This window comes from Scyliorhinus canicula, unplaced genomic scaffold (assembly GCF_902713615.1).
Source record: "Scyliorhinus canicula unplaced genomic scaffold, sScyCan1.1, whole genome shotgun sequence".
NCBI lineage: Eukaryota > Metazoa > Chordata > Chondrichthyes > Carcharhiniformes > Scyliorhinidae > Scyliorhinus > Scyliorhinus canicula.
Genome location: NW_024055449.1, coordinates 106,097 through 178,185, shown reverse-complemented (window position 1 = coordinate 178,185; position 72,089 = coordinate 106,097). Strand labels below are relative to the sequence as shown.

Sequence of the window (72,089 nt, the reverse complement as noted above, 5' to 3'; positions counted from 1 at the left end):
CACTGCAGACTTGATGGGCTGAATGGCCTCCTTCTGCACTGTAGGAATTCTGTGGCTCCAATTCTATTCTATGAATCTTTCTAAAGCTCTGGTCACCACTCTTCAGTAAGAATGTGAAGACTCTTGGAGAAGGTGCAGAGGAGATTTACCAGAATGGATCCAGCAAAGGAGGTTGAGGGAAGATTTGATTCAGGGACACAAGATTATGCCAGATTTCCATCGGGTGGACAAAGAAACTCTGTTTCCATTCACTGATCGTACAAGCAGTCGGGACACAGATTTAAAGTTTTGGGTAAAACCTGGATTGAACGATTTCAGATCCGGAGGGGTCTTGACAGGGTGGATGTGGAGAGGATGTTTCCTCTTGTGGGAGAATCTGGAACAAGGCGTCACTGTTGCAAAATAAGGGGTCATTCATTTCAGATGGTGATGAAGATATTTTTCTCTCTTGAGGGTTGTAAGACAGGAGGTGGCACAGTGGTTAGCACTGCTGCCTCACAGCACCAAGGATCCAGGTTCAATTCCGGCCCTGGGTGACTGTGTGGAGTTTGCACGTTTTCCCTGTGTCTATGTTTCCTCTGGGTGCTCCGGATTCATCACAGAGGTCAAAGATGTGCAGGTTAGGTGGATTGGCCAGATTAGGTGGATTGGCCTTTCTAAATTGCCCCTTCGTCTCCAAGGACGTGGGTGTTGGGTGGAATTATGAGGATGGAGTGGGAATGGATGGGGTGGGCCTGGGTGGGGTGCTCTTTCACAGAGTTGGTGCAGACCTGATGGGCCGAATGGGCTCCTTCTGCACTATCGGGATTCTATCACTTTGGAACTTCCGTCCTTAAAATGCAGTGGAAGCAGAGTCTTTGAATATTAAAAAAAAATAAAATTTAAAGTGCCCAATTCATTTTGAACAATTAATGGGCAATTTAGTGTCACCAACCCGCCTACTCTGTACATCTTTGGGTTGTGGGGGATGAAACCTACACAACCACAGGGAGAATGTGCAAACTCCACACAGACAGAGACCCAGAGCCTAGATCGAACCTTGAACCTCGGCGCCGTGAGGCAGCAGTGCTAACCACTGCACCGCCGTGCTGCCCCGTCTTTGAATATTTTTAAGGCAGTGATGGATAGATTCTTGATAAGCAAGAGGGTGAAAGATTATCGGGGTCGGCAGGAATGTGGAGTTGAGGTTAAAATTTTTGAATGATGGAGCAGGCTCGAGGGACCGACTCCTAGTTTGTGTGTAAGGAGCAGGCTCGAGGGGCGACTCCTAGTCTGTATGTAAGGAGCAGGCTCGAGGGGCCGACTCCTAGTTTGTATGTAAGGAGCAGGCTCGAGGGGCCGACTCCTAGTTTGTGTGTAAGGAGCAGGCTCGAGGGGCGACTCCTAGTCTGTATGTAAGGAGCAGGCTCGAGGGGCCGACTCCTAGTTTGTATGTAAGGAGCAGGCTCGAGGGGCCGACTCCTAGTTTGTTTGTAAGGAGGAGGCTCGAGGGACCGACTCCTAGTTTGTGTGTAAGGAGCAGGCTCGAGGGGCCGACTCCTAGTTTGTGTGTAAGGAGCAGGCTCGAGGGGCCGACTCCTAGTTTGTATGTAAGGAGCAGGCTCGAGGGGCCGACTCCTAGTTTGTATGTAAGGAGGAGGCTCGAGGGGCCGACTCCTAGTTTGTCTGTAAGGAGCAGGTTCGAGGGGCCGACTCCTAGTTTGTGTGTAAGGATCAGGCTCGAGGGACCGACTCCTAGTTTGTATGTAAGCATGCAGGTTCAGCAGGCGGTAAAGAAGGCAAATGGTGTGTTGACCTTCATAGCTAGAGGATTTGAGTCAATGAGCAGGGATGTCTTGCTGCCATTATACAGGGCCTTGGTGAGGCCACAGCTGGAATATTGTGTGCCGTATTAGTCTCCTTATCTGAGGAAAGATGATCTCGCTAAAGAGGAAATGCAGCAAAGTTTTGCCAGACTGATTCCTGAGATGGGAGGGACTGACGTGAGAGATTGAATCGGTCAGGATTGTATTCACTGGCGTTCAGAATCTCTTAGAAACCTATAAAATGTGGTTGACATGGTGGAACAGTGGTTAGCACTTCTGCCTCACATCACCAAGGACCCGGGCTCGATCCTAGCCCCGGGTCACTGTCCGTGTAGAGTTTGTGCATTCTCCGTGTTTGCGTGGGTCTCACCCGCACAAACCCAAAGATGTACAGGGTAGGTAGACTCCGCACAGACAGTGACCCAAGCCAGAATCGAACATGGGACCCTGGAGCTGTGAAGCAATTGTGCTATCCGCAATGCTACCGTGCTGCCCACAAACCTATGCATGTAAATGTTACAGGAGGTATGAGGAAGAATGTTTTTACACAGCGAGTGGCAATGACCTGAAACTTGCTGCCAATTATGGAGTTTGGAAATAGACACCAAAGAATGATTTTTTAAAAGATTGGACAGAAACCTGAGATAAATAAATCTGAGGATACAGACAGAGGAGAATGAGACTTACTGGATTGCTCCAGGTAATAATAATACTCTTTACCAGTGTCACAAGTAGGCTTACATTAACACTGCAATAAAGTTCCTGTGAAACTCCCCTGGTTGCCACACTCCGTCGCCTTGTTCGGGTACACGGAGGGAGAATTCAGAATGTCATAACAAGCACGTATTTCAGGACTTGTGGGAGGAAATCGGAGCACCCGGAGGAAACCCACACAGACATGGGGAGAACACGCAGACTCCACACAGACAGTGACCAAAGCCAGGAATCGAATCTTCATCTCTGGCATTGAGAAGCAAAAGTGCTAACGATTGTGCTACTGTACTAATTAGAGAGCTGGCATGGACTCAATTGTGTGACCTCACCTTGTATTTTAACCCTTGGGGGGGGGGGGGTTCAGATATCCTCAGGTAAATTTGTGCTACACTCCCTGCCGAGGTCATTCTATCCTTCCTCAGGTTTGTTGCCCAGAACTGAACACAGTTCTCCAGGTTTGGTCTAACCAGGGTTTGTGAATCTCAGGGCTTTTCCAGTCACACTGAGACCTGAAATCTTCCCTCACAGACAGAACAGACAAACCTTTTACCTTCCACACTCAGATGCTGCTGAAATTCAGGTTCTGATGAATCGAGTGATTCTGTCAGATTGCGATGTGACGTTTGGTTTGCGTTTCCCGCCTGTTAAACCTCCTCTTCCAGTATCCTGTAAATTTACAGAAACCTCACTGTCAGTTTTCAATAGAAATTCACATTTTCTCCTCGCCAACTTTGATTAAATGTATTCCTGGAGGTTTGATCACATGACCTGCCCCCATCCTCCAGCCATTAATCAGTCAACACATCCATCCTTGTGACACACTGCCTTCCTCGGCCAATTGGGAAGCTGTTTAAGACGGGACCATTAACATTGTGCTCGGGAGTTGAAGCCTCCATGGGGTATTTATGAAGCCTCCCGGCTCACTCCGCAGCTTCTATTGCTCCCCGGCCACCCACCGGCTCCAATCCTGAAAGTCGCTCGATTGTTTCTTTCCCGCTCCTCGCACCGTCAGCAGCAACCTGAACTGCGCATGCTCCAGCTACAGACGGACTGTACGAGGAGCTTCTGTAATGTGGAGCACATTCTCAACTGCAGTGCATGTTGGGTAATACATATGATATAAATTATGCTTTGCGAACTGATTATGACTGGTAACATCGGGCCAAGGTAACAAATGTATTAAATCAATTAATACAGCACCTAAATAGTATGAGCCTTCCATCACAGTTCTGTCCTGGGAGTGATTGGCAACAGTGACTACAGTGAGATGTGAACTCATTGGGGTCCCAACAGGTTTGGGTGAAAGAGCGATTTTGTCCTCATAGACCCAACAGTTAAATTGCCCCTCGCCAATAACAATGTGCTGAAATTGGATCAAATAGTCTGAGCTTTTAAAGTTGGAGTGTTAACCAGTGGGGAAACTGAGGAAATCCCTTTGCACATGTGAAGTGTGTGAGTGATCTCCCTCTGAACTGCACATTAGATTAACTAATGACTGACTCATATTTATTCTCATCCAGTGGAAACATCTTCCACTTGTCTATCATATCAAACCTTTTCATAATCTTACAGGATCAGGTCATCCTTCATTCCCTTTTCCAGAGAAAAGGTGATGCCCTGTCCAGTCTTTCTTGCTGGGTATAACCTGCCAGTTCAGGCATAATTTAAATATATTTGCCTGCATCTTCTCCAGTCCTTCTAGATCCAATTTTAGGATGTGGAGACTTTACCTAATCTGAGCAGCAAACTCAAAGTTGCCCACAAATGCTTGGAAATTGCAGCACTTTTATCGTTTACCCATTAGCTGAATATAAGATGGGACAGACGAAGCAGATCCAATGAGTCTGTACCACTGTAGAGCATCTACAAACTTGCCTCTTCCCCTTACTGCTAAACCAGGTTAAAGTCCAACAGGTTTGTTTCAAATCACTAGCTTTCGGAGCACTGCTCCTTCCTCAGGTGAAGGAGCAGTGCTCTGAAAGCTAGTGATTTGAAACAAATCTGTTGGACTTTAACCTGGTGTTGTAAGACTTCTTACTGTGCTCACCCCAGTCCAACGCCGGCATCTGCACATATTACTGCAAAACAGTTGACTTTTTCACTCTTAACCTCTCAGTGTAGACATTAAGAATGTGTCAGAGAAAGACTAGATTTCAGCTCGGTGACACGAGGCCAGACTAAAGTTTACTTCATTGGATTGTTGAGCTAATGATTCCATATTATATGATGGATCAAAAAGACTGGAAAAGAAGCAGGAAAGTGTACCAGAATGATGCCTGAATGGCCAGGTTATACCCAGCAAGAAATGCTGAGGTTCGATGAGCCATATCGTCTCCACCCACTTCCATTACTTGTGTTACTATGAACATCACTGTAAATCTTTCCATGCAGACACAACAGATGCAACAACCAACTTTTCATCTCCTTCATTCCCATATTCTTGGATTCCAAACACACTTTCCAGGTGCTACTCAGTATTGTGCTCACAATTTGGTCTCCCCTACACTGAGGAGATTAAATCTGGATTGGGTCACTGTGGAACATCACCATTCAGTTATCAAGTGTGATCCGGAGCTTCTGATTATTTAGGTTTAAATTCCTTGCCCAACTTCCACTCTGTCCTCGGCCTCCTGCACCATTCCAATAAAGCTCAAAGGAAACTCAAGGAACTGATCAGGCAATTTGGGACCTTCCAGACACAAAATTCAGTTCAATAATTTCAGATTACAATCTTCACTCCTATATTTTTAGACAGTAGGTAATGGTTCTGCCATTTATACCTCCCCTGGACCTGTCTTTTATTTATTCTCTTGTCCTATTAGTTTACCTACTTGTCTCATTGTCACCCCGTTTTGCTTTGAACTATTATCCTCTTTGTCATTTAAAAAAAACATTAAAGTGCCCAATTCTTTATTTTCCAATTAAGGGACAATTTAGCGTGGCCAATCCACCTACTCTGTACACCTTTGGATTATGGGTGAAGACCCACGCAACAGTGACGTGGCTGCAAGGAGATCAGGGCTAGGATCAAAATATACAAGGATATGTGTCCAATCGAAAGAAAAGGCAGATGGGCAAAGGGGGCGGGTTGCATTGATAGTAAGGAATTAAGTAAATTGACCGCAAGGAGAGATATAGGATCTGAAGGCAGAGAATCTCTGTGGGTAGAGTTGAGGAATCGCAAAGGTAAAAAGACCCTGGTGGGAGTTATGTACAGGCCTCCGAGCAGCAGTCAGGATGTGGGACAGAAAACAAATCAGGAGATAGAGAAAGCATGTAAAAAAGACAAGATCACAAAATTCATGGGGGACCTCAATCTGCAGGTGGGCTGGGAAAATCAGGTTGGTAGTGGATCCCAGGAAAAGTAATTTGTGGAATGTCTAAGAGATGTTTACTTGGAGCAGCTTTTAACAGAGCCTAATAGGGAACGGTGTAATGTGTGATGTGTAATGAGGCAGACTTGATTGAGGCACGATGGAAATTCATCCCAAGGAGGAACAAAGAATAAAGAAAAGTACAGCACAGGAACAGGCCCTTCGGCCCTCCAAGCCTGCGCCGACCATGCTGCCCGTCTAAACTAAAATCTTCCACACTTCCTGGGTCCGTATCCCTCTATTCCCATCCTTTTCATGTATTTGTCAAGATGCCCCTTAAACATCACTATCGTCCCTGTTTCCACCACCTCCTCCGGCAGCGACTTCCAGGCACCCACTACCCCCTGTGTGAAAAACTTACCTCGTACATCTCCTCGAAACCTTGTCCCTTGCACCTTAAACCTGTGCCCCCTAGTAATTGAAAACATGCTAAAGGGAGGACAAGGCATCCATGGTTGACGAGGAAAGTCAAGGACAGCATAAAAGCAAAAGCATGCAAAGTGGCGAGGATTAGTGGGAAGCCAGAGGATTGGGAATCCTTTAAAGTGAGTAGAGGACAAATAAAAAAGCAATAAGGGGAGAGAAGATGAAATATGAATGCAAGCTACCTAGTAATATAAAAGAAGATAGGAAGAGATGTTTCAATATATAAATATATATATATATATATATCTTTCAATATTTAAATATATATATATATATATATCTTTCAATATTTAAAAGGTAAGACAGGCAAAAATAGACATTGGACCACTGGGAAATGTGGCAGGAAAAGTAATAATAGGACACAAAGAAATGGCAGAGGAACTGAATACTGTACTTACTTTGCATCAGCCTTCACGGTGGAATACCCCAGTGGAATGCCAGAACTCCGGGAGAATCAGGGGGCAGAGGTGAGTGCAGTGGCCATCACTAAGGAGAAGGTTCTGGGTAAACTGAAATCTGAAGGTGGATAAATCACCTGGACCGGATGGACTACACCCCAGGGGCCTAAAAGAGATAGCTGAGGAGATTGTGGAGGCATTGGTGGTGATCTTTCAGGAATCACTGGAGGCAGGAAGGGTCCCAGAGGACTGGAAAGTGGCTAACGTAACACCGCTGTTTAAGAAGGGAAATTATAGGCCGGTTAGCCTGATTCGGTAATTGGTAATATTTTAGAGTCCATTATTAAAGATGAGATCGCAGCATACTTGAAAGTGCATAAAAAAGTAGGACTCAGTCAACACGGCTTTGTCAAAGGAAGGTCATGTCTGACAAATCTGTTAAGAGTTCTTTGAGGGGGTAACAAGGAAGTTAGATTTCCAAAATGCCGTTGACAAGATGTCGCACAGGAGACTGTTAAATAAGTTAAGAGCCCATGGTGTTAAGGGTAAGGTCCTGACATGGACAGAGGATTGGCTGACTGGCAGAAGACAATGAGTGGGCATAGAGGTATTTTTCAGGATGGCAGCCAGTGACTGGTGTTGTGCCTCAGGGGTCTGTGCTGGGACCACAATTTTTTACAATATACATTAATGAAATGGAAGAAGGAACTGAAGGCACTGTTGCTAAGTTTACAGATGATACAAAGATCTGTAGTGGGACAGATAGTATTGAGGAAGCAGGGGGGGGGGGGGCACAGAAAGACTTGGACAGGCTAGGAGAGTGGGCAATGAAGTGGCAGATGAAATACAATGTGGAAAAGCGTGAGGTTATGCACTTTGGAAGGAGGAATGGAGGCATAGACTATTTTCTAAATGTGGAAATGCTTAGGAAATCAGAAGCGCAAATGGACTTGGGAGTCCTTGTTCACGATTCTCTTAAGGTTAACGTGCAGGTTCAGTCAGCAGTTAGGAAGGCACATGCAATGGTAGCATTCATGTCGAGAGGGCTAGAATACAAGACCAGGGATGTACTTCTGAAGCTGTATAATGCTCTGGTCAGACCCTATATGGCGTGTTGTGAGCAGTTTTGGGCTCCGTATCTAAGGAAGGATGTGCTGGCCTTGGAAAGGGTCCAGAGGAGTTTCCCAAGAATGATCCCTGGAATGAAGAGCTTGTCGTATGAGGAACGGTTGATGATTCTGGGTCTATACTCATTGGAGTTTAGAAGGATGAGAGGGGGAGTCTTATTTTTTAAAAATATATTCAGAGTGCCCAATTCATTTTTTCAAAATCAGGGGCAATTCAGCATGGCCAATGCATCTGCCCTGCACATCTCTGCGAAACCCACACAAACACAGGCTTGTGTCTGCTCTGCCATTCAATCATGGCTGATATTTTTTCCATCCCCATTCTCCTGCCTTCTCCCCATAACCTCTGATTCCCTATTGATCAATAACCTATCTATCTCTCTTAAAGACATGTCTAACAGTAAGAGAAAAGCAATTTACTGCGGATGCTTCAATCTGAAACAAAAACAGAAAACACAGGACAGTCTCAGCAGGTCTGACAGCCTCTGTGGAGCGAGATGGCAGCTGCCGTTTCCAGTCAAGTGGGTCTTTGTCAAAGCTGGAGAACTGGAAATACGGTCAGATTTATACTGAAGAGAAAGGGAAAATGCTGGGAAATCTCAGCAGGTCTGGCAGCATCTGTAGGAAGTCCAATCTATCTTTGTCAATGTCAAAGAGTCATTGGACACTAAACGTTCGCTCTTTTCTAGCCCTACAGTGCAGAAGGAGGCCATTTGGCCCATTGAGTCTGCACCGATCCACTTTAGCCCTCACATCCACCCTATCCCCGTAACCCAATAACCCCTAACCTTTTTGGTCACTTAGGGCAATTTATCATGGCCAATCCACCTAACCTGCACATCTTTGGACTGTGGGAGGAAACCGGAACACCTGGAGGAAACCCACGCAGACACGGGGAGAACGTGCAGATTCTGCAGTGACCCAGTGGAACCTGGGACCCTGTCGCTGTGAAGCCACAGTGCTAATCACTTGTGCCACTGTGCTGCCCATGTCTGCCTACAGATGCTGTCAGAGCTCTTGAGATTTTCCAGCATTTTCTCTTTCATTTCAGATTCCAGCATCCGCAGTAATTCGCTTTTATTCAGATTTATACTGTTGGAGTGGAGAGAGGAAGGTGGAGGGGGGGGGGGGGCTGCTGGGGAGTGGAACATTTGGGCTGGATAGAGGGCCGGCGATAGGTGAAGATTGACAAAGATGTTTTAGATGGAAAGACAAAGGGAATGCAAATGACGGTGATCAAGGCTAAAAAGGCTGCTAATAGTGGCACATTCAGATATTAGAATGTGTTAATGGCAAAACAAATGTAAGCAGCATGTCAAAGGACAGTAGGAATAGGGAGCAGATTGCTCAGGAGCTGTGGGTGGGGGGATGGGGGGCTGGGCAATGTTGAGGGAAAACAGATCAGTGGAAGGTGGTGATGGGGGAGGAGGGATTTCACAGTCTGAAGCTGTTGAGCAGACTGTAAAATCCGCAAGGCTGTACCGTGTCTAATCGGAGGATGAGGGGCTGTTCCTTGGCGTTGTGCTGAGCTACATGGGAACATTGCAGCAGGCCAAGATCGGACATGTGGACATGAGAGCAGGACAGTGAGTTGAAATAGCAAGCGACAGGAGAGTCTGCCGCCAGCTTGTCGATGGAGCGAAGGTGTTTTGCAAAGCGGTCATCCAGTCGGCATTTAGTCTCTCCAATGCAGAGTAGATGGCATTGGGATCAGCAAATTCAACAGGCCAGATTGAAGGATGTCTGAAAGTAATGTGTACTCAAAAGGACAGACTGTAACTGACTTAAAGGAAATGCCAGAGACTTAACTGAACCAACTTTTGGAAACACAAAGAGGTCAAATATAATGAACATATCATTCTTAAATCTCTGACCTGTGAAGATATTTGATTGTGTTTAAAAGCTGACTGTGGTTAATCTCACAATGAACACAAGGGAATTCATATTACCCAGTGACTCGATTTATTCTCTTTGTCAGTCATGTTTGTAATTCACTGTTGTATATTTCAGAATCTAGATTTCAAATCAGGACATAAATATCGAATGATATTAAGTTTGGAGTAATGAAACGTTTTGAAATGAATTTAGAGTACCCAATTAAGGGGCAATTTACGTGGCCAATCTACCTGCCCTGAACATTTTTTGGGTTGTGGGGGTGAAACCCACACAAACACGGGGAGAATGTGCAAACTCCACACGGACAGTGACCCAGAGCCGGGATCGAACCTGGCACCTCGACGCAGTGAGGCAGCAGTGCTAAGGGCAGCATGGTAGCATAGTGGTTAACACAGCTTCACAGCTCCAGGGTCCCAGGTTCGAATCCCGGCTTGGGTCACTGTCTGTGTGGAGTCTGCACGTTCTCCCCGTGTGTGCATGGGTTTCCTCCGGGTGCTCCGGTTTCCTCCCACAGTCCAAAGATGTGCAGGTTAGGTGAATTGGCCATGCTAAATTGCCCTCAGGGTCCAAATTGCCCTTAGTGTTAGGTGGGGTTACTGGGTTATGGGGATAGGGTGGAGGTATGGGCTTGGGTAGGGTGCTCTTTCCAAGAGCTGGTGCAGACTCGATGGGCCGAATGGCCTCCTTCTGCACTGTAAATTCTATGAAATTAACCACTACGCCACATGCTGCCCTGATTAATGGAGCAGTACATGATTGAACAGAAAGTATTGCTGAACAAATGCTTTTACATTTTGAATTGCAGACTAAGTTCTGAATCTTAAATTGAGACATTTGCTGGGGTTTGATTCTGGGTCACTGTCCGTGTGGAGTTTGCACATTCTCCCTGTGTCTGTGTGGGTGTCGCCCCCACTACCCAAAGATGTGCAGATTAGATGGATTGGCCACGCTAATTTGGTCCCTTAATTGGAAAAAAAGTAATTCGGCATTCCTAAATTTATTTTTATAAAGTGAGACATCTGTCTTATTTAGTGTGAGGAAAGTTTGCACAAACTAATTTTGAAACTGAATATTACCGGAATGTTCAGGACGCAATGAGAAGAAAAAAGATGTTCCCATTTTAACACAGTTCACATATTAGCAGTTTGTTCATGCACAACAGAATTTAATGGTTTACAGATGCAGATGAACAAATTTAATCACCATTTCAAACATGTCTAAATGTACAATAAAAGCAACTTACTGTGGATGCTGGAATCTGAATCAGAAACACAAATACTGGACCCTCTCAGCAGGGCTGGCAGCCTCTGTGGAGAGAGATGGCAGCTGCCGTTCCGAGTCTGGGTGACTCTGTCAAAGCTGGAGAACTGGAAATCGGGTCAGATTGATACTGTGGAGTGGGGAGGGGAACATTGGGGCTGGATAGGGGGCCGGCGATAGGGGGAGGAGGACTGAGATGCCTTGGAAGGAAAGACAAAGGGAATGCAAAAGGCGGCGATCAAGGCGAAGAAAGGTGCTGATGGCGCATTAAGAGATGAGAATGTGTTAATGGCAGAACAAAGGTAAGCAGGGAGCCAAAGGACAGGAGGAACAGGGAGCAGATTGCTCAGGTGGGGGGAGGGGAAGGCATTGGTGAGGGGAATTTCCCTTATTCGAAACATTATTGACCTTTCTCGTCTAATTTGCAGATGAGTTGTATCCTTGCTATTTGTTGTTCAATAGTTAAGCGAATGCATTACCTTACACCCACAAACTTTCAACTGATACCCTGCAAAATACTCTGTGATGGAGACTGGCAGGAATCGCAGTCAGAGTTCACAAGTGTTAATTCCGAATGGTTTTCTAATGTGCTGTGATATTTGATGATTCTAATGTCGGATCGATTTCTCCGCCACTTGTCTAAGTTTCCAGCTGAATAGCACTCTGACAATAGAAGGGTCTTCAGGGCAATAAGGACGCACAGTTTACTATTCTCGGTCAGTGCGCTAAGCGCTGTTCCCTGTTTCTGTAGTGTAGCGATTATCATGTTTGCTTTACACACATAAAGGCCCTCGGTTTAAACCCGCACAGAAACATTATCAAACCCCCATTCATTTCCGTGTGTGGAAAAGTTACATGATTGACATTTTCATTATTCATTTACACCCATCCTGAATTGCCCTTGAATTGGGTTGCTGAGTGAATCTGCCGTGTGGAACCCCGATCCCCAGAGCTTCAGCCTGGTTCTCTGCTTTACTGGTCCAGAGACAGTTACACTATTCACCCAGCAGCCACTCCCCCAGTGAATCCACTGTCCAATATTACCTGGTCCAGAGCCAGTTACACTATTCACCCACCAGCCACTCCCCAGTGAATCAACTGTCCAATATTACCTGGTCCGGAGCCAGTTACACTATTCACCCACCAGCCACTCCCCCAGTGAATCCACTGTCCAATATTACCTGGTCCAGAGCCAGTTACACTATTCACCCACCAGCCACTCCCCAGTGAATCCACTGTCCAATATTACCTGGTCCAGAGCCAGTTACACTATTCCCCCACCAGCCACTCCCCCAGTGAATCCACTGTCCAATATTACCTGGTCCAGAGCCAGTTACACTATTCACCCACCAGCCACTCCCCCAGTGAATCCACTGTCCAATATTACCTGATCCAGAGCCAGTTACACTATTCACCCACCAGCCACTCCCCCAGTGAATCCACTGTCCAATATTACCTGGTCCAGAGACAGTTACACTATTCACCCACCAGCCACTCCCCCAGTAAATCCACTGTCCAATATTACCTGATCCAGAGCCAGTTACACTATTCACCCACCAGCCACTCCCCCAGTGAATCCACTGTCCAATATTACCTGAATATAATATCTTACAAGCATGTGTCATTCGCTCTGACGTGTACCTCAAAATACATTCAGGATTAGCTGAAAATTGCCGGCACACTGAGCAGGAACATAGATGCTCCAATTTTGTCTCGGCACAAATATCAACAGTTCATTCAATGGTGCCAAATGCAGGTCAGAGGCTGGGAATCCTGCAGCGAGTAACTCACCTCCTAACCCCACAAAACCTGACCACCGTCTACAAGGCACATGTCGGGAGTGTGAGGGAATACTCTCCACTTGCCTGGATGGGTGCAGGAACTCACCAAAGGCATCTCAGACAGCACCTTTCAAACCCAAGACCCTGACACCCTGAAAGTTTCCTTCCCAGCCACTCCCCATCCTGACTGGGAAATATATCGGCTGTGCCTTCACTGTCACTGGGACATAATCCTGGAACTCCCTCCCTAACAGCACTGTCGGTGTACCTACACCAATGGACTGCAGCGGTTCAGGAAGCAGCTCACCACCACCTTCTCAAGGGCAAAGAGTTCTGGGCAATAAATCCTGGCCTCCCCAGTGATGTTCACATCCTCGAATGAATAAAATGAAACAGACACACAGCTGCCTGAATCCACCATCATGGAGTCACCTGGATTAGTGAATAGAGATAAGGGAATGTCCACTCAACCAGTCAAGCTTTTTGAAAATGTCTCGATTTTCTCGGTAACGTGTTGATTCCCTGCAGTGTGAGCTCAGCTTCTCAAAGCAAACCCAACGTGAACCGATCCCGCTGTCTGCACCGGAAAGAAATGAACAAAACGTGCTGCTGGCCAATAAGAAACAGCATCAAAGGGCTCGTCCGGGATTTGAACCCGGGACCTCTCACATTTCCAAGCAGCATAAACCCCGAAGCGAGAATCTTACCCCTAGACCAACGAGCCGGTTGGACGGTGCTGATTGAAGCAAAATATGCTTTTATCGCCATCCACAGCCACTCACATATCTGCAGAAAATGCCGCGTAAACTCAGGCAGTCAGGCAGCATTTGTGGACATGGAAAAAAAATTCATCTTTCACCTCCTTGACCTTCCATTGAAACCGGGAAAGGCTAGAAATGTAGAAAATTAGAAGCAAGTGAAATCCCGGAGGGAGGAAACAGAGCAACGGGAAAGCGCTCTGATAGGGGGCAAGTCAGGGGAGATTAAATGGCCTTGGCTTCCCTGGGCCACAGGGTGAGGTTAGCATCGAATCAGAGAATAATGACACCACAGTATGAGGCCATTCCGGCCGCCGGGTCTGTGCCAGCTCTCTGTTAGCGCAATGGAAGAAACAAAGAAACAAAAGATATGTCTGGAGGAGCTATCGATGGCATATTGATCAACAACTACCGCCCGGACACAAAGAACAAGTGGAAACAAGATTGAAATCCAAATCTGCGATGTAAGGACACACAAAATGGGGGCAGCATTTACAGTGTGAAACTGCTGAACACACACTGAGTGTGAAAGCTGTATTGAGCCCAGTGGAAAGATGCGCTGCTGTTCCTCGAGTGGCTGTTGAGCTTCTTTCGAACTCTGCACATGTGCTGTATCATTCTAGAAAACAGAATATTCAGTTTCACAGAAGCTTATTTCGTCTGTTTGCATGATGGGAATGTGGAATTCGAAACACAAACAGACCAGCCATGGTCTCAGTGAATAGCAGGACAGGCTGAAGGGACCGAATGGCCTACTTCTGCTTCTATCTCATCTGTTTGTATGTGCTACCGTGTGTGTATCATGCTATAAAACAAACCAGTTAGTATCACAGAATCAAATGTCGTCTGTTTGCATGATGGGAATGTGGAATTCGAAACACAAACAGAGCAGCAAGTTAATTGAACAGTACGAAGTCTTTCAACACTAGGTTAAAGTCCAACAGGTTTGTTTCAAATCACTAGCTTTCGGAGAACTGCTCCTTCATCGGGTGAATGAAGAGGTGGGTTCCATAACCACATATATCGACAGTCAGTGATGCAAGGTGATACGTTGAAATGCGAGTCTTTGTATCATTGACTGTGTCTATATATCTGGTGGTACAACCCACCTCTTTACACACCTGAGGAAGGAGCAGTGCTCCGAAAGCTAGTGTTTGAAACAAACCTGTTGGACTTTAACCTGGTGTTGGAAGACTTCTTACTGTGCCCACCCCAGTCCAACGCCGTCATCTCCCTATCTTATTGAATAGTAGAACAGCCTGAAGGGGCCGAATGGCCAACTTCTGCTTCTATTTCACCTGCTCCTATGTTTGAAAACAGAGAGGAACCATTGACTGAGACAGCAACTTAAGGTGAATATTATGGCGGGTATTTGATGAGGAAACATGTGGCCATGTCGCCCTCTGGTGGACATGATCGGAACTTTACAGCGTTCGGACATTTGATGGAAACAGAAAATGAGAGTAACAGTTCCAGGGGAATAAATGCAGCAGGGGAAACAGAGCCTGCAGTTTGTCCATAAACATCACCGACACCAGCTGATCGGACAGGAAATAAACGCTAGTTTTATCGGTGTAGTTCGTTGTTCATTGTGTAGCTCAGAGCGGGAAATACCTGCAGACAGGAAGGAGCTGGGAATTTCCAAACTTACATTCATTCACTTGTTGTTTTATGTCCTAGTCAGTGTTACTCCAGCCTGGCCATTCACCAACTGCATTTCTCCACAGACAGACACTGGACACGATCCCACAACTGGCAGCCCATTCTTTCTGTTTTTCGGGGATGACCTCCCAGGCTGGGAACAGCATTGGTGTATTTTACACTGTCACCAAATTCAACCCCGACTCCAATCCAATCCGCCGGGGGGGGGGGGGGGGGGAATCCTGAGAGAATTTCCCCCAGAGTTGTGAAGCACTTTGGGATAAATAGTCTGTGTGACGTAGTGAACCAATTTCGCTCTGGGCCAGTGGCGCAATGGATAACGCGCCTGACTACGGATCAGGAGATTCCAGGTTCGATTCCAGGCTGGCTCGTGGTAAACCTTTCGACATCAGTTTGCAAAGTCCATGAAAAATGCATATTGAATAACTTTTACCCAATTCAGTTGATCGTTTAGATTATTAGATTTACTTTTAGTAGCCTTTTTGACAAATTCCAGTATATTCTAAAGAGACAGAAACTGACACAAATCAGATGGCAGAAATGTTGGGAATGGAGGGTTTAGTGAGAGGGAGGAACTGAAGGAGATCAATATTGGTAGAATCATACAATCCCAACAGTGCAGGAGGAAACCATTCGGCCCATCGAGTCACCACTGACCCTTGGAAAGGGCACCCTAATTCGGCCCACACCCCCGTAACCCAGTCATTTCGCATGGCCAATCCACCCAGCCAGTTTTGCCCTTTGTGCCTGCTGAGGGGGGCGGGGGGGAGGAGGTGAGTTACTTACTGCAGGATTCCCAGCCGGTCTTTTAGTGTTAATCAATTTAATATATTAACAGAGACAATCCCAGCCTCTAAACTGCATTAATCGCCATTGAACGAACTGTTAATATTTGTGCCGAGTCAATATAGGAGCATCTATATTCCTGCTCAGTGTGCCGGCAATTTTCAGCACTTCTGCTTCTCCTGAATGCATTTTCCAGCATATATGAGAGCAAATGACATTTGCTTTGTCAGATATTATATTCAGGTAATAATCGAGAGCGGATTCACTGGGGCTGATAGTTGGTGTTGAGTTGTGTTATTGTCACTAAACTGGCAATGCAGAGAATCAGGCTGAAGCTCTGGGAACCGGGGTTCCACACGGCAGATTCACTCAGTTTAAGGGTTATTCGGGATGTGTGACAATGAAAATGTCAATTATGCAACTTTTCCCAAACACTTAATCGAATGGGATTCGATAATGTATTTACGCCGTTACCAATCCAGGGTTTTTTTTAAAGTGTAAAGTAAACATGACAACCACCACACCACATAAAGAGGCACCGAGTTTGACCCTCTGACCGAGATCAGGAAACCTGCATTCTTGTTGCACTGAAGAAACTCCTTTTGAGGGAGTTCAATTCGGCTGAAAACTTAGACAAGCGGCAGAGAAATTGATTTAACATTATTATTCGAATCAGAAGATGTCGCAGCTCATCGGAAACCCATTCACACTTAACACGTGTGAACTCTCTGACCGATTCCTCCCAGTCCCCATAATGGTGGATTTTGTAGGATATCATTTGAAACGGGTGTAAGGTCATGGATTCTCTTAATGAGTAAACAGAAAACAGCAAGAATACAATTTATCGCCATAATGTTTCTGCCCGGTTTATAGAATAGAACAGTACAGCACAGAACAGGCCCTTCGGCCCTCGATGTTGTGCCGAGCAATGATCACCCTACTTAAACCCACGTAACCTGTATACCCGTAACCCAACAATCCCCCCATTAACCTTACACTACGGGCAATTTAGCATGGCCAATCCACCTAACCCGCACATCTTTGGACTGTGGGAGGAAACCGGAGCACCCGGAGGAAACCCACACACACACGGGGAGGACGTGCAGACTCCACACAGACAGTGACCCAGCCGGGAATTGAACCTGGGACCCTGAAGCTGTGAAGCATTGATGCTAACCACCATGCTACCGTGAGGCCCTGTGACCTTTCGAACCGGGGACCTTTCGCGTGTGAGGCGAACTGATAACCACTACACTACAGAAACCGCTGGCTGATGTTCACTCTAATGAGCCTGTGTAGAAAGCGGACACTGTTCTGTCACTCAGTCACACTTTGGGACCTTTGTTTTTTTAGAATTCGGCTGTTCTCATTAGGAATGCTGCAGAGATACTAATAAATTCATGTAACCATAAATTGGCAAAACGCAATAAGCGGCACTTCGATCACCTCGACCAGCTTTTTAAAAGAACAATCCTTTGATTAGTCTCAATGTTTTTCTCTGTTTCAACGGCCTTGAGTTTTCTCCATTTCAGCTGATCGTCCAATTCGCTTTTGAAAAAGGAATTTCTGTCGAATCCACGCCCAGTTTGATCAACGTTTGATCATTCGATCAATGATCAATGTTTCACTGGGCCAGAAGATGTGAACACGGAAATTATGTAGTTTACGATATAAACAATATGTAATCATGCAATTGATTTCATACCGAATTTATGAAGGTGTTTATTCCTGATTAAGCATCTTTTCATTATTTCTGAGTTGATATACAGAATTTAATTATATTTGATCTACAGCCTGTTCACAGAGTCTGTCTATTAGAGAGGGAATGATTTTTAGAATTTCACAAAGCCCTGTTGAGATCACTTTGCTGCAGTCCTCCACTTTATTTGGTTTCAAATGAATTTTCAAATGGAGAAGCATCTCAGGGTGGAATGATTTCTGCTCACTCAGTAATAACATCATTCTCATGTTGCTTCAAAAATATCAATCAATTTACTCAGTATCTGTTCAGTTACTCAAAACGTCATCTTATCCGACATTTATATCCTCATTTGAAAGTGAGACTCTGAAATATACAACATTGATTTGCAAACATGACTGACAAAAGAAAATAATTCGAGTCACTGGGAAATACAAACCCCATTGTGCTCATATGAGATTGAGCACAGCCAGCACTGAAATGAAATGGGATAGTTTTACAGGTAGAGATTTGAGAATGATATTTTCATTATATTTGATTCCTTTTTGTTCTGTGTCTGAGACATTCTGACGCCTTCATCCCGTTCAGTCACAGAATCGCTTGCGCCTGTCTTTATGCGCATGTTTCAGACGGTGATTAAACCGGCTTCTGTAAACCCATTCAATTCTGTTGTGGACTGAACGAACCGCTAATATGTGAACTTTCTCAAAATGCGAACATATTTTCCATCTCATTGCATCAGGGCAATTCAGCATTTCTGATTTTGCTGAATGCATTTTGAGGCCGGGGTAAAAGTAAATAGAATTGGCTGCAGCACCCGAGATCCCGATAACTTCCAGCAACAAACTTAAATCATTCTAACTTGTCTCACGGTTAATGTGAAAGATTTGATAATGTTTCTGTCCGGTTTTCAATCGGCGAATGTGATGACCAGGACACCACAGAAAGAGCAGCACAAAGCCCATCGTGCTCGGCTGCAGCTTCACAACAGCTTTCAAATCAAATGAGAGAATGTTACTCCACAACGGATTTGAAATGGAGATGCCAATTGGATTTGATCCTTCCTTGTACAAGATGTGAACAATTCCGTTGGTCAAATCCCGTTAGTGAATATGAAAGGCGGAAGTGAGCAGATCCGCACAGAACCTCCTTTCCGCGTCTCTCTTTCTGCTTTACCTCCACAGGAAGACCGAGAACAAGTGAATTGTAACCATCTCTGCCATTTCCTCTGCTTCAATTACCATATTGTTGGCGTCTGTCTTTATGGGCAACATTACTGTCAGCATGAAATCAGACATTGCTGGATAGATTAGCTGGTCTGCCGAAATCTGTGGAGAGAAACCAGTATGGGAGGGTAGGGTAGGAATGGATAGAATTATATAGTTGAAAAGGGACACAGGAGGTGGGGCAGAATAGAAGGTCAGGTAGAACAGAAAAGAATAGAATAGCATACCTACAATGCATAATGAGGCCATTCAGCCCCTCGAGTCTGCACCGATCCTCTGAAAGAGCACCCTAACCAGGCTCCCGCCCTATCCCGAAACCCCGAAACTCAACCTAACCTGCACATGTTTGGATACGAAGGGGCAATTTAGCACAGCCAATCCACCAAACCTGTACATCTTCAAAGATGTGCAGGTTAGGTGGATTGGTCATGCTAAATTGCCCTTAGTGTCCAAAATTGCCCTTAGTGTTGGGTGGGGTGACTGGGTTATGGAGGTAGGGTGGAGGTGTGGGTTTGGGTGGGGTGCTCTTTCCAAGAGCCGGTGCAGACTCGATGGGCCAAATGGCCTCCTTCTGCACTGTAAATTCTATGATATCTATGATATCTTTGGACTGTGTGAGGAAACCAGAGCACCCGGAGGAAAACCATGCAGACAAGGGGAGAATGTGCAAACTCCCAAGGCCGAATTGAACCTGGGTCCCAGGTGCTGTGAGGCAATAGTGCTAACCACTGTGCCGCGGTGCCGCATGGACAAATTTGTCAAGGACATAAAACAGAGGGGTCTTTAAGGAATGAAAAGTATTAATGGTGGTAAAATGGTGAGAAAGCCGAATATGAAATGGAAGCAACGGAACAGCGAAGGGCAGATGGGGGAGGCTGTAAAGGCAGATGGGGGAGGCTGTAATGGCAGATGGGGGAGGCTGTAAAGGCAGATGGGGGAGGCTGTAAAGTGCCTAATAGGAAGATGAGGTGTTGTTCTTCCAGTTTACATTGGGCATCACTGGACCATTGCAGCTGCCTCGGATGGACATAGAACATAGAACAGTACAGCACAGAACAGGCCCTTCGGCCCTCAATGTTGTGCCGAGCCATGATCACCCTACTCAAACCCACGTATCCACCCTATAACCGTAACCCAACAACCCCCCCTTAACCTTACTTTTATTAGGACACTACGGGCAATTTAGCATGGCCAATCCACCCAACCCGCACATCTTTGGACTGTGGGAGGAAACCGGAGCACCCGGAGGAAACCCACGCACACAGGGGGAGGACGTGCAGACTCCACACAGACAGTGACCCAGCCGGGAATCGAACCTGGGACCCTGGAGCTGTGAAGCATTTATGCTAACCACCATGCTACCCTGTTGCCCCACACATAAAGACATGTGTGTTTATTTCAGATTTCAGCAACCGCAGTATTTTGCTTTTATTACAATTCGACATTTTTGATAGAGTGTCATCTGTAAACCCATTATAATAAGTTGTTGACTGAACAAACTGTTACTATGTGTGCCGAGTCAAAATACAAACATCTTTTGATGCTCTGAGTGTTCTGATTTCTGGAACCACCCAAAGGGAGTCACTAGACTTGGTATTGTGCAGTGAGATGGGATTAATCAGTAATTTCATGGTGAAGGCAGCCCTCGGTGGCCGCGATCACATACAACTGGATTTTACATTCAGTTTGGGGAGAGGAGAGTGCGTCTTTTGAACTTGGGAAATTATGAACTTGAAGGACAATTATGAGAGCATGAGAGCTGAGCAAGCAGGACTGAACTGTAAATAGAAGTACACATAAATTACAAGTGCAGCCTATCATTGCTCAGAAATTATGTTTAAAGCATAATCTGACTTGGAGCCACTTCACTGAAAGCTGTTGTTCTCAGACACGCCATTCTGCATGTCATAACTGACAGATTAAGAGTAAAACAGCCCACTGTTTCACTGTAGGGAAAGGACACACCATTGTAGATGCCCCATAATGTTAGAGATCGGCTTGTTGAATCTGCTCATTCCATTCCATCTTATATTCAGCTAATGGGGGAGAAAAAACTTAAGTACTACAACTTGCAGGCGTTTGGGGACAATGGCGAGTTTGCTGCTCTGATTACCTCAAATCTCCTTATTACAAAGTGTATTGAGAAGCACTGGAAAGGATGCAAGAAACTTATATTGGAGCGATTCTATGCTGACAAGTTATACACATCAAGATAGATTGAGCAGGCTAGGGACGTTTCCTTTGGAAAAGTGAATGATTGAGTAATATAAACGTAGAGAAGTGTTTTTACTGGGTAGACAACTGGAAGATATTTTCACTTGTATAAGGATGAAAATAAATATAACAGTAATACATCTAATGAGCAATTCTCTTTAACTAGACATTAAAATAGAAAATACTGGAAATACCCAGCATATCTGGCAACATCTGGGGATTGAGAAACAGTTCACCTTTCAGATCTGTGCTGATGCAGTGTAGTTCTGATCTTAGACATGAAATGTAAACCCTGTCTCCCTCTCCACAGACACTACCAGATCTGCTGAGTATTTCGATCCTGGCTTGGGTCACTGTCTGTGTGGAGTCTGTACATTCTTCCCATGTCTCAGTGGGTTTCCTCCGAGTGCTCCAGTTTCCTCCCAGAAGTCCCGAAAGATGTGCTTGTTCAGTGAATTGGAAATTCTAAATTCTCCCCCAGTGTATCCAAACAGGCGCCGTAGTGTGGCGACTAGGAGGTTTTCACTGTAACTTTATTGCAGTGTTAATGTAAGCCTACTTGTGACACTAATAGAGATTATTATTAGATTATTATTTTTGTTGTTAATTCAGATTTCGTCATCTGTAGTTTTATTTGCTATTCTTTAACTGAACAGTGCTAAGAATGTGGAAGTCATTAGTAGAAGGGTTTAAAATCACTGACTGAGCTGCAATCTCAGGTGTAAAATTCCACCACTAAATTCTTTGGATTTAAATTTGTTTATTGTCACGTGTACCAAGATACAGTGAAAAGTATTTTTCTACGAGCAGCTCAAACAGATCATTTAGTACATTAAAGAAAATAAGATAAAAAGAATATACATAAAAGGACAAAACAAGGTCTCCAATGTAAATACATAGACACCGGCATCTGGTGAAGCATACAGGAGTAAAGGTTGATGATAATGTTAGTGTTCAATTAGTTTTAAAAGATTAGTACGATTATAAGAGATGCAAAAAGAGGATCTGTTTGGTAGAGCTCGCAGAGTCGCCATGCTCTGGCGCCATCTTGGTTCCAAGGTGAATGTGCCTCCAGGCGAATGTGGAAATGAATTCACTTGGTCATCTTATTTGCTGACATAACAGCTCAGTCACACTGGAGGAAGACTCGTAGAATCTACAGTGCAGCAGGAGGCCATTCGAGTCTGCACCAGCCCATGGAAAGAGCACCCCAGTTAATCCCACACCTTCACCTTATCCCGGTGACCAACCTAACCTTTTGGACACCATGGCCATTTATCACGGCCAATCCACCTAATCTAAGGGGCAGCACGGTAGCATGGTGGTTAGCATAAATGCTTCACAGCTCCAGGGTTCCAGGTTCGATTCCCGGCTGGGTTACTGTCTGTGCGGAGTCTGCACGTCCTCCGTGTGTGCGTGGGTTTCCTCCGGGTGCTCCGGTTTCCTCCCACAGTCCAAAGATGTGCGGGTTAGGTGGATTGGCCATGCTAAATTGCCCGTAGTGTCCAAAAAAGTAAGGTTAAGGGGGGGTTGTTTGGGTTACGGGTATAGGGTGGATACGTGGGTTTGAGTAGGGTGATCATGGCTCGGCACAACATCGAGGGCCGAAGGGCCTGTTCTGTGCTGTACTGTTCTATGTTCTATGTTCTAATCTGCACATCTTTGGACTGTGGGAGGAAACCGGAGCACCCAGAGGAAACCCACACAGACACGGAGAAACTGCAACCTTCCCACAGTTATCCGAGGCCGGAATTGAACCCGGGTCTCTGAAGCAGCAGTGCTAGCCACTATGCCACCGTGCCTCCCATTTAGTATCATTCAGATACTTCGCATGCACTTTGGTTGCTGTATCAATTAATTTAATAATGTGACATCTTGGCATGTGGCTCCAATCGAAATCGGATCACAAAGCAACAATTTCGATTGAGCAATATTGCCTCTCAATGGTTGGATATATACCCAGCATTCTCCGCGTGGAAGACTGTGTCCTATTCAACCCGCAGGAGCTTCTTTGGCAGGAGCACCGCCAAGCTGTAAGTGGAGAATGCGCAGTGCGGTCTCTGACGGGGGCATGCGCAGTGCGGTCTCTGACGGGGGCATGCGCAGTGCGGTCTCTGACGGGGCATGCGCATTGCGGTCTCTGACGGGGGCATGCGCAATGCGGTCTCTGACGGGGGCATGCGCAGTGCGGTACGTGCTTGGACTTGGGCGGCGAGGGGAAAAATGATCGGGTGAACTGAGCAACGGGGCCGCGAGGTGTGGGGGAAGAGACAGCGGAGTGGCTGGGAGGGGGGCTTCATGAACACAGCATGAATGGCTCAAACCCCGAATAAGAAGCTACTGATCCTGTGTTTGCAAAGGACGTTGTTGGGCTGCTCTGCGTCACAGGCCCAGAATAACGGCAGCCATATTGCAGCAGGGCGCATGCGCAGTGCTTCCTGTCCTGTCAGCAGGAGGAGAGAATGTTGTGACAGACCGGGATGTATTCTGGAAACTCCTTTTACAGGGGGTCAGAAGGGGAGGATTTGCACACAGTAAACTCAAACCAAGACAATTTTTATGTATCCTCAATTTATATCTTAGAATAGTAGTTGAAGGTCTTTGTAATTTTCTTTTACAGGAAGTTAAAAGTGGAGGATTGATCGATGGGAAACTTAAATTAAGCATCACATTGTGATCTGACAGAGTCAGCGATACATCAGAACCTGAATATAGGCAGCATCTGAGTGTGCAAGGTAAAATGTTTGTTTATTCTGTCTGTGTGAGAAGATTCCAGGTCCCAGACTGACTGGAATTACCCCGAGTTTCACAAACCCTGGTTCAACCACATCTTGAAAGCTCAACACTGGGCAACAAACCTTAGAATAGAATGGCCTCGGAGGGAGTGTAGAGCACAGATTTCCCAGAGTGATCATAAGATAATCGAATCCCTACAGTTCAGAGGGGGACCATTCAGCCCATCAACTCTGCACCAACCCTTCAAATGAGCACTCCACCTATTTATGCTTCCTCCATCCACCCACCTTGTACCCATAACTCACAACTTAACCTGCACATCCTTGGACATTAAGGGGCAATTTAGCATAGCCAATCCACTAACCAGCACATCTTTGGACGGTGGGAGGAAACCGGAGCACCCAGAGGAAACCCACGCAGACACGGGAGAATGTACAAACACCACACAGAAACCGGAATTGAACCCGGGTCCCTGACGCTGTGAGGCAGCAGTGCTAACTACTGTACCGCTGCTGAATCCCAAAGTTAAATTATACGGTGTGATTATAGTCAGAGAGTCAGTGTGGCACAGCGGAGGCGATTCGGCCCAGTGAGTTGATGCTAGCTCTCTCGAGCAATCCAGTCAATCCAATTCCCCTCTTTCATCCCTCTATCCTCGCAGGTTTATTTCCATTAAATATTTATCCAATTTCCTTTTGAAAATATTCACTGTGTCCATTTCTGCCCTTCCCTCAGCTGTAACTTTAGGGTCATTACCACTGACTGTAAAATCGGTCCCCTTCACATCTCCCAGATCGTTTACCCAAAACCTGAATGTGTCCCAAGTCCTCGTACAATCAGTGAATGGAAACAGATTTTCTTTGTCTATTTTACCGAAACCCATCAGAATCTTCTACACCTGAATCAAATCTCCTCAACCTCCTTTGCTGGAACCATTCTGTAAAATCTCTTATGCATCTTCTCAAGAACCTTCACATTCTTCCTGAAGAGTGGTGCCCAGAAATGGACGCAATACTCGAATTGTGGCCTAATCAGAGCTTTATTACATAGAATTTACAGTGCAGAAGGAGGCCATTCGGCCCATCGAGTCTGCACCGGCTCCTGGAAAGAGCACCCTACCCAAGGTTAACACCTCCACCCTATCCCCATAACCCCACACAACACTAAGGGCAATTTTGGACACTAAGGGCAATTTATCACGGCCAATCCACCTAACCTGCACATCTTTGGACTGTGGGAGGAAACCGAGCACCCGGAGGAAACCCACGCACACACGGGGAGGATGTGCAGACTCCACACAGACAGTGACCCAAGCCGGAATCGAACCTGGGACCCTGGAGCTGTGAAGCGATTGTGCTATCCACAATGCTACCGTGCTGCCCTTTATAAGACCATAAGACTATAAGACATAGGAGTGGAAGTAAGGCCATTCGGCCCATCGAGTCCACTCCGCCATTCAATCATGGCTGATGGGCATTTCAACTCCACCTACCAGCATTCTCCCCGTAGCCCTTAATTCCTCGCGACATCAAGAATTTATCTATCTCTGCCTTGAAGCCATTTAGCGTCCCGGCCTCCACTGCACTCCGCGGCAATGAATTCCACAGGCCCACCACTCTCTGGCTGAAGAAATGTCTCCGCATTTCTGTTCTGAATTTACCCCCTCTAATTCTAAGGCTGTGCCCACGGGTCCTCGTCTCCTCGCCTAACAGAAACAGTTTCTTTGCGTCCACCCTTTCTAAGCCATGTATTATCTTGTAAGTTTCTATTAGATCTCCCCTTAACCTTCTAAACTCCAATGAATACAATCCCAGGATCCTCAGCCGTTCATCATATGTTAGACCCGCCATTCCAGGGATCATCCGTGTGAATCTCCGCTGGACATGCTCCAGTGCCAGTATGTCCTTCCTGAGATGTGGGGCCCAAAACTGGACACAGTACTCCAAATGGGGCCTAACCAGAGCCTTATAAAGGCTCAGTAGAACATCGCTGCTTTTATATTCCAACCCTCTTGAGATAAATGACAACATTGCATTCGCTTTCTTAATCACAGATTCAACCTGCATGTTTACCTTTAGGGAATCCTCGACTAGCACTCCCAGATCCCTTTGTACTTTGGCATTATGAATTTTCTCACCGTTTAGAAAGTAGTCTATGCTTGGATTCTTTTTTCCAAAGTGCAAGACCTCACATTTTCTCACGTTGAATTGCATCAGCCATTTCCTGCACCACTCTCCCAAACTGTCTAGATCCTTCTGCAGCCTCCCCACTTCCTCAGCACTACCTGCCTGACCACCTAACTTCGTATCATCGGCAAACTTTGCTAGAATGCCCCCAGTCCCTTAATCCAGATCATTAATATATATGGTGAACAGCTGCGGCCCCAACACTGAACCCTGTGGGACACCGCTGGTCACCGGCTGCCATTCCGAAAAAGAACCTTTTATCCCAACTCTCTGCCTTCTGTCAGACAGCCAATCCTCAACCCATGCCAGTAGCTCACCTCGAACACCATGGGCCCTCACCTTACTCAGCAGCCTCCTATGTGGCACCTTATCAAAGGCCTTTTGGAAATCCAGATAGACCACATCCACTGGGTTTCCCTGGTCTAACCTACTTGTCACCTCCTCAAAGAATTCTAACAGGTTCGTCAGGCACGACCTCCCCTTACTAAATCCATGTTGACTTGTTCTAATCCGACCCTGCTCTTCCAAGAATTTAGAAATCTCATCCTTAACGATCGATTCTAGAATTTTACCAACAACCGAGGTTAGGCTAATTGGCCTATAATTTTCCATCTTTTGTCTTGATCCTTTCTTGAACAAGGGGGTTACAACAGCGATCATCCAATCATCCGGGACTTTCCCTGACTCCAGTGATTTTTGAAAGATCTCAACCAACGCTTCCGCTATTTCTTCAGCCACCTCTCAGAACTCTAGGGTGTAGCCCATCGGGGCCAGGAGATTTGTCAATTTTAAGACCTTTTAGCTTTTTTAGCACCATCTCTTTTGTAATGGCAACCATACTCAACTCAGCCCCCTGACCCTCCATAATTTTTGGGATATTACTCATGTCTTCCACTGTGAAGACAGACGCAAAGTACAGAACATTACAGCGCAGTACGGGCGGTAAAGCAGTAAAACTTCTATTTTGTGCTCATTAATACCATTTATCAGCTCAAGAGACAATTTAATAAAAGCAAAATACTGCGGGTTCTTGAAATCTGAGATAAAAATAGAAAATTCTGGATTAGCTCAGCAGATCTGACAGCATCTGTGAAGAGAGAATCAGAGTTAATTTTCGGATCTAAATGTTCCTTCTGCAGAACTGCTTTGCTAACTGCTCTGAATATATCCTGTCACTTCAGAGAGAAAAGCACTTAGACACCCCAGTCCCCTGTGTCCCTGCACAATCTTTAGCACTATACCATTAATTATATCTCCCCCTCCCTAACCCCTTTGCCACATGATTATGAGGGTTGTAATCCTTGGAATTTAGGAGATTAAAAAGGAATTGATCAAAGTTTTCAGGATGTTAATTGGAACTGACGAGGTAGATATAGAGGAATTATTTCCACTGGTTGGGGAATCTGGGACGAGCAGACACATTCTAAACATAGAATCCGGTTCTGGCACCTTTTCAGGGAGAGAGTTCCAGATGCTGAAACCTCTGTTGCTGCAGAAACTGCTGAACTCACTGCTGAGTTCTGAAGGTTGCAAAGTGTTGAATGGAAAGATGAGCTGCTGTTCCCCGAGCTCCCTTTGAGCTTCATTGGAACAATTCAGGAGGCCAAGGGCAGAGAGGTCAGAATGGGAGTGGGACAGATAATTAAATATGAAGCAATCGTCCAGCGTGCAATTAATGCAGCCAAATCCTTGATAAAAGCCGCACAGTATATCATCCTTCTTCTTGTGAAGTGATGAATCATTTCCACTTCCACCACCCTCCAGGGCTGTGAGATCCAGGTTGTCACTCTGTGTAAAAAAAGGTCTTCTTCATATTCCGTGCTGCATCTCAGGCACCATCAGCTAATGTGAACAGCTTTTCTTTATCGACCTGATCTATGCCTGTATTAATTTTGTGCACCTCCATCAATCTCCCCTCAATCTCATTTGCTGTGTGTAGAACCAGCCCAGTTTCTCCAGCCTAACCTTGCCGCTAACGTCCCTCCTGAATCATCCTGAATCTCCTCAGCACTCTGTCAGGATCCTCATATCCTTCATAAGGACTGGTGACCAGAGCTGGATGGAATGTTGTGATCTAACCAGGACTTTATAATTTCTTGTTTTTGTGCTCAATGCCTCTATTTATGCGGCTCAACGCCCAGTCTGATAGTTTATTAACTAACCCCTATTCTAAGAAATAGGTCCCACGAATGCTTTAGTCATGACCCGTACCGATAAAGCGTAAATGATGACACAAGCTTTAAAATAGTTCCTGTAATATTTGCCCTGAATATCAGACATCTTCCCCCAAGTTCTAGAAAGGGATGGTTAATAAAGCCAGTTACTCACAGTCTGCACAAACTTTGAATGTGACTCCAGACCCACTTGTAAAACTGAACAAATAAATCCCTGAATTTATTCCGACTATTTTCTGTTTCCCGTCTCCAGTAGTCACTGACTGGGAAGGGACCAGAATCTCAGGAAGCTTCACACTGCTGTCTTCTCGTGTGGAAGTGATCTCCTATCAGATTAATATGCTTATGCTGTGAGTATTAAATACAATGTCTGAACCTCTGATTCTGCTCCCTGTCCACCATCCCCCTCATCCATGGATCTTCCCTTATACCAACTGGGGAAAAGGTTTGCCTGTTCACTGATTGAGCTCGATGGCGGTGGGATTACCCAGAATTCCCAATGAGTCAGAAAGTCCTCTATCGGTGACTAAAGGAACCCAGGGTGAGGACACAGGGCTGTGCTGTGTTCTGAGCATGCTCAGTGCAGCTGGTGGACACAGACTGAAGGGGATTAGGCAGCTCAGGGAGGAGGTTGTGAGCACAGGGGAGGAACTGGAGCCGGGGGAGCCCAGAGCATTGTGGGACTGGCGATTACCTCGATGTAGGTGAGGGAGCACAGGGGTGATGGCGAACAAGACCTGGTGTGAGTGAGGGCAGGAGCAGCTGAGCTTTGGATGACCTCCAGTTCCTGTGAAGTTGCATCTGGGAGATCGACAAGACCCACATTAGAATAGTCGAGTTTAGAGGAAACAAAGGAATGGATGAGTTTCAGCAGCACATGAACTAAGACAGGGACATAACTGGACAATGTACTGAGTGGAAATAGGCGGTCACAGTGATGTGTGGACAGAAACACAGCTTGGGGTGAAATATGCCGGAGATTGTGCAGAGTCTGATTCAGTCTCAGATAGTTCCCAGGGAGAGAGATGGAGTCGGCGGTGAGTGAGTGGAGTTTGTAACCGGCAATGAGAGATGGAGTCGGCGGTGAGGGAGCGGAGTTTGTAACCGGGAATGAAGACAATGGCTTTGTCCATCCAGTAGTGTCTGTCAGATAAGTCAGGATGGTGTGCGAGTTGTCGGGGAACTTGGAAATGTTGGTGTTCACATATTCCTGCTATCCTGCTCCTTTGAGATGGTGGAGGTCGATAGTTCGGGAGAGTCTGTCAAAGTTCTGCTCGTGTTGAAGATATATTAAATACTTATTTCATTCATTCAGCCTCTACTACTCCCTTTCTCTCTCCTTCTCGCAGAGTGTCAGAGTCTAGTGTAGACCCAGACCAGTTGGCAGGTTCCATTCCCTGAAGGACGTGACTGAACCAGTTGGGTTTTACAACATTCGAGCAGTTTTCATGGTCACTTTTTCCCAGAGCCGGCCCCACAAATGACCAGATTCATTCAGCTCAATTTCACCACCTGCCTTTGTGTTTTTGTGGGTTCTCGCTCACTCCCTATTTTCTGTTTTAAATCCGTTTCACAGGATGTTCGAAGGGGAGGATTTGCAGTCGGGAAATTTATTCAGATCAGGATCAGCTCCAGTTGCTCCATTGACCGTAACCTGAATAACAGCGGATTGTGAACATGGAAGGAAAAAGCATCGCTCACAGTGAGGAGAAACCGTACACGTGTTGTGTGTGTGGACGAGGATTCAGCCAAACATCAGGCCTGTCGAGACACAAGCGGAGTCACTCTGGGGAGAAGCCGTGGAAATGTGGGGACTGTGGGAAGGGATTCATTTCTCCATCAGAGCTGGAAACACATCGACGCAGTCACACTGGGGAGAAACCGTTCTCCTGCTCCAAGTGTGGGAGGGGATTCACTATTTCAGCCAACCTGCTGAGACACCAGAGAGTTCACACTGATGAGAGACCATTTCAATGCTCAGACTGCGGGAAATGCTATAAAAGTTCCCAGGAACTGATGCCCCATCAACGTATTCACACCGACGAGAGACCGTTTAGGTGCTCTCACTGTGGGACTGGCTTCAGGCGATCGTCCCAACTCACTGTACACCACAGGATTCACACCGGGGAGAGGCCGTTTATCTGCTCCAAGTGTGGAAGGGGATTTACTCAGTCATCTGACCTGCTGACGCACAAGAGAATTCACACTGGGGAGAAACCCTTCACCTGTTCCGAGTGTGGGAAAGGATTCACTCAGTTGTCACAGCTGTTGACACACCAGCGAATTCACACTGGGGAGAAGCCTTTCACCTGCTCCGGGTGTGGAATGGGATTCACTACCTCATCCACCCTGCTGAGACACCACCGAGTTCACACAGACAAGAGACCTTTTAAATGTTCAGAATGTGGGAAGGGCTTTAAAAGTTCCTGGGAACTGATGTACCATCAACGTGTTCACACTGACGAGAAGCCATTCAGATGCTCTCGCTGTGGGACTGGATTCAGACGATCATCACAACTCACTGACCACCGCCGAATTCACACTGGCGCAAGACCTTTCACCTGCTCCAAGTGTGGGAAGGGATTCACTCAGTCATCCAACCTGCTGACCCACCAGCGAGTTCACACTGGGGAGAGGCCGTTCACCTGCTCTCAGTGTGGGAACGCTTTCACAACCTCATCCAGCCTGCTGAGACATCAGCGAGTTCACACTGGGGAGAGGCCGTTCACCTGCTCTCAGTGTGGGAACGCTTTCACAACCTCATCCAGCCTGCGGAGACATCAGCGAGTTCATAAATAACCACAGTGATTGGAATTTTTCGTTAATCACACCCAGGACTGAACCGTGTTCATTGGGGTCTGGTTCTGCTGATGGTAATAAACTGCAGCCCATTTACAGGGGCTAATATTCTGGCTAAAAGTCAAATAAATTAGATTTGTGTTAAATACGCAGTGTGTTGAAACTTTTTAATATCTCTGACACAAGTTAGTTCCTTTTGAAGTTCTCTCGCTCTCCCCTGTCTCTTCCATCCTCACCTCCAACAAGAAGTGTGAGGAGCTTGTGGAGCTTCTTTGTGACTGAGATTGAGTCAATCCGATCAGCTGCCTCTGCTGCTTCCCTCCCTTCCACGAGCCCACCGGACCAAACTGTCTCTAAATTTCATCCTTTCCCGAGCCCGGAACCCACATCTTTCTCCAGTTTCTCTCCCATCTCCCCTCATGCTCTCTCAGACCTCATCTTGTCCATGAGACCCAGCTCCTGCTCCATCGACCCTATTCCCACAAAACTGATCACCAACTTCCCCATGTTCACTGACTTTGTTGAATCTTTTCTCTATCAGGTACTGACCCTCCCCTTCTGCTGTCATTCTACCCTTTGTCAAAAAGCAAACCCTTGACTCCACCATCCTTACAAATTACTGCCCCATCGCCAGCACCCCTCTCCTCTCCCAAATCCCTGTCCATTTTCCCCAGGACTCCATGTTTGAATCCCTCCAATCAGGTTTCAGCTCTGTCACCGAGCTGAAACAACTCTTATCAAAGTTATAAATGACATCCTCTGTGACTGTGACAAAGATAAACCTCCCCTCTGTCCTCAGCCTGTCTGCAGCCTTTGACAAGGTCGACCACACCATTCTGCTCCGTCACCTCTCCACTGTCACCCAGCTGGGTGGGGCTGCTCTCTCCTGGTTCCATTCTTCTCTGTCTAATCAGAGTCAGAGAATCACTTGTAATATCTTCCCTTCCCAATCCCAGTTACCTCTGGTGTTCCCAAAGGATCCAGATTTGTCTCCTCTTCTTTCTCGTCCACATGTTCCCCACAATAACACCATCTGGACAGTGTCAGTTGTCATATTTACAGATAGCTCCCAGCTCCATCTCACCACCACCTCTCTCCATCTTTGTTAAATTCTGAGCCTGTTTGTCTGATATGCAGTGGTGGATGTGCAGAAATTTCCATGAATTAAATATTGGGAAAACCAAAGTCATTGTTTTAATTCCCGAGCTACCAGCTCCATTCCTCTCCATGGTAACGGTCTGACACTAACTCGACTTGATGTCAGGTTTGACCCTGAGATGTTTGACCCTGAGATGTTTGACCCTGTCTCTTTTCTGTTTGTGTGTTTGTATCCTGGTGATTTTTTCAGTCACAATTCTGATTTAAATCATTTGCCACAGACAACAAACATTCCTGCTTTCATAATGAAATTAAGTCATTCTGAAAGATCTCAAGATTTTGACTTGAATTTTCTGTCTGCAAATCCTCTCCCTCTAACTCCCAGTAAAAGGAGTTTACAGAGGTTTTCAGTGGAAATACAGGATAGAAATTCAGAACAGACCATTCTAGTTTCTATGGCGCATTCTCCTGAATCTCAGTCCCACACACTCCCTCCCTCTCTGCTCGTTCCAGATTCAGTCTCTAGTCTCCTCCTGATTCTTTTCCCCTCTCCAGATTCTCTTTCCCCCTGTCCTTAAACTGGTGACTCCGACTGTGGCTCAATCGCACTCCTTCACACGCATTCGAACAAATAACTCACTCACTCAATGATCAGATCTCACTAAACTATGACACAAACTGTGTGTGTGTGAGTTACATTTATACAGACTCACTCACTCATTCAATGATCAGATCTCACTGAACTATAACAACTTGTGTATACATCGATATTTTTAACACAATAAAATGTGGCAAGCAGTTTCACAAGAACATGAGGACACATTGAGTCAGATGACCAAAGTTTGGTTATAAGGGGAGTGTTAAAGGTGGAAAATGAAGTGGAAATGTGGAGGAGTTTATGGACTAAGGTCCCAGGTTCCATCCCGGCTCTGGGTCACTGTCTGTGTGGAGTCAGCACATCCTCCCCGTGTGTGCGTGGGTTTCCTCCGGGTGCTCCGGTTTCCTCCCACAGTCCAAAGATGTGCAGGTTAGGTAGATTGGCCATGATAAATTGCCCTTAGTGTCCAAAATTGCCCTTAGTGTCCAAAATTGCCCTTAGTGTTGGGTGCGGTTATTGGGATAGGGTGGAGGTGTTGACCTCGGGTAGGGTGCTCTTTCCAAGAGCCGGTGCAGACTCGATGGGCCGAATGGCCTCCTTCTGCACTGTAAATTCTATGAATTCTAATTCTATGTGCAGGGTAGGTGGATTGGCCACGCTAAATTTCCCCTTAATTGGAAAAAATGAATTGGGGACGCTAAATTTAGTTTTTTTTTAAATTATGACATAAAGAGTTCGGACCAGTTGAGTCGTCTTGTGTACTCGATGGGGATTGACTTTAACAGATTTATAATCCTCTGGATCTCAGGGTCACAACAAGAATATGTTTCAGTTGAGATTTCAATAAATAAATATTGAAAAACTGAACAAGAATGGGGAAAGACAGCAGCTCAATCATTTCAAAGTGAGAAATGAATGGTCTCTGTTTCAGGTGGGACTCCTTCAGAATGAACACTTCCCACCAGCAGCACCAACCCCCCTCGCCCTCCCTGTTCACTGAACATTCCTTCACCCACTCATCCTCCCATTGCACAGCCACCCAATGGCCCCCAGCCTGGATTCACATTCAGCATGAACTCAGTGAAAGGCTGAGCTGGCCCCGGGATGTAAGAACGGACAAGAGCTGGAAGTGGTTCCAGTCAATACAGTTTGTGCATCATTGTTAAATAAATAAACTTCATATCTTGTCAAACCCCCCATTTCAGACACTTGGTGAATTACAATTTGGAGCCCAGACCCTTCCTGTTGCTTCTACTTGATGCATCCCGTGTGGTTTCAGCAGAGGTAGAGACAAGCTGCTGACATCCCTGCCCTCACTGCCCAGAGGCTTGTGGTCTTCACCCTCTGGGTTTCAGAGCCCCGGAGGGTCCTGGGACAGACTGACCTATCTGTACCTGTACGGGGCAGATTCAGCTGGAGACGGGCGGCGTGTTGGCAGATTCAGCTGGAGACGGGGTGGCATGTCGGATACTGCCTGTGGGTTTGGGGTGGGATGGGTCTAAGGTGGGAGCTCTTTGAGTGGAGTTCCCAGATCCATTTCTCCTTCCCCCACCATCCCTCTCCTGGACCAGAGTCACATCATTCCTCCCACTCTGCTGCTGACCAGCTTGGGGGAGATCAGTGACGTGTTGACAGCATCCGTCATCCTGTTCATGGCAGCAGACATCTCCGGCACAGCCGTGGTCATGACCTGCACCGACCCATTTCAGAGCCGTGCTTGAAGCTCCATGGAGGCAGCCACTCTCTCCGTGACAGACAGTCTCTGGAACCTCCTGCAGCCCTAAACCCTCCAAGCTCCCTCACTCCTCCAATTAGGGGAGAAGCTGGCATTGTGGTAATGCCACTGGATTAGTGATCCAGAGATCCAGGCTAACGATCTGAAGACACGGGATCAAATCCCAAATCCAATTAATAAACCAGGAATTCTAAAGTTAGTCACAGCGGCCGTGACAATTATCATCGATTGTTGGAAAAACCCACCTGGTTCACGAATGTCCTTCAGGGAGGGAAATCTGCCGTCCTTACCTGGTCTGGCCTACATGTGACTCCAGACCCACAGCAATGTGGTTAACTCTTGCACCGAGCTGGCCACTCAGTTGAAGGGAAATTAGGGCTGGGTAACAAATCCCGGCCTTTCCAGTGACGTCCACATCCCATAAAACAATCAAAGAAAAGACTCTGACCCCCTTCAGCTCCCCCGACTTGCTTCACTCCACCATTGGCAGAGGCACCTTCAGCTCCCGAGGTCCCGAGGGCTGGAAACCCCTCACTAAACCTGTCTCCTTACCTTTTCCACACAGCTTCTGTCCCTCTGTGAAGGGTCGCCAACATTTTAACCTGTTGATGGGTAAATGCCAGTTGTTGTTGTCACTGCCTCACATTGGAAAACTCAGGAATGTCACAAAAACACTTGGAAACTTCAGACCGAAGATTCTCAGCTGGAAATTTCACCTTCAGTCAGGAACAGATCACAGCTTTACACCAATCTCTGACTGGACAGCACATTTTGTAAAAACATTCACCATCTAATGTTCATAAATGTCAGAAATTCATTGAATATGAACAGAATTAGCTCTCTGTGGCTCTCAGTAACAAAGCTTCCACAGCAGCTTGCTGGGTGACACACACAGGACTGGCCTGTTCTCTCTGTCACAAACTCGGAAACCAGATTCCTAAACTGGAGAAGGTTGCATCTGATGACCCAAATATAAACCAACTGTCTGAGTAAAGGTTAAAATGGTTCGACAGGAAAATCACTTTGGACAGGAAAGATTTTCAAAGTGATCGGTGCTGGATTCAGACTAAAACCAAACACTCTGACTGGATCCACAGGAAGGAGAACACAAGAGACTCCAGCCCCGGAGATCAGCTCCATCTGTCCGAGTGTCTGATCCGGGATCAGTAACCATTCCGAGGAGACCATCACCTCCAGCCCCGGAGATCAGGTCCATCTGTCCGAGTGTCTGATCCGGGATCAGTAAACCATTCCGAGGAGACTGTCACCTCCAGCCCTGGAGATCAGCATCCTGTTGATCCAGGATCAGTAAACCATTCCGAGGAGACTGTCACCTCCAGCCCTGGAGATCAGCTCCATCTGTCCGAGTGTCTGATCCAGGATCAGTAAACGTCACCTCCAGCCCTGGAGATCAGCATCCTGTTGATCCAGGATCAGTAATCCATTCTCACATGTTGTGGGTCACATCTATTTTCTGCCGATTTAGCTGATGTACCAAATCTAAACTGTTGTTTTTTTCATAAACTGCTTTAAAATCACCACTGACTTGGACCCCCTTTTTGGATGAACTCTGGTTCCTGGACTAAAATCTTAAGTTTCCAGCATTCATCATTAATCTTGTTGACTCTAAACACAGTTGTAAAGGAGCCTTCTGTCTGTATCTAGGAGCTCTGAACCATGGAAGAGAGCGACTGGGGCGCGTTTCTTACACACCTCAGGATTAACCCACATATTCAGTCCTGGATCTGATTGACAGCAGCAAAAACAGCCGAATCCAATCCCTGCAGATGCTCATGAAGTCGCTGGTGTTTCAGCATAAGCTGTAAGTCAGTGAATCCATTCCCACTCGGGACAGGTGAACAATCTCTCTCCCGTGTGAACTCGCTGCTTTTAAAGCTGTGCTCACAGGCAAAACATTTAAAAGGTTTTACATCAGAGTGAATTTGTTGGTTTCAGCAGGTTGTATGACTGTGTGAAGCCCTTCCCACACACCGAGCAAGTAAATGGTCTCTCCCCAGTGTGAATTCGTTGATGCATTACTAGACCATTGCTGCTTCTAAAGCTCTGCTCACAGTCAAAACATTTAAAAGGTTTCATATCAGAGTGAATTTGTTGGTGTTTCAGTAGGTGATAAGACTGAATAAATCCCTTCCCACACACAGAGCAGGTGAATGGTCTCTCCCCAGTGTGAATTCGCTGATGTACAGTAAGTTCAGATGATCGCCTGAAGCCAGTCCCGCAGTGAGAGCACCTGAATGGTCTCTCGTCAGTGTGAACACGTTGATGACAGGTCACTTCCCCGGAAGTTTTAAAGCACTTCCCACAGTCTGGACATTTAAAAGGTCTTTTATCAATGTGAACTCGCTGGTGTTTCTGAAGGTTAGAAGCAGCAGTGAATCCCTTTCCACACAAGGAGCAGATGAATGGGTTCTCCTCACTGTGAATGTGTTGGTGTCTCAACAGATACTTTTTGCTTTTAAATCTCTTCTCACAGTCAGAACATTTGAAAGGTGTCTGTTGTGTGTGAACATACTGGTGTGTCAGCAGACTGGATGACTGAGTGAATCCCTTCCCACAGGTGGAGCAGGTGAACGGCCTCTCCCCAGTGTGACTGCGTCGATGCATTTCCAGTTCAGAAGGGTAACTGAATCCCTTCCAACAGTCCCCACATTGCCAAGGTTTCTCCATGGTGCCGGTGTCCTTGTGTCTCTCCAGGTTGAATGACAAGTTGAACTCTTGTCCAGACACACAACACATGGACGGTTTCTCCCCACAGTGAATGGTGTGATGGTTTTTCTGTCTATGTAACTGGTTAAAGCTCTTTCCACAGTCAGTTCATGGAACACTTACTGTGTATGTGCGTCTTTGTGCTTTTCCAATCACACTGATGTTTAAAATCTTTTCCCACAAACTGAACCGACAAACATTACTCCTTCCACCTTCAAAGACTGTGATATTCAGGTTCGAAAGAATTGAGTGACTCTGTCAGATCTCGATATTTGGTTTGAGTTTTCTGACAGCCAATCTTCCGCTTCTAACCCCCTGTAAAGGTAGTTTAGAAAAGCCATCACTGTCAATCCAGGATAGAAATTCAGAACAGACAATTCTAGTTTCTCTGGAACATTTTTCACTCTCTTGTTCCCCCAAAGCTGTAAATCCCCGTCCCACACACTCTCCCTCCTCCCTGGGCTGAAATCCAAACCCATCTCACCATATCTTTCCTCCACTCCCAGTTTTCTCCCTCCCTCTCCTCTGCCTGGGTTCAGTTCTCCAGCTCCTGTCTGCAGACTAACAATAAAACCAATGGGTCTTATTGGGGAGTTTGGGGCCTCCACTCATCCGCCTGAATCCAGCCTCATATTCACATTGCGCATGCTCCAGCTCACAATGACTGAAGAGTGATTGACGGTGGCTGTTGACCAATAGGAAGAGTGCAGCCCAGGTCTGGATTTACCGGCCGCCATCTTGGGAATGGAAGTCGGGTCTTTTGTTCTTGGAGCGGAGCGCTGGGGCGGCCATCTTAGTATGGAAAGAGGGAGTGGGTCTGGGTTTCTGCCGGGTGACAGGCCCCGGGGCAATCTGCGACCGCCGCCATCTTGGGAATGGAACTCGGGTTTTTTGTTTGGGGAGAGGAGCGTTGGGGCGGCCATGTTTGTATAGTTAGAGGTGGTGGGCGGGGTTACCTGCCCGGTGGCAGCCCCCGGGTCACCTGGAGGCCGCCGCCATCTTGGAAATGGATGCCGAGTCTTTTGTTCGGGGAGCGGAGCGCTGGGGCGGCCATCTTCGTACAGGAAGACGGATGGGCGGGGCTTCCTCCCGGTGACAACACCCGGGTCACCCGGCAGCCGCCGCCATCTTGTGGCGCGATTCTCTATCCGGGTCTTTAGTGAAGGACAATGAGCTGGAGCTGAGGTTGCAAAGTGTTCAGAGGAAGGTCTGAAATCAGATTTACAGCCAGATATCTGTAAGAACCACAAAGTTCACATTCATTATGTTTGTCAAATGAAACCACAATGCTGCAAACTCTCAGTTCTGAAGAAGAATCAGATTGCATTGGAAATGTTAACTCTCTCTCTTCACAGAAGCTGCCAAACCTGCTGAGGATTTCCACAACTTTCTGTTTTCACTTCACATTTCCACAACTTTCTGTTTTCACTTCACATTTCCACAACTTTCTGTTTTCACTTCACATTTCCACAACTTTCTGTTTTCACTTCTCATTTCCACAACTTTCTGTTTTCACTTCACATTTCCACAACTTTCTGTTTTCACTTCACATTTCCACAACTTTCTGTTTTCACTTCACATTTCCACAACTTTCTGTTTTCACTTCACATTTCCACAACTTTCTGTTTTCACTTCACATTTCCACAACTTTCTGTTTTCACTTCACATTTCCACAACTTTCTGTTTTCACTTCACATTTCCACAACTTTCTGTTTTCACTTCACATTTCCACAACTTTCTGTTTTCACTTCACATTTCCACAACTTTCTGTTTTCACTTCACGTTTCCAACTTCCGCAGGGTTTAACTCAAATTATTCTGTTTTTGAAATTTTGTTACATAACCAATTAAGAGTAAAATAATTGTCACCATTTAAACGTCCAAATCAGTGATATTTATTCGTTTAACTGAGACTGGCTGTTCAGGAGCAATGTCAGAAATCACTTCACAGAAAATATAGTGAAATCTGCAATTCTGTCAGATTCAGTCAACAGAAAGTATAAAAACTGAGATTGATAGAAGTTTGTGAGATGAGAGTATTAATGGTTATAGAATCAAGGGAGATGGATGGGTTTAACAAACAGATCAGACATCTGCAAACTGGAGCTTAATGTCTGAGGTTGAACTGATTCTGGTTTTGTTTTGAAGGTGGTGTCGGTTTCCTGTCCTGTCAGTTATCTCCACACCCGAGGGTAATTTGCTGGAGGTGAGATAATCTTTGATGGTGTCACAAGTAGCCTTCCATTAAGTAGCCTTTCATGCTCGAAGGGCCAAAATATCTCTTCCTGCTGCTATCTTCTATGTATCTTCAATGTAAGACTGCAATGAATTTACTGTGAAAATCCCCCAGTTGCCACACTCTGGCTCCTGTTCGCATAAATTGAGGGAAAATTCAGAATCTCCAATTCAACATACAATTCACCTCAAGTCTTGTAGGAAACCCACGCAGACACAGGGAGAACGTGCAGACTCCGCACAGACAATGACCCAAGTGGGAATCGAATGCAGGTCCCTGGTGTGAAAAGCAACAGTGCTAACCACTATGCTGCCGTGAAGGGGATGAGGGTTGGTGCAGTGACACAGCCTTGTCTGATCCCAGTCTTCACTGAGAGAGTGTCTGGGGTGTTCCCATTGATGAGGATCATGGCTTGTGTGTCATCGTGTAGGCGGAGGCTGGTGGCCAAGTTCTGAGGACAGCCAAATTTGAGGAACATACTGAATAAAACATCACTTTGACAGTGTGAAGTGTTTTTGAGAGGTCAGAAAAGACCTGTGAGGGGTGGCATGTGGCGCAGTGGTTAGCACTGGGACTGCGGCACTGACAACCCAGGTTTGAATCCTGGCCCTGGGTCACTGTCTGTGTGGAGTTTGCACATTCTCCCCATGTCTGCGTCGGTTTCACCTCCACAACCCAAAGATGTGCAGGTTAGGTGGATTGGCCAGGTAAATTGCCCCTTAATTGGAAAAAAAATTGCGTACTCTAAATTTATTTAAAGAAAAGACCTGTGCTTGGTGCTGTTCCTTGCACTTTGCTTGGGTTTGTTACACAGTGTAGAATGTCTTTAGTGCCTCGCGAAGGGAGAAAACCTGACTGTGACTCTTTGCCACTAAGAGGAGATCATTGAGGAGGATCCTGGCAATGATCTTCTCTTTTTTAAAAATAAATTTAGAGTACCCAATTCATTTTTTCCAATTCAGGGGCAATTCACCGTGGCCAATCCACCTAACCTGCACATCTTTCGGGTGTGGGGGTGAAACACGGGGAGAATGTCCAAAGTCCACATGGACAGTGACCCAGAGCCGGAATCGAACCTAGAACTTTGACGCCATGAGGCAGCAATGCTAACCAATACGCCACCGTGCTGCCCAGGCAATGATCTTCTCTGTGGCAGACAGCAGGGAGTCCCCTGTGTAATTACCTCAATCTGACTTGACTTGTCTGACTTCAATATAGTCACAGTGTCTCTGAGATCCCTGCCATGCATCCATCTTCCCAGATGAGGAATATGAGATTGTGTCGCTCTGCCAGGAGTGTAACCCCGCCATGCTTCAGAATTTCAGCAGGGATTCATTCTGCTCCAGTGGCCGTGTTGTTTTTCAGCTGTTGAATGACTTTTTCACTCTGCTCCAGATCGGGGTACCACAGGGACTGAGCCGGACAGGATACTGGGGAATGGACTTGAGGACGTTAAAGCCAAAGAAAGAGTCTCGGTCGAGGGGTTCTTCAGAATGTTCCCTCCAGTGAGCACTGACTGACTCTCTGTCCTTGATGAGTTCCCCTCCACACTTTGCTCTCAGTGGGGTGGGCCATTGACTGCTTAGGCCATCAATTCTGTTGGCAGCGCTGATGAAACGATGCATGCAATTGCTTTCCATGAGCTGTTGGCTATCCCTCACTCTTTCTACCTTCTAAAGGCTTCAGAAACTTTAAAAACCTGGAGCAGGCATCTCAAAAGCACTGGAGCAGTGCTTCCAGCAGTGCCTCCACAAGATGCTCCAAATCCAGGGGCAAGGAGGGCGATCCAACAGAGGAGAGGGAAAAAGAAAACTGGGAGTGGAGGAAAGAAAGTCGGGGGCAGAGGTAAGTGTAGTGGCGATCACTAAGGAGAAGGTGCTGGGGAAGCTGAAGGGTCTGAAGGTGGATAAATCACCCAGACCGGATGGACCACACCCCAGGGTACCGAAGGAGATAACTGCAGAGGATGTGGAGCCATAGGTGGTGATCCTTCAGGAATCACTGGAGTCAAGGGGCTCCCAGGGAAGTGACTAATGTAACACCACAGTTTAAGAAAGGAAAGAGGTAGAAGACGGGAAATTATCGGCCAGTTAGTCTGACTTTGGTTGTTGATAAGATTTTAGAGTCCATTATTAAGGATGAGATTATGGAGTTCTTGGAAGTGCATCGTGAAATATGACTGAGCACAGTTTCATCAAGGGGAGGTCATGCCTGCCAAATCTGTTAGAATTCTTTGAGGAGGTAAAAAGGAAGTTCGACAAAGGAGAGCCAGTGGATGTGATCCATTTGGGTTTCCAGAAGGCCTTTGACAAGGTGCCGTACAACAGGCTGCCAAATCAAGAGAAGAGCCCATGGTGTTCGGGGCACGGTACTGGGATGGTTAGAGGATTAATTGACAGGCAGAATGCGGAGAGTGAGGATGAAGGGGTCTATTTCAGGATGGCAGCTGGTGACCTGGTGTTCCACAGGGTCAGTGTTGGGACCACAACTATTCAATACATTAACGATCTGGAAGAAGGAACAGAGGCACTGTTGCTAAACATGCAGATATTAGAAAGATGTGTAGAGGGACAGGGAGTGTTGAGGAAGCTGCAGAAGGACTTGGACAGGTTAGGAGAGTAGGAAAAGAAGTGGCAGCTGTAATAGAATATGGAAAAGTGTGAGGTTATGCACTTTGGAAGGAATAATCGAGGCAGACTATTTTCTAAATGGGGATCGACTTCTTGTTCGGTGAATTGGACATTCTGAATTCTCCCTCCGTGAACCCGAACAGGTGCCAGAGTGCGGCGACGAGGAGATTTTCACAGTAACTTCATTGCAGCGTTAATGTAAGCCTCCTTGTGACACTAATATAGATTATCATTATTATTATTAGCTGGAGTACTGTGTGCAGTTCTGGTCGCCACATTACAGGAAGAATGTGATTGCACTGGGGTGTGAAGAGGCGATTCACCAGGATGTTGCCTGGGATGGAACCTTTATGAAGTGAGGTTGGATAGGCGTGGGTTATTTTCATTGGAGCAGAGAAGACTGAGGGGCGACCTGATCGAGGTGTACAAGATTATGAGGGCCGTGGATAGGGAGTAGCTGTGCCCCTTAGTTGAAGGGTCAGTCACAAGGAGACACAAGTTCATGGTGAGGGACAAGATGTTAAGGGGGGTTTTGAGGAAAACCCTGTTTACCCAGAGGGTGGTGACGGTCTGGAATGCACTGCCTGGGAGGGTGGTAGAGACGGGTTGCCTCACATACTTTAAAAAGTACCTGGATGAAGACTGGCACGTCATAACATTCAAGGCTATGGGCCAACTGCTGGCAAATGGGGTTAGGTAGGTAGGTCAGATGTTTCTCGTGTGTCAGTGTTGGATTGGATTTGTTTATTGTCACGTGTACCGAGGTACAGTGAAAAGTATTTTTCTGCGAGCAGCTCAGTATATCATTAAGTACAGGAAAAGAAAAGGAAATAAAAGAAAACACATAATAGGGCAACACAAGGTCCACAATGTAACTACATAACACCGGCATCGGTTGAAGCACACAGGGGTGTAGTGTTAATCAGGTCAGTCTATAAGAGGGTCATTTAGGAGTCTGGTGACAGTGGGGAAGAAGCTGTTTTTGAGTCTGTTCGTGCGTGTTCTCAGACTTCTGTATCTCCTGCCCGATGGAAGAAATTGGAAGAGTGAGTAAGCCGGGTGGGAGGGTCTTTGATTATGCTGCCTGCTTTCCCCAGGCAGCGGGAGGTGTGGACAGAGTCAATGGATGGGAGGCAGATTCATGTGATGGACTGGGCTGTGTTCACGACTCTCTGAAGTTTCATATGGTCTTGGGCTGAAATGTTGCCATACCAGGCTGTGATGCAGCCAAATAGGATCTGTAAAAGTTGGTAAGAGTCAATGTGGACATGCTGAATTTCTTTAGTTTCTTGAAAACGTATAGGCGCTTTCTTGGTCGCAGTGTCGACGTGGGTGGACCAGATTGTTGGTGATGTGTACACCTAGGAATTTGAAGCAGTTAACCATCTCCACCTCTGCACCATTGATGCTGACAGGGGTGTGTACGATACATTGCTTCCTGAAGTCAATGACCAGCTCCTTAGTTTTGCTGACATTAAGGAAGAGATTGTTGTTGTTATGCCAGTCCACCAGGTTCTCTATGTCCCTCCTGTAGATATTGAGGGTGTCAAGGGATATGGGGATAGTGTGGGAAAACGGAGCTGAGGTAGATTGGCCAATGATCCCATTGAATGATTCAGGCTTGATGGGCTGAATGGCCGACTGCTGCTCATATTTGTTGTGACCTCCTGGAAGGAAGCTGTGAGCACGGATCTGTCAATCAGCCTGAATCAGCACCTTCAGGAGAATTGGGAGGGTGAATATTAGATACAGCAGAGTGAGAATGGAGGGAGATTGTGTGGGATGGAGATTTACAGCTTTCAGGGAATGAGAGGGAGTAAAAAATCTGATATAGAAACTAGAATTGTCTGTTCTGAGTTTCTATCCTGCACCGACAGTGATGAGTTTTGTAAATTGTTTTTACAGGATATTAGACGAGGAGGAATTACAGACAGAAATCTCAAACGTCACGTCTCGATCTGACAGTCACTCGATTCCCTTTAATCTGAATACCATCGGGCTTTGAATCTAGAAGAAGAAATGTTTGCCTGAACTGTCAGCTAAAGGTTTCAAACATCAGTGTGACTAGAAAAGCAGCGAGACCCACACAACACACACCCGAGTGAGTGTGTTCCAGTGAACTGACTGTGGAAAGAGGTTTAATCAGTTACACGGCCTGAATAAACATAATAACATTCACAGTGGAAGAGACCATACCTGTGTTCTGAACTGGTGTCCAACATGGAGAGTCCGGAGGAGACCCAAAACATGGAGAAACGGTGGAAATGTGGGCACTGTGGGAAGGGATTCAGAACCCCATCACAGCTGGAGATTCATCAACGGATTCACACTGGGGTGAGGCCATTCACCTGCTCTCAATGTGGGAAAGGATTTGCTCAAGGATCCAACCTACAGTCACACCAGCGAATTCACACTGGGGAGAGGCCATTCACCTGCTCTCAATGTGGGAAAGGATTTGCTCAAGTATCTAACCTGCGGAAACACCAGCGAGTTCACACTGGGGAGAGGCCATTCACCTGCTCCCAGTGTGGGAAAGGATTTGCTCAAGGATCCAACCTGCAGTCGCACCAGCGAATTCACACTGGGGAGAGACCATTCACCTGCTCTCAGTGTGGGAAAAGATTTACTGAAGGATCCAAACTACGGAAACACCAGCGAGTTCACACTGGGGAGAAATTGTTCACCTGCTCTCAGTGTGGGGAGGGATTCAGTCAGTTATCCCACCTGCGGAAACATCAGCGAGTTCACACTGGGAAGAAGCCATTCACCTGCCCTCAGTGTGGGAAGGGATTCACTCAGTCATATCACCTGCGGACACACCAGCGAGTTCACACTGGGGAGAGGCCGTTCATCTGCTCTCAGTGTGGGAAAGGATTTAGTCACATATCAAACCTGCGGAGACACCAGCGAATTCGCACTGGGGAGACGCCGTCCACATCTCAATGTGAGACGGGATTGCATGTTTCATCTCACCTGCTGTGACACCAACAATTTCACAATTGATTACAGGGGTTGGATTCTGCTGTTATTGTTTCTGCTCTGCAGCCAGGACTGCATTTTGTTCATTCTGACAGGTGGTCAGTGGGGATGGTCGGAGGGTTTCTTTCTGCTGGCCTGGCCGGTCTCACCACTTTGCCTCCAGTGGGCTGATGCTCTTTGAGCCTTGTCGCTAATACCTGGCTTCAAATTGCACAAGGAGCACAGAGTGAAAGGGTGTTTGGAAGGGGTCGGGTACGTTTTGGCGCCTCCCTTTTGGCACCGATCATTTGACACCGCCATTTTGGCGCTAAATTGATTTTGCGTTCATTATTTTGGCACTTATTTCTAACACCAAATATTAAGTAAAAGAGTATAAAAGTTTAATGCAGTTCATAGTTGTGGGCCAAATCACGTAAATATTCAAGTGGTGCCCGTGAATCAAACTGTTGTGCGATGTTTAAGATACGCTCATCGGCCTTGATGTATTTCAGAAGTTTTTGATTTGGAGCATTCCCGGCAATCAACTGCTCGTAGTAAGCATCACGCCCTTTTTGAATTTTCCTTATACCATCAATGAACTTCCATATAACGGGATGGTTCATATCTAATTCTGCATATATTTTTCTGTGTGCTGCTTCAGCATGATTGTTTGTTCGGTCCTCACCAGCTATTGTTCGCCTGTACTGATTCCACATTTCTGTAGGAAAAAGTGGCGGATGCCACCCATTGCCTCGTCTCATTGTCCTCCCAACGTAATTATCTTCGAGCCAATTCAGCAATGATTGAAGTTCATCAGGTAAGTCCTCCGATAAAGCATCGATGTAGACATCCATGTGGGACTCAGGTACAAAACATAATGTTACGATCATTTTCGCTTTTAAGGCAAAGTCAGGATCATTATCGTACAAATGCTGGAGCCCAAGGTGTTTCAAATGCATATTATGTATATTATGGGCTAAGTGGAAGAAGCAGCCTTTCAGCTCCACTTCCGGAAAACATTCTTTCATTGCAGAAAAGGCAGCGTGTTCATAGTCACAGTATATTCCTTTTGGCTGTAAATCTGGTAGCAAATCATTAATCATCCGGAACATTCTAACGTATGTTACTCGACGCTTATTCGGTAATAGAGCATACAACACGGAAAACCCCACCATGCCTTCTTGCCATAATGACATAAACCTGGTAAAATAACGGAGGAGACATCTTAAATGTCCCATCTCCATGCCACACTTCTGGATCACGTAAAAAAACTAACCAGCTCTGTCTCCCAAAAATTAACGACTTTATTAGATTTTGTTTTCTTCTTACGATTTTTTTCATAGCCTGTGAGTTTGGAAGTGATGCTTGTGCAGCTTGAGAACTATTTTCAAGCCATCGTTTATAATTGTTGACGGCACTTCAAGAGTTTCTTCAGCTTTACGCTTCAAACTTGTTTTGATGGTAGCAACTTCCACACCCACTGCTGAAGCACCATGAGAATGTCCGTTCACTTCCTTCACTACTTCATTGTTTTTAGTGTGAATGCGACCTTTACACTCGTTTTTTAATCCGCATCTCCAAAACATTAACAATGGGTCGCTTTTGCTACATTTATCAAACACGTATAAATATCCATCGTGTGTTAATTTTGGTTTGTCTCTCTTGCTTAGAATTTTTTCAGCCATTTCTGGTATTTCTGGTATATTAAAAGCAAAACTGTATTTCTAGCTTTCAGATGTGAAAAGAGAACAGGCTTATGTAGCACCAAGGCTGTAGATTGTTATCATTAATTGCTGAAGTAGTCTGAATTGGCGCCAAACAGATGAGCGCCAAAAGGTCGGCGCCAAATGATCGGCGCCAAATAGTCCCATTCCCGTTTGGAAGTGTGAAGATATTTAGTTGCTATTTCTGTTTGGTACCCCGCCAAAGCATGCCACGTTGCCATGGAGATGGGCCCTGGTGGTTACCTTTTTTTTTTTTGTTTCATTTACCTGGATCATGGTGCCAAGGACCCGGGTTCGATCCTGGCTCCGGGTCACTGTCCGTTGGAGTTTGCACATTCTCCCCGTGTCTGAATGGGTCTCACCCCCAAAACCCAGGGTTGGTGAATTGGTCACGGTAAATTGCCTCTTAATTGGAAAAAAAAATTGGGTTTTCTAAATTTAAAAAACAGTTGTCTGACGGCTGGTTCGTGATACAGAGCGAGGCCAACAGCGCGGTTCGACTCCCACACCGGGTGAGGGTTAACCATGAAGGCCCGGCCTTATCAACATTACCCCTCGCCTGAGGTGTGGTGACCCTCAGATTAAATCACCGCCAGTCAGCTCGCTCGCTCTCTCTCTCGCTCAAAGGGGAAAGCAGCCTGTGGTCCTCTGGGTATTTTGTGACTTTTATTTCACAAAAATACAGCAAATCTAGATTCTATTAAGGAACAAAATTCCAACAGGAAAAGTGTCACAACCGTGGCGAACAAGAAAAGTTAATGATTCCATTAGAGGGACTATGAGATGGAATACAACGTGGAAAAGTGTGAGGTTATGCCCTTTGGAAGCAGGTATAGAGGGAATACGAGATGGAATACAACGTGGAAAAGTGTGAGGTTATGCCCTTTGGAAGCAGGTATAGAGGGAATACGAGATGGAATACAATGTGGAAAAGTGTGAGGTTATGCCTTTTGGAAGGAGGTATAGAGGCATAGACTATTTTCGAAATGGGGAAATGCTTAGGAAATTAGAAGCACAAAGGGACTTGGGAGTCCTTGTTCACGATTCTCTTAAGGTTAACGTGCAGGTTCAGTCGGCAGTTAGGGAGGCAAATGCAATGGTAGCATTCATGTCGAGAGGGCTAGAATGCAAGAGCAGGGATGTACTGAGGCTGTATACGACTCTGGTCAAACCCCATTTGGAGTATTGTGCCCTGTATCCAAGGATTGCTGGCCTTGGAAAGGGTCCAGAGGAGGTTTACAACAATGATCCCTGGAATGAAGAGCTTGTCCTATGAGGAATGATTGAGGACTCTGGGTCTGTACTCATAGTTTAGAAGGATGAGGGGGGATCTTCTTGAAGCTTATAGGATACTGCGAGGCCTGGATAGAGTGGGTGTGTAGAGGATGTTTCCACTTGTAGGAAAAACTAGAAGCAGAGACAACAATCTCAGACGAAAGGGATGATCCTTTAAGACAGAGATGAGGAGGAATTTCCTCAGCCAGAGTGGGGTGAATCTGTGGAACTCTTTGCTGCAGAAGGCTGTGGAGGCCAATTCACTGAGTGTGTTTAAGGCAGAGATAGATAGGTTTTTGATCAATAAGGGGATCAGGGGTTATGGAGAAAAGGCAGAAGAATGGGGATGAGAAAAATATCAGCCATGATTGAATGACAGAGCAGACTCAATGGGCCGAGTGGCCTAATTCTGCTCCTATGATTTATGGTGTTATGGGTACACCCCGGCGTCTGTTCGGGTGCACTGAGGGAGAATTCAGAATGTCCAATTCACCTAACAGCATGTCTTTCAGGAAACCAGAGCAGCCGGAGGACACCCACGCAGACACAGGGAACATGTGCAGACTCCACACAGACAGTGTTCCAAGCCAGGAATTGAACCTGGGTCCCTGGCACTGTGAAGCAACAGTACTAACTGCTGTGCTACTTAAAATTTCAAGTGCCTGATTTTTTTCCCAATTAATGGGCAATTTTGCGTGGCCAATCCACCTACCCTGCACATATTTGGGTTGTGGAGGTGAGGCCCATGCAAACACGAGGAGAATGTGCAAACTCCACACGGACAGTGACCCGGGATTGAACCTGGGTCCTTGGCGACCTGAGGAAAAAGTGCTAACCACTGTGCCACCATGCCGCCCGGATCCTGATAGAGTTTGAAATAGTTAGAGAGTAACTAAGATGCGCATGAGTGGGTTCTTCCCTGGGGTGCCGGACGGTGTGAGCATTGTTTAGGGGGGGCCAGCGAATCACTCACACGTGTTCTGGTCCTGCCCCAAGCTAGTTGGGTTCTGGGTCTCATTTTCTGAGACCATGTCGGAGATCGTTGTGGTCGAGCTGGAGCCTTGTCCACTGGAGGCGATCTTTGGGGTGTCAGACTGCCCAGAACTCCTTGAGGGAGGAAGGCTGACGTGTTGTCCGTTTCATTGTTTGTAGCTCTGAGGCGAGTCCTGCTTGGACGGAAGTCGGTGATACCGCCCAGGGCCTCGGCGTGGTTGGGAGACCTGGCAGAACTCTCATGGCTTCAGGTTGAACATGGGCAAGGAAACTCCAGCTGATGACCACGTACCGGCCTCCATCAGCTGATGAATCAGTACTCCTCCTTGTTGAACACCACTTGGAGGAAGCACTGTGGGTGGCAAGGGCTCAGAATATACTCTGGGTGGGGACTTCAGTGTCCATCACCCAGAGTGGCTTGATTGTACCACCACAGACTGAGCTAGCCGGGGCCGAAAGGACAAAGCTGTGAGACAGGGTCTGCAGCAGGTGGTGAGGGAACCAACAAGTGGGAAAAACATACTTGACCTCATCCTCACCAATCTGCTTACTGCAGATGCATCTGTCCATGACGGTGTTGGTAGAAGTGACCACCGCATAGTCCTTGTGGAGACAAAGTCCTGTCTTCACATTGAGGTTACTCTCCATCGTGTTGTGTGGCACTACCACTGTGCTGAATGGGATGGACTTTGAACAGATCTAGCAACTGAAGATTAGGCATCCAGGAGGCTCTGTGGGCCATCAGCAGCAGCAGAATTGTATTCAACCACAGCCTGCAACCTCATGGCCTAGCATAGCCCCCACTCTACTGTGATGTTCCTTCTGTAGTCCTTCAAGATGACTAAAAGTCATAGTGTTGAGAAAGAACATCAAGCTATGCATTTGAAACAAAACTACTTTATTTTACACTACTTCATATGGTTCGCACACTTTACTAAGTAACAGCTAATCAAACAACAGTATTAAATCTATGCTATAGAAATCTGTAATATCTTTCTAATACAACTAACACATTATCTCAACCTTTCACTAACCTTCTCCCAGAACTCCTGGAGATACCGGCTTCTATATGACTACTCTGGTGCCATCTAGTGTTGAGATACATGAACATCATCTTGTTAACCCTTTACACTCCTTACATATTACAACACTAACCCAGGCTTTAACCCTTACTGCACCATGACTGCAGCAGTCACACACACACTAACCCGGGCCTTTAACCCTTACTGTACCATGACTGCAGCAGTCACACACATACTAACCCAGGCTTTAACCCTTGCTGCACAAAATACCTATAATACAATCTATCTGAAATACACTCATCACAGGCCCATTGTCCCAAATGTCTAATTGACATATAGAAATCCTGTAGAGTTCTCACTGGGACAGGCACCTATCAATATGTTTTGAAAAGTAAACTACTTGTTTAGGTTTTCGTAGTGGCTTCAAAAGCTTGGAACTCAGTTAATTTTTTTCCAATTAAGGGACAATTTAGCGTGGCCAATCCACCTAGCCTGCACATCTTTGGCTTGATTCATCGAGACCCACGCAAACACGGGGAGAATGTGCAAACTCCACACGGACAGTGACCCAGAGCCAGGATCAAACCTTTGACCTCAGCACCGTGAGGCAGCAGGGCTAACGACTGCACCACCGTGCTACCCAAGGTTAAACTAATTTAAGACGCAAGGTTGAAGGTTTGAAATCTCACAGTTGTTTTCTTCACACAACAGGGCCTCGAACAGAAGTACAGCTCATAATTATCAATGGCTGGGGAGTTAACGGTTCCAGACCTTAGCTCATCCAACCTTTATGGGATTCACAGCAGTTGCCCTGTAATTAAACCATTAAAGTGTAACTTTGTCCTGGCCTCGGGCCATGGGATGTATTTCACTTGTCCAGTTTGGCAGGAAGAATAGAAAAAAACAATATTCTTGTGATCTTATGAGACAAAGTCTCATCTTCACACTAAGGATACCCTCCATTGTCCTGTGTGACACTATCACTGTGCTAAATGGGGATTCAGAACACATCTCGATAAAACAGGGTATCCAAGAGGTGCTGTGGGCCATCTGCAGCTTAATATTCAATTACAATCTGTAACCTCATAGGCCAGCATATCCATGACTTTACCGCTGGGAACACAGATAGCAAGTGTGGAGTACAAGGAAAGCAGAACGAAACTTAAGCAAGGAGTTTGGAGGGCAAAAAGGGGTCATGAAAAGTCATTGGCCAGCAGGATTAAGGAAAATGTCGAGTCTTTTTACACATATATAAAGACCAATGGGGTAGCCAGGGAGGGGGTTGACCCACTCCAGGACAGGGGAGGAAATCTCGCATGGAGCCAGAGGAAATGGACAAGGTATTAAATGAGTACTTTGTTTGTATTCACCAAAGAGAAGGATTTGGTAGATAATGAGTTTGGAGAAATGTGTGTAAATAGTTTGGGTCATGTGGAGATCAAAAAGGAGGATGTACTAGGGGTCTTAAAAACATGAAGTGCCCATGGCCTGATGGGATCCAGAGGATTGGAGAATAGCCAATGTTGTTCCTTTGTTTAAGAAGGGTAGCAAGGATAATCCATGTAATTACAGGCCGGTGAGCCTTACATCACTGATGGGGAAATATTTGGAGAGGATTCATCGAGACACAATTTACTCCCACTTGGAAATAAATGGACGTATTGGTGAGTGGGAACATGGTTTTGTGAAAGGGAGGTTGTGTCTCACTAACATGATCGCGGTATTCGAGGAAGTGACGAAGATGATTGATGAGGGTAGGGCAGTGGATGTTGTCTGCATGGACTTCAGTACGGCCTTTTACAAGGCCTCATGGCAGACTGGTTCAGAAGGTGAAGTTGACACAATGGATACAGAAATGGCTCCGTTATAGAAGACAGAGGACAGTGGAAGGGTGTGTTTCTGAATGGAGTACTGTGACTAGTGATGTTTCTCAGGGATCAGTGCTGGGACCATTGCTGTTTGTAATATGTACAATTGATTTGGAAGAAAATAACTGATTTGATTGGCAAGTTTGCAGACGACACAAAGGTTGGTGGAATTGCGGAAAGCGATGAGGACTGTCAGACGATACAGTAGCTGGAGACTTGGGCGGAGAAATGGTAGGTGGAGTTTATTACAGACAAATTAGGTGGATTGGCCATGATAAATTGCCCTTAGTATCCAAAATTGCCCTTAGTGTTGGGTGGGGTTACTGGGTTATGGGGATAGGGTGGAGGTGTTGACCTTGGGTAGGGTGCTCTTTCCAAGAGCCGGTGCAGACTCGATGGGCCGAATGGCCTCCTGCACTGTAAATTCTATGAAAATGTGAGGGAATGCATTTTGGAAGGTCGAATACAGGTGCGAAATATACAGTAAATGGCAGAACCCTTAAGAGTATTGATAGGCAGAGGGATGTGTGTGTACAGGTGCACACTTCACTGAAAGTGGCAATGCACGTCGAGAAGGTAGTCAAGAAGGCATATGGCGGGGCAGCACGGTGGCCTAGTGGTTAGCACAACCGCCTCACGGCGCTGAGGTCCCAGGTTCGATCCCGGCTCTGGGTCACTGTCCGTGTGGAGTTTGCACATTCTCCCCGTGTCTGCGTGGGTTTCGCCCCCACAACCCAAAAATGTGCAGAGTAGGTGGATTGGCCACACTAAATTGCCCCTTAATTGGAAAAATGAAAAAAAAAATGAAAATCGCTTATTGTCACGAGTAGGCTTCAATGAAGTTACTGTGAAAAGCCCCTTGTCACCACATTCCGGCGCCTGTTCGGGGAGGCTGGTACGGGAATCGAACCGTGCTGCTGGCCTGCTTGGTGTGCTTTAAAAGCCAGCGATTTAGCCAAGTGAGCTAAACCAGCCCCTGATGACCCAAAATAATTGGGTAATCTAAATTTATTTTTTAAAAGGCATATGGCGCACTTGCCTTCAATGGCCGGGGCCATGCGTTTAAAAATTGGCAAGTCATGTTGCACCTTTCTAGAACCTTCACTTGGAATATCTTGTTCAATTCTGGTCGCCACATTACCAGAGCTTTAAGTTCCTGAGAGTCACCATCACCAACAGTCTGTCCTGGTCCACTAACTTTCATGCAACAGCCAAGAAAGCCCAGCAACGTCTCTACTTCCTACGGAAGCTAAAGAAATTTGGCTTGTCTGCATCGATTCTCACCCACTTCTCCAGATGTGCCACTATCCGGCTGCATCACAGCTTAGTATGGCAACTGCTCGGCCCAAGATAGCAATAAACTGCACTGTGGTGAACTTAGCCCAACGCATCACAGAAGCTTGCCATTTACACATTGATTCTGTCTACACCTCCCTCTGCCTCAGGAAGGCAGACAGCATTATCAGAGAGCCCTCCCACCCAGGCATTGCCTTCTTCCAGACCCTTCCATCAGGCAGAAGATATGAAATCTGAAGACCCGCACATCCACATAGAGGAACAACATTTTCCCCACAGCCTCCTCAATGACTCTTTCTTGGACTGATCTGTTCCCTGTAAGAACACTATTCATGACATCCTATACTGTTCTTGCGCATGTGTTGCTGTTTGGCCCTTGTTCCATACTGTAACCAATCACTGTTTGTCAATGTACCATTTGTCAATGTACTCTGTCGATTATTCTTTTTTTGTCTACTATATACGTACTGTGTACATTCCCTTGGCCGCAGAAAAATACTTTTCACTGTACTTTGGTACATGTGACAATAAATCAAATCAAAGATGTTTGTGGAGGCTTTGGAGACAGTACAGACAGGATTTACCAGGATGTTGCCTGGTATGGAAGGCATTAGCTATCAGGATAGGTTGGATAATGACGGAGGTTGAGGGGCGACCTGATAGAAGTCTACAAGATTATACGGGGCATGGACAGAGTGGACAGAAGCTTTTTCCTTGGGTGCAAGGGTCAATTACGAGGGGGCATAGGTTTAAGGAGCAAAGTTTAAAGGAAATGTACGAGGCCAGCATTTTGAACAGAGGGTGGTGGGAGCCTGGAACTCGCTGCTGGGGGAGGTAGTGGAAGCAGTTATGATAATGACGTCTTGACAAATACATGAATAGGATGGGAATAGAGAGATATGGTTCCCGGAAGGGTAGGGGCTTTTAGTTCAGACGGGCAGCATGGTCAGTGTAGGCTTGGAGGGCCAAAGGGCCTTTTCCTGGAATTTACTTTGTTCTTGTAAGACTGGAGGAGCTGGGAATGTTCCTCATGTTTAAATCCCTCAGCAAAAGACAGTGAAGCCCACACATGAACTGAGGAGTCCACAGTTTGAGGTCTTAAAGGAATGTTTTTTTCTGAAAATATTTGAATTACATTTTTCATTTTATAAAACACAAAATACCTTCCCTTGAAGAGAAAACAACAACTCGAGGTCCCCCCACTCACTGACTGACCAATTCCGAAAGGTAAAAGACAATGTTCGCCAGCTCTGACCGACCCGTGGCCAGGACCCACTCAAGACATCACCCAGCACTTCCCCAAGGACGTGGCACTGACAAGCCCTTAGTCCCAGTCACATCCCTCCCTCCAGCCTCCTCGCCATAACCGTGATAAAAAAGCTTTCCAGAAAAACAATTCCCTCCTCTCCCCACCAAATAAATAAGCTTGGCTCACTGAACCTCGCTCCAGCAGCTCCAACAGGCCACAGCCCTTCTCCCCACCACACTCCGTTCACTCGCTGAAACTTTACAGCCAGCAAAGATAACCCTCCACCCACAGTGTACGCTCAAAGAACAAAAACAAACAACACCTCCCAGCCAATACCAACTACGGATGAGCAGCCAAAACCCAAACTCCCCAGGGGACCATATATTCCCCATTCTATTGCCCCCACCCCCAACCCCCCCCCCCCCCCCCGCCGGACAACCATAGCCACATCAATCCTAAACGTGCAACAGGTACAAACTGCAGCCCCTCTCAAACCAACCCCTCTCAACCAACCCCATTAAAATCCCAATCAAATCAATTTAATCAAGTCCCAGTCCAGGGACCTGAGGACAAAAATCACATCCAATATTCCTCGTCCCAGCACTGAGGGAGTGCTGCACTGTCAGAGTTTGTTTCAAGTAAGATGTTCAACTGAAGCCCTATCTGCCCCTCTAAGTTCATGTAAAAGTTCCCTTGGCCATTATTGTGACGAGTTGGAGTTATTCCCGGTGTCCTGTCAAATATTTATCCCTCAATCAACATCACCAAAATCCAATCATCTGCTCATTATCACATTGCTGTTTGTGGGATCTTGCTTTGTGGAAATTGGCTGCTGCATTTCCTCTAACAGTGACGACACTTCAGAAGCTCTTTGGGACATGTGTTTGTGAAAGGCGCGACAGAAGTGAAAGTTTTAAATTGAAGATTGATGGTATCTGATCCTCATTGATTTCAGCCACTCCCAACTTACCATTTAATAAATTTGCTTTGGTTCGGACAAGAAATTTAACCAATTAAAGCAAAGGCAGAGTTCTGGACAGTAAATGTAAAAAGGAGTTTATTAAAAGAAAAAGGTTTACTGAACAATTTGAAGACATTGACGTTTACAACTTCATGCAGGTGATCAGTCTGTAGAAGCGTAACCCTCCCTGGCTCCTTCTTTGACAGTAATTTCCTTGGAACTCGGCCTCGAGAGTCATCAGTACTTGGCCAGCAAGGAAGACCTTCAGAACGTCGACCTTTACCCCCAAAGTGACCATTACCTCATGTCAGAGTTGGGCCTGTGGTAACATGACCATTGGTCAATTGGGCACCAGTTTAATTTAATTGGATCTATAATTACTGACACCACCTTCTCTCATTACCTTTGACAGGAATACAATTGAACTGTTTCATACTATCCCTTTATCAGATTCTGCACAATTCCTTATTCAAACATTGAGGCTAATCAGAGTTGGGAGGTCTCTCTTGCTGCTACTTGGGGCTGGTTTAGCTCACTCAGCTAAATCGCTGGCTTTTAAAGGAGGCCAGCAGCACGGTTCGATTCCCGTACCAGCCTCCCCGGACAGGCGCCGGAATGTGGCGACTAGGGGCTTTTCACAGTAACGTCATTGAAGCCTACTCGTGACAAGCGATTTTCATTTCATTTCTCATTGCACATTCTTTATATACATAAGAACTAGGAGCAGGAGTAGGCCATCTGGCCCCTCGAGCCTGCTCCGCCATTCAATTAGATCATGGCTGATCTTTTGTGGACTCAGCTCCACTTTCCGGCCTGAGCACCATAACCCTTAATCCCTTTATTCTTCAAAAAACCATCTATCTTTACCTTAAAAACATGTAATGAAGGAGCCTCAACTGCTTCACTGGGCAAGGAATTCCATAGATTCACAACCCTTTGGGTGAAGAAGTTCCTCCTAAACTCAGTTCTAAATCTACTTCCCCTTATTTTGAGGCTATGCCCCCTAGTTCTGCTGTCACCCGCCAGTGGAAACAACCTGCCCGCATCTATCCTATCTATTCCCTTCATAATTTTAAATGTTTCTATAAGATCCCCCCTCATCCTTCTAAATTCCAACGAGTACAGTCCCAGTCTACTCAACCTCTCCTCATAATCCAACCCCTTCAGCTCTGGGATTAACCTAGTGAATCTCCTCTGCACACCCTCCAGCGCCAGTACGTCCTTTCTCAAGTAAGGAGACCAAAACTGAACACAATACTCCAGGTGTGGCCGCACTAACACCTTATACAATTGCAACATAACCTCCCTAGTCTTAAACTCCATCCCTCTAGCAATGAAGGACAAAATTCCATTTGCCTTCTTAATCACCTGTTGCACTTGTAAACCAACCTTCTGTGACTCATGCACTAGCACACCCAAGTCTCTCTGAACAGCGGCATGCTTTAATATTTTATCGTTTAAATAATAATCCCGTTTGCTGTTATTTCTACCAAAATGGATAACCTCACATTTGTCAACATTGTATTCCATCTGCCAGACCCGAGCCCATTCACTGAACCTATCCAAATCCCTCTGCAGACTTCCAGTATCCTCTGCACTTTTCGCTTTACCACTCATCTTAGTGTCATCTGCAAACTTGGACACATTGCCCTTGGTCCCCAACTCCAAATCATCAATGTAAATTGTGAACAATTGTGGGCCCAACACGGATCCCTGAGGGACACCACTAGCCACTGACTGCCAACCAGAGAAACACCCATTTATCCCAACTCTTTGCTTTCTATTAATTAACCAATCCTCTATCCATGCTACTACTTTACCCTTAATGCCATGCATCTTTATCTTATGCAGCAACCTTTTGTGTGGCACCTTGTCAAAGGCTTTCTGGAAATCCAGATATACCACATCCATCGGCTCCCCGTTATCTACTGCACTGGTAATGTCCTCAAAATATTCCACTAAATTAGTTAGGCATGACCTGCCTTTTACGAACCCATGCTGCGTTTGCCCAATGGGACAATTTCTATCCAGATGCCTCGCAATTTCTTCCTTGATGATAGATTCCAGCATCTTCCCTATTACCGAAGTTAAACTCACTGGCCTATAATTTCCTGCTTTCTGCCTACCTCCTTTTTTAAACAGTGGCGTCACGTTTGCTAATTTCCAATCCACCGGGACCACCCCAGAGTCTAGTGAATTTCGGTAAATTATCACTAGTGCATCTGCAATTTCCCTAGCCATCTCTTTTAGCACTCTGGGATGCATTCCATCAGGGCCAGGAGACTTGTCTACCTTTAGCCCCATTAGCTTTCCCATCACTCCCTCCTTAGTGATAACAATCCTCTCAAGGTCCTCACCTGTCATAGCCTCATTTCTATCAGTCGCTGGCATGTTATTTGTGTCTTCCACTGTGAAGACCGACCCAAAAAACCTGTTCAGTTCCTCAGCCATTTCCTCATTTCCCATTATTAAAACTCCCTTCTCATCCTCTAAAGGACCAATATTTACCTTAGCCACTCTTTTTTGTCTTATATATTTGTAAAAACTTTTCCTGTCTGTTTTTATATTCTGAGCAAGTTTACTCTCATACTCTATCTTACTCTTCTTTATAGCTTTTTTAGTAGCTTTCTGTTGCCCCCTAAAGATTTCCCAGTCCTCTAATCTCCCAGCAATCTTTGCCACTTTATATGCTTTTTCCTTCAATTTGATACTCTCCCTTATTTCCTTAGATATCCACGGTCGATTTTCCCTCTTTCTTCCGTCCTTCCTTTTTGTTGGTATAAACCTTTGCTGAGCACTGTGAAAAATCGCTTGGAAGGTTCTCCACTGTTCCTCAACTGTTCCACCATAAAGTCTTAGCTCCCAGTCTACCTTAGCTAGTTCTTCTCTCATCCCCTTATAATCTCCTTTGTTTAAACACAAAACACTAGTATTTGATTTTACTTTCTCACACTCCATCTGTATTTTAAATTCCACCATATTGTGATCGCTCCTTCCGAGAGGATCCCTAACTATGAGATCATGAATCAATCCTGTCTCATTACACAGGACAAGATCTAGGACCGCTTGTTCCCTCGTAGGTTCCATTACATACTGTTCTAGGAAACTATCGCGGATACATTCTATAAACTCCTCCTCACGGTTGCCTTGACCGACCTGGTTAAACCAATCGACATGTAGATTAAAATCCCCCATGATAACTGCTGTACCATTTCTACATGCATCAGTTATTTCTTTGTTTATTGCCTGCCCCACCATCTCGTTACTATTTGGTGGCCGATAGACTACTCCGATCAGTGACTTTTTTGCCTTACTATTCCTGATTTCCACCCAAATGGATTCAACCTTATCCTCCATAGCACCGATGTCATCCCTTACTATTGCCCGGATGTCATCCTTAAATAACAGAGCAACACCACCTCCCTTACCATCCACTCTGTCCTTCCGAATAGTTTGATACCCTCGGATATTTAACTCCCAGTCGTGACCATCCTTTAACCATGTTTCAGCAATGGCCACTAAATCATAGTCATTTACGATGATTTGTGCCACCAACTCATTTACTTTATTCCGAATACTACGAGCATTCAGGTAAAGTACACTTATGTTGGTTTTTTTACCTCTGTTTTGAATCTTAACATCTCCAGTTTTATTCCTTTTGTTATTACTGGGCCTATTCACTGTGCTCCCCTCAGTCACTGTGCCTTGTACTGTCGCCCTTATGGATTTCTGACTATGTCTTCTCTGCCTTGCACTTTTCCCCTTACTTCCTTTTGTTTCTGTCCCTGTTTTACTACCTTCCAACTTCCAGCATTGGTTCCCATCCCCTTGCCACATTAGTTTAAACCCTCCCCAACAGTTCTAGAAAACACCCCCCCTAGGACATCGGTTCCAGTCCTGCCCAAGTGCAGACCGTCCGGTTTGTACTGGTCCCACCTCCCCCAGAACCGGTCCCAATGCCCCAGGAATTTGAATCCCTCCCTCTTGCACCATCTCTCAAGCCACGCATTCATCCTATCTATCCTGAAATTCCTACTCTGACTAGCTCGTGGCACTGGTAGCAATCCTGAGATTACTACCTTTGAGGTCCTACTTTTTAGTTTAACGCCTAACTCCCTGAATTCTGCTTGTAGGACCTCATCCCGTTTTTTACCTATATCGTTGGTGCCTATGTGCACCACGACAGCTGGCTGTTCACCCTCCCCCCCCCCCCCCCCCCAGAATGTCCTGCAGCTGCTCCGAGACATCCTTGACCCTTGCACCAGGGAGGCAACATACCATCCTGGAGTCTCGATTGCGTCCACAGAACCGCCTGTCTATTCCCCTTACGATCGAGTCCCCTATCACTATAGCCCTGCCATTTTTCTTCCTGCCCTGCTGTGCAGCAGAGCCAGCCACGGTGCCATGAACCTGGCTGCTGCTGCCTTCCCCTGGTGAGCCATCTTCCTCAACAGTATCCAAAGCGGTATATCTGTTTTGCAGGGAGATGACCGCAGGGGACACCTGCACTGCCTTCCTACTCTTGCTCTTTCTTTTGGTCACCCATTTTCTATCTCCCTCAGTAACCTTCACCTGCGGTGTGACCAACTCGCTAAACGTGCTATCCACGACCTCCTCAGCATCGCGGATGCTCCAAAGTGAGTCCATCCGCAGCTCCAGAGCCGTCAAGCGGTCTAACAAGAGCTGCAACTGAACACACTTCTTGCACGTGAAGGAGCCAGGGACAGTGGACGTGTCCCTGAGCTCCCACATCGCACACGAGGAGCATGACACGGGTCTGGGATCTCCTGCCATGTCTTAAACCCGTGGTAAACTTAAACAACTAGAATTTCAAAATAAAAATAAATAAATTAGACAATGAAAAGAAAAAGAGAGACTACTTACCAGTCACTTACCAGGGTTAAAAAGCACCTCCTCACACTCTGCACCGAATTACCTCACTGCACCAAATTACCAAGTTTCAATCCCCATTCTGTACGAGTCTCACTCCGGATGAGTCTCCTGGAAAAGTGCTCGCTTCAATTAACACAGCAATTAAGCTTTTACATTTTTATAACAAATAAAACTCAGACATTTACTATAACTACTGATTCATTATTGTTTCATTAATTGTAACTTAATTAAGGATGACTATGTATTTCATCATCTGTTACAGACTCATAGCTAATTAATACAGTAATATTTAATTAATACATTTGATTGATACAGGATACACTGGTTCTCTACTGAGTAGTACTACACTCCCTATGCTTCACCCGGTATCGGTGTCTATATATTTACATTGTGTATTTATCGGATGTCCTGTTTTTTCATGTATGGAGCAATCTGTCTGGACTGTGCGCAGAACAATACCTTTCGCTGTCCATCGATAATAAATCAAATCCAATCAAAGAGACAGTTTCTTACTCGTCTTCAGATTGAACAATGAGCCGCCTTAAAAATCATTAATTCATGGGAGGTGGGTGTCACTGGCTGGGCCAGCATTTACTGCTCATTCCAATTGGCCTTGAACTGCGTGTCTTGTGAGGCTATTTCAGAGGTCACTTACAAATCAACCACAACATTGCTGTGGATCTGGAGTCATGTGTAGGCCAGACTACGTAAGGAGAGCAGATTTCCTGAAGGACATTAGTGAACCAGATGAGTTTTTACAACAATTGACAATGTCAATATTAGACTTTCAATTTGAGGCTTTTATTCAATTTCACAGGCAGATTCGATCCCAGATCCCCAGAGCATTAACCTGGGTCTCTGGATTACAAGCTCAGTAACAATACCATTACTCCACTGCCCAGCCCACATAGTCTTGGCAGAATATGATGTCTTGCAACTTCTCAAGATTATAAAGTAATTTATTTTTTCAAACAGATTTTTACAGCTCTGCGGTTTCTGGAAACATTTTGGTTGATCGTGTTATTTTTTTGAATACAATATAATTACCCAATACACCAATTCACTAATGATAATCAATGTTCACTACTGAATAATCATTAATTTAATTATTGTTTTTTGCTATGAAGTCAATACATAGTTAATATAGTAAATGTACAGAAGGTGAAATGGCTGCAGGAAGCCACATGTTAGAGGTATAAAAGGGCTTCCTTGGCCTTGTTACTAATGACAGTGAATGCACTATGAAAATAACAATTTTAAAACTAAATGTGATTACACATCCGTCCTTACAGCTTCCTCCATTACAACAGTGAATATGTTTTAAAAGTATTCCATTGGCTTTAAAACACTTCAGGAGGTCCAGTGGTAGTGAGAGGTTTTATACAAATGTCCATTTATTCTAATTATCCCCAAACTCGGATATATTACAATCGATTTCCTCACCAAAATCATTGATAAAGATTGAGTCTTAATTTTGTGCAATAACGTCGTTGACACCACTTTGAATACTCTGTGAAACCCCAGACACACCACATGCACAATTATGTTTTTGTGATTTGGAATGCACTGTTTATCAATGGTGCTGAAATCTCATTGGACTGTAACTTCCAAAAGGGAATTTGATGCATTCTGAAAAAAAAACTCTTAACAATGAGATTAAATGGATCGCCAAATAGGCCAAATAGACTCCTATGTGCTCTGGGAACCTTGTGTACATGAAAATGAGTGGTAACGACCTGGAGCCTACTGCCTATGAGGGTGGGAGATGCAGAAATGAGGGAAGGATTTCAACATGAAATTGGACGGGCACTGAGAGAAATAAACCCACAGGGATTTGGGGACAGAACGGTGCAATGGACCGTCTGACTTGCTCTACAGGGAGCCAACACGGTCTCAAAGGGCTGAATGGCCCCATTCCTCACCCTCCAGATGCTGTGATCTCAGGAGAGACATTCAGCTGCTCCAGTCACTCCAACTAACTGGAGTCCCTCATCTCTGGTGCCATTCTTGTAAATTTTCACAGTAACTTCATTGCAGTGTTAATGTAAGCCTACTTCTGACAATAATAAAGATTATTGTAAATGTCCTCTATACCTAAGAAGTTCACATCTTGCCTCAAGTGTGGGACCCATATATTGGGTTCCATTCCAGAGGGATAGAATTGAAACACACGGAAGAAATGTTCAACTTGTTTAGAGCCAGGGTTAGACAGCACTGGGAGTCTCTGTCAACATTGGTGATCTCCATTTAGAAAAAGGAAATAGAGGCACTGGAGAAGGTGCAACAAAGTCTCATAATATACAGAACTGACAGCATTTAACACTCAGGAAAGGCTAGGGCTGCTTTTTACTGGAAAAGAGAAGACTGATGGAAGTCTTACAGATTATGAAGGGATTCAGTAATCCCATAGGAATTCAGTGGAAACCTCTACAAAACGAGTGGTGAGAATTTGCAACTTGCGACCACGGCGACTGCATGAGATGAACAGCATAAATCCATTGAACGTAAAGCTAAATACATACATGAGGGAGAAAGGAATAGGAGATGCTGATGGGGGAGATGTAGAGGGGTGGGTGGAGGCTCATGTGGAGCATAAATACTGACACAGACCATGGCTAACCTCAGCCGGTATGGGAATTTAACCTGTGCTGTTGGTGTCACTCAGCACGAACCAGCCACCCAGCAACCTGAGCTACCGATCTCCGTGTAAATCTGTAATAATTCTGTAAATATTTGTGATTGCCTGTCCCCCACCATACTGTTTAATGTAATTTCCCAGTGCACCTCAGATAACTTGCCCCTCATACCCTAATAGTTTCCTTCTTTGAGAAGCACTAAGATAAATTAAACAAAACAACCATGTAACCACCATAGCCCATCTTCATGGCAATGTGGCATGATTTTTGGGGTTCCCAGACAGAAACGGCAATGAAACATCTTGTAACCTCCAAACACCCTTTCACTCCTTATGAAATGTGCAATCAGATATTCGCAAGAAGGCTCGGAGAGAATCAAACCATTGGAGACGAAGCCATGAGACCGGCCAGTCCAGCAGAAAGAAACCCTCTGACCATCCCCATTGACCAACAGAATGAACAAAATACTGTCCTGGGTGTAATTGAGAACAGAAACAATAACAGCAGAATCCAATCCCTGTAATCAGTTGTGAACCTGTTGGTGTCTCAGAAAGTGCGATGAAGTGGGCAGCACGGTGGCGCAGTGGTTAGCATTGCTGCCTCACAGCGCCGACGTCCCAGGTTCGATCCCGGCCCTGGGTCACTGTCCGTGTGGAGTTTGCACATTCTCCCTGTGTTTGCCTGGGTTTTGCCCCCACAACCTAAAGATGTGCAGGGTTAGTGGATTGGCGACGCTAAATTGCCTCTTAATTGGAAAAAATGAATTGGGTTGTCTAAATTTATATTTTTAAAAAGTGCGATGAATTACAAAACCCCTTCGCACATTGAGGGTAGGTGAACGGCCTCTCCCCAGTGTGAACTCCCTGGTGTGACTGCAGACGGCATAACTGAGTGAATCGCGCAAACATACGTGAACGGGTGTGAGATAATCGGGATTCTGGAGACATGGCTGCAGGATGACCAGGGATGGGAACTGAATATATTCAGTATTTAGGGAGGACAGACAAAAAGGAAAAGGCAGTGGAGAGGCAGTGCTGGTTAAACAGGAAATTAATGCAATAGTGAGGAAGGATATTAGCTCCGACAATGTGGAATCTGTATGGGGTAGAGCTGAGAAACACCAAGTGGTACGGAAATTAATGGGCATCGTATATAGACGCCCAAACTGCAGTGGTGATATTGGGAATGGCACAAAACAGGAAATTAGGCTGGTTGTAAAGGTTTGCATAGATATATGAAGAGAAAAAGATTGATGAAGACAAATGTAGGTTCTTTCCAGTCAGAAACAGGGGAATGTATAATAGGGAACAAAGTAATGGGTGAGCAAATAAATACATACTTTGGTTCTGTCTTCACAAATGAGGGTACAAATCAGATACCAGAAATGTTGGTGAACGCAGGATTTAGTGAGAGGGAGGAACTGAAAAGAGATCAATATTAGGAGAGAAATGGTGTTGGGAAAATTGATGGGATTGAAGGCTGATAAATCCCCAGGGTCTGATAATCTGCATCCCAAAGTAATTAAGGAAGTGGCTCTAGAAATAGTGGATGCATTGGTGGTCATCTTCCAGGATTCTATAGACTCTGGAACAGATCCTGCAGATTAGAGGGTGACTTATGTAACTCCACGATTTAAAAAGCGAGATAGAGAGAAAACAGGGAATTATAGACCAGTAAGCCTGACATCAGCCAAATTCCAGAATCCATGATCAAAGATTTTATAGCAAAGCATTAGGAAAACAGTGGCAGGATCGGACAGTGTCAGCATGGATTTATGAAGGAGAAATCATACTTGACAAATCTACTGGAATTCTTCGAGGGTGTAACTGGTAGAGTTGACGAGGGGCAGCCAGTGGATGTGGTATATTTGGACTTTCAGATGGCTTTTGACTTATTCCTGCATAAGATATTAGTGTGTAAAATTAAAGCACATGGGATTTGGGGTAGTGTGTTGAGATAGGTAGAAAATTGGTTGACAGACAGGAAATAAAGAGTAGGAATTAATGGTCTTTTTCAAATTGGCAGGCAGTGGCTAGTGGGGTACCGCAGGGATCGGTGCTCAGACCCCAGATATATTAATGATTTGCAAAAAAAATGTAAAATACCCAATTATTTTTTTCCAATTAAGGGGCAATTTAGCGTGGCCAATTCACCTACCCTGCACATCTTTGGATAATGGGGTGAGACTCACGCAGACACGGGGATAACTTGTCTCCACATGGACAGTGGCACGGATTGAACACTGGTCCTCAGCTCCGTGAGGCAGCGTTGCTAACCACTGCACCACCTTATCTATTAACGATTTAGATGAGGGAACAAACTGCAATATCTCCAAATTTTCAGATGACACAAGCTGCGTGGGAGGATGAGCTGTGAGGAGGATGCAGAGATCCTTCAGTGTGATCTGGACAAGTTGAGAGTGGGCAAATGAATGGCAGATGCAATATAATTTGTAGAAATGCGAGGTTATCCACTTTGGTACCAAAAAGAAGACAGACTATTAGCTGAATGGCCATAGATTAGGAGAGGGGAATGTGCAACGAGACCTTGTTATCCTTGTACACCAGTCACTGAAGGTAAGCATACAGCAGGCGGTAAAGAAGGCAAATGGTATGCTAGCCTTCATTGCAAGCGGATTCGAGTACAGGAGCAGGAATATCTTGCTGCAATTATATAGGGCCTTGGCGAGGCCATACCTGGAATATTGTGAGCAGTTTTGGTCTCCTTATCGGAGGAAGGGTGTTCTTGCTTGAGAGGGAGTGCAGTGAAGGTTTACCAGACTGATTCCTGGGATGGTGGGGCAGACACATGAGAGATTGAATCAGTTAGGTTTGTATTCACTGGAGTTCAAAAGAATGGGGGGTCTCATAGAAACCTATAATATTCCAACAGGACTTGACAGGGGAGATGCAGGAAAGATTTTCCCGACGGTGGGAGTGCACAGAACCAGAGGTCGCAGTCTGAGGATACGGAGGAGACCATTTAAGATAGAGATGAGGAGAAACTTCTTCATCAGAGTGGTGAGTCTGTGGAATTTGTTACCTCAGGAAATAGTTGAGGCCAATACATTGTATGTTTTCAAGAAACAGTTAGATATAGCACTTAGGGCGAAGGGGATCAAAGGGTATGGAGGGGAAAGCGGGATTGGGCTATTGAGTTGGATGATAAGCCATGATCATAATGAATGGCGGAGCAGGTGTGAAGGACCAACAGGTCTCTTCCTGCTCCTATTTTCTATGTAATCCCTTCCCACACTAAGAGCAGGTGAATGACCTCGCCCCAGTGTGAACTCGCTGGTGTGTCTGCAGACTGGATAACTGTGAGAATCCATTCCCACAGAGGGAACAGATAAATGGTTTCTCCCCAGTATGAACTCGCTCGTGTTTCAGCAGGTTGGACGAATTAACAAATCCCTTCCCACACTGAGAGCAGGTGAACGGCCTCTCCCCAGAGTGAACTCGCTGGTGTGTCTGCAGGTTTGACGGATTACTGAATCCCTTCCCACACTGAGAGCAGGTGAACGGCCTCTCCCCAGAGTGAACTCGCTGGTGTGTCTGCAGGTTTGACGGATTACTGAATCCCTTCCCACACTGAGAGCAGGTAAATGGCCTCTCCCCAGTGTGAACTCGCTGGTGTTTCTGCAGGCTGGATAACTGCGTGAATCCATTCCCACAGAGGGAGCAGTTAAATGGTTTCTCCCCAGTGTGAACTCGCTGATGTGTCCGCAGGTTGGACGAATTAATGAATCCCTTCCCACACTGAGAACAAGTATATGGCCTCTCCCTGGTGTGAACTCGCTGGTGTGACAGCAGGGTGGATAACTGTGTGAATCCATTTCCACAATGGGAGCAAGTGAATGGTTTCTCCCCAGTGTGAACTCGCTGGTGTCTCTGCAGGGTGGCTGAGTCACTGAATGCTTTCCCACACTGAGAGCAGGTGAATGGCCTCTCCCCAGTGTGAACTCGCTGATGTGTCTGGAGGGTGGATAACTGCAAATCCATTCCCACAATGGGAGCATGTGAATGGTTTCTCCCCAGTGTGAACTCGCTGGTGTCTCTGCAGTGTGGCTGAGTCACTGAATGCTTTCCCACACTGAGAACAGGTGAATGGCTTCTCCCCAGTGTGAACTCGCTGGTGTGCCTGCAGGGTGGATAACCGAGTGAAACACTTCTCACAGTGAGAGCAGGTGAACGGCCTCTCTCCAGTGTGAATGCGTCGATGAGTCTCCAGCTCAGATGGAAATCCGTATCCCTTCCCACAGTCCCCACATTTCCACGGTTTCTCCATGTTTTGGGTCTCCTCGTGAATCTCCAGATTGGACAATCAGTGGAAGCCTTGCCCCGTATCCTCCACACACAACATGTGCACTGTCTCTCCTCACTGTGAATGGTGTGATGTTTTTTCAGGCTGTGTAACTGGTTTAAGCTCTTTCCACAGTCAGTTCACTGGAACACTCTCACTCGGGTGTGTGTTGTGTGGGTCAGGTGCTTTTCCAGTCACTCACGTTTAAAATATTTTGAAGCCGACAGATCGGACAAATATTTCTCCTTCTCACCGATGATATTCAGAGCCCAAAAATATTCAGATCAGAAGAAATCGAGTGAGTTTGTCGCATCGAGACGTGATCGTTGAGATTTCTGTCTATAATTCCTCCTTTTCCAATATCCTTTAAAAACAATTTACAAAAGTCATCATTGTTAGTACAGGATAAAAATTCAGAACGGACAATTCTATTTCCTGTAGAACATTATTTCCTCTGTCTTCGAGCTTCTGGGTTGCTGTAGAATAAAGGAGGCAAGAGTTCTGCTTCTCCACAAAACACCTTTTTTTCTTTGATCCAACTTCACACACAATCAAACCTGGGACCCAGGGGCTGTGATGCAATTGTGCTAACCACTATGCTACCGTACTGCCCCACAGTAATGCTCGTATTCAAAACATTGTCTTGCATCTTTAACTTTGTCTATATATATATATATATATATGTTTCTGGAACATACCTCTTCATTCACCTGAGGAAGGAGCAGTGCTCCAGAAGCTTGTGTTTGAAACAAACCTGTTGGGCTTTAACCTGGTGATGTAAGATTTCTTACTGTGCTCACCCCAGTCCAACACCGGCATCACCACATCATGACTCACCATCATGACTTGGAGATATATCACTGTTCCTTCACTATCTGGAAGAGGAGGCAAATGTAGGAGGCTTCACTGTAAAGCATTCACTGGGGTCCAGTTATCTGTATTGGGCAAGATCTACGTTTCCTGTGGGGTGGGATGGGTGAAGTGATAACCTCTATATAGTTTTTTGACATTTTCTGATAAAATCTGTTTTTCTGTGTGGGGATTAAGGGAGATTTTCTTTTTGAAGCACAATGTAGATCTATGGGGAGGGGAAGAGAGAGAGAAAGATTAATAAGACAGTGAAATCTGGAGAGTAGGATTGGCTTCCTTTTCTTTCCATCTTTGCCACCGCTTTGCATCATCAAGTAGACATTGGGACTGAAAGACTAATCCAGTTTGATGGACAAGTTGTCTCCATTCTGAAGAATGGGGAACAAGCCCCTCCCACTCATTGAAACAACGCCCCGACAAAAGATGAGAAACACGCATGCGCCCTGATGCACATCCAATAAAGATGGCGGTCGTTAAACCGAGTCGAAATGAGGAGCTGCAGCTCCGCTCGGTACAAACGGGGTCCAGAAAACGCTTTACCGAGGATTGCAGCTCACAACAGCTTCACACAACATTTCCGCCCACCCCCGCGATCTCTCGCTCCCTCCATGTTGTTAAACGCCCCGAACGAATTTCCGATCTGAAGACACATCCCTTCTCCTTCGCCATTACCCACACTGCGCATGCTCCAATCACAGCGGGCCCCGCCCCTCATTCACTCCGATTGGTTGGAGGACCTGCCGCTCCCGGTCATCCTCCAGACCTGCCTCTCCTCTTCCTATTGGTCCGGAGCTGCCGTCAATCACCCGGGCATTGTGACGGTTCCAGATGGTGAGAGCGGCCACAGGCTCAGGCTGACTCGCTGATTGTCCAATAATAACAGTGAGAGTCTCAGTGGGACAATCAGACAATAATAGTGGAGATGGGGCCCAGAGGAGAAACAGCAAAAGGGGCCTCACGGTAGCATGGTGGTTAGCATCAATGCTTCACAGCTCCAGGGTCCCAGGTTCGATTCCCGGCTGGGTCACTGTCTGTGTGGAGTCTGCACGTCCTTCCTGTGTGTGCGTGGGTTTCCTCCGGGTGCTCCGGTTTCCTCCCACAGTCCAAAGATGTGCGGGTTAGGTGGATTGGCCATGCTAAATTGCCCGTAATGTAAGGTTAATTGGGGGATTGTTGGGTTACGGGTATACGGGTTACGTGGGTTTAAGTAGGGTGATCATTGCTCGGCACAACATCGAGGGCCGAAGGGCCTGTTCTGCTCTGTGCTGTACTGTTCTATGTTCTATTCACTCACTTTGAGACGAACAAACACAGTGTCTGTTCTCAGAGTCAGACTGCAGTGTGTGTGAACATATCATTGGATCCAATGTAGAATCATAGAATCCCCTCAGTGCAGAAGGAGGACATTCGGCCCATCGAATCTGCAACGACCCTATGAAATATCACCCTACCTGGGCCAATCTAGGGCGGCATGTTAGCACAGTCCAAAGATGTGCAGGTTAGGTGGATTGGCCATGATAAATTGCCCTTAGTGTCCAAAATTGCCCTTAGTGTTGGGTGGGGTTGTTATGGGGATAGGGTGGAGGTGTTGACCTTGGGTAGGGTGCTCTTTCCAAGAGCCGGTGCAGACTCGATGGGCTGAATGGCCTCCTTCTGCACTGTAAATTCTATCTATGATACAGTGGGTAGCACTGTTGCTTCCCAGATAATAACTCTGGCCCTGTTGTCACTGTTATTAGACAATAACCTGCTTGTCATTCCGATTCCGGTGGGTGTTACTCTGTTACTGTTGTCTAGGAGGGCAAGATGCAAGGTAGAAATGATATTTTGATGTTTCTGTGTTATAGTCAGTGTCACTGGGAGGTGTGTGATAAAATAGGAATGGAAACATCATGACAGAGGCACGTGTGTTCTACCCAAGGTGATAGCAACGTGGGCAGCATGGTAGCATAGTGGTTAGCACAATTGCTTCACAGCTCCAGGGTCCCAGGTTCGATTCCCGGCTTGAGCCACTGTCTATGCGGAGTCTGCACATTCTCCCCGTGTGTACGTGGGTTTTCTCCGGGTGCTCCAGTTTCCTCCCACAGTCCAAACATGTGCAGGTTAGGTGGATTGGCCATGCTAAATTGCCCTTAGTGTTCAAAATTGCCCTTGGTGTTGGGTCGGGTTCTCGGGTTATGGGGATAGGGTGGAGGTGTGGGCTTGGGTAGGGTGCTCTTTCAAAGAGCCAGTGCAGACTCGATGGGCTGAATGGCCTCCTTCTGCACTGTAAATTCTATGAAATTTATGAGACATGGGGAACTCCAGAGATTTCTGGTATCTGAGGTGCATCTGTAGAGGAACTGAAATCATTACAGTCACACAGGAAATATATCTGACAGCTAAAACCAAAGTTTCAATCTTCTCTTTGAAACACATTGTGATTGAAAATATCAAATGTTAAAACATCAGGAGAGGGAAATTCAGACTGTCAGGGTGGGGTTGGGCCTAGGTATAGTGCAAACTCAATGGGCCGAATGGACTCCTTTTGCACTGTAGAGATTCTATGAGTGAACTGTCAAATTCATTTGATTCACTGCCAATTTACCCTCTACAAGTGTTACTCCCTTTGAAAGTTACTGTGAAATCTGCTTCCAGCAGCCTGTCAGTGTGAATTCCAGATCACATCACATCACTGTGTTAAAAACAATTCTCATCATCACCCCCTTGGGTTCTGTTGTCAAATATCTTCAATCTCTGTGTGTCCTCTGGCTACAACCCCTCCTGCTTTTGGGAAATAGTTTCTCCCCATCGACACTATCACAAATCCTTCCTCATTTTAAACACCTCTATTAAATCTCCCCTTCACCTTCCCTGATCTCACAGGGACAATCCCGGTTTCTCCTGCTCTGAGTCACAGGGACTCGAAACGTTAACTCTGTTTCTCTCAGGGCAGCACGGTGGCCTAGTGGTTAGCACAACCGCCTCACGGCGCTGAGGTCCCAGGTTCGATCCCGGCTCTGGGTCACTGACCGTGTGGAGTTTGAACGTTCTCCCTGTGTCTGCATGGGTTTCGCCCCCACAACCCAAAAATGTGCAGAGTAGGTGGATTGGCCACGCTAAATTGCCCCTTAATAGAAAAAATAATTGGGTAATCTAAATTTATAAAAAAAAACTCTGTTTCTCTCAGTACCGATGCTGCCAGAACTGCTGAGTTTTTCCAACATTTACTGATTTTCTCCCTCTTTCTGTCTTTAATCCATTACAACTCGTTCATGAAATTCAACACCTCAGTTAAATAGGAACATACAGACATCGAGAGATAGAGATACAGAGGAAATGAGAGACAGAAGAACTGTGAGAAAAACTGAGATTTTAAACAGCAGAAAGATGAGGTGGCGAGAGATAAAAGCTGAGAAATAGAGGAAACAAGTAACACAGAAAGAATGATATAAAATATAAGGGAGCAGGTTATCAGTTCCCAGCTACAGAGAGCAGAGGGAACTCAGTGACTGATCCGCTGACACAGCCGGTTCTGTCCGGGAATGGAGACTCTGAACAGAAATAACCGGCTCATTTGTCAATGTCACCACAATGTGATCTGTGTGACTCTGCCCTGACTCTGTGGACAGATATAGGCCGCACTGACAGATGTTCTCACCAGATTGTGGACCGCGGATTTATTTTCTGCCCAGAAGTGAGATGTGCGGTTTGGAACCGGCAGCAGAGAAACAGGAAGTTGTGTTTCCTGAGAATGAAACAGCAGGCGTCAGTTTCATGTTATCACCGTGAACAGTCTTCCTGCCTGTGAGGGTGAACTCACGCTGACAGCATCAAGAACACCCACACAGATTGCTGCCGGTCTCAGCATTACATTCACCTCCATTCTCATTTTAAACATTAAAATATGAGGTTGTTTAATTTTTTAACACTGAATTGGAAGATGGACTGAGGATATCACTGGGAGAAATGAGGGGACATTATAGAAACTTAAATTTTCCTCAAAGAGGGTTATTAGG

General features: G+C 45.9%; 1 protein-coding gene, 2 non-coding genes and 1 pseudogene across 6 annotated transcripts; 2 read left to right on the top strand and 2 right to left on the bottom strand.

Moving 5' to 3' along the window:
- Positions 1 to 13,415: 13,415 nt before the first annotated feature.
- trnap-cgg lies at positions 13,416 to 13,505 on the bottom strand. The gene is given in 2 exon segments: positions 13,416 to 13,451; positions 13,470 to 13,505. It is a non-coding gene; the product is annotated as a tRNA-Pro (tRNA).
- Positions 13,506 to 15,499: 1,994 nt separating this feature from the next.
- On the top strand, positions 15,500 to 15,572 carry trnar-acg. The gene has a single exon. It is a non-coding gene; the product is annotated as a tRNA-Arg (tRNA).
- A 7,810-nt stretch (positions 15,573 to 23,382) lies between these two features.
- Positions 23,383 to 45,142, top strand: LOC119959497 (zinc finger protein 239-like). 4 transcript variants are annotated; one of them, XM_038787738.1, is made up of 4 exons: positions 23,383 to 23,861; positions 28,476 to 28,572; positions 29,799 to 30,942; positions 44,384 to 45,142. In XM_038787738.1, the coding sequence occupies exons 3-4, from the start codon at positions 29,900 to 29,902 to the stop codon at positions 45,024 to 45,026; spliced, it is 1,686 nt and encodes a 561-aa protein (XP_038643666.1). In that variant the 5' UTR covers positions 23,383 to 23,861; positions 28,476 to 28,572; positions 29,799 to 29,899; the 3' UTR covers positions 45,027 to 45,142. The 4 variants fall into 4 exon arrangements, with proteins under 4 accessions (XP_038643666.1, XP_038643664.1, XP_038643663.1 ...); XM_038787735.1 differs by lacking the exons at positions 23,383 to 23,861; positions 28,476 to 28,572; positions 29,799 to 30,942 and adding exons at positions 38,299 to 38,416; positions 39,327 to 39,384; positions 41,094 to 41,259 and having other exon boundaries at positions 43,950 to 45,142; XM_038787734.1 differs by lacking the exons at positions 23,383 to 23,861; positions 28,476 to 28,572; positions 29,799 to 30,942 and adding exons at positions 38,299 to 38,416; positions 39,327 to 39,384 and having other exon boundaries at positions 43,950 to 45,142.
- A 21,307-nt stretch (positions 45,143 to 66,449) lies between these two features.
- On the bottom strand, positions 66,450 to 68,618 carry LOC119959498 (annotated as a pseudogene).
- Between the last annotated feature and the right edge of the window lie 3,471 nt (positions 68,619 to 72,089).

Excerpts from the sequence above, each read along its gene's own strand:
- LOC119959497 (XM_038787738.1), top strand. The coding sequence starts at position 29,900 with ATGGAAGGAAAAAGCATCGCTCACAGTGAGGAGAAACCGTACACGTGT. Across the intron at positions 30,943-44,383 it reads CGAGTTCACACTGGGGAGAG|GCCATTCACCTGCTCTCAAT; the intron begins GCCGTTCACCTG and ends CACTGGGGTGAG.